At 42.0% G+C, this 72,089-nt stretch overlaps 1 protein-coding gene across 1 annotated transcript; it reads right to left on the bottom strand.

Moving 5' to 3' along the window:
• Window positions 1-42,317: 42,317 nt before the first annotated feature.
• LRRC52 (leucine rich repeat containing 52) lies at window positions 42,318-59,064 on the bottom strand. The gene is made up of 2 exons (XM_024741970.1): window positions 58,443-59,064; window positions 42,318-42,643 (listed from the first exon to the last, which is right to left on the bottom strand). The coding sequence occupies exons 1-2, from the start codon at window positions 59,062-59,064 to the stop codon at window positions 42,318-42,320; spliced, it is 948 nt and encodes a 315-aa protein (XP_024597738.1).
• Between the last annotated feature and the right edge of the window lie 13,025 nt (window positions 59,065-72,089).

Here is a 72,089-nt window from a genome sequence, read left to right as displayed (position 1 = left end):
GTCACCTGGAAGTAGACATATAGCTTCCTATGGGGACTCCTTTGAAAAGCAATCCTCGTCTGGATGTATAAATTCTGATAATCAAAATTAGTTCATCTTTCCTTTTTTTTTTCTCCTTCTCTTCCATCTATCACATTTTCACAAGGATGTGGGGCAAGACTTAATAGACTTATTTCAATTAAAGCTACTTTGAAATGTGAAAAATATAAATATGGAGTTTATTACTATTATTTTAGTCATTACCAAATTATTACCAAAATTCTTAGTCATCGCTGATTACATCCTGTGGTACCAGGATTAAAACAGGCTATAAATGTGCTACTGAAAGATTATGTAGATCAAAATTGAAAATGTTGAACAAAATATTTTCCTGTTGACATTGCATTGTTATTTGAGATGCATTAAAAGAATTTTTATTTCTGCCACTTTGAAATTAGTAGGCATTCCTAATTCTCTCTTTAAATTTTTCTAGCCCCTATGTTGTTAGTGAAATGTATGTATTGAACCACATGGGATTGCCAGGATTTTGATTTTATTTGGTCAAAACAGTCAAGTATGGACAATTTCATGTGATTCAACCTAATATCTGAATAAGGAAAATTTCACTTAAACATTTTGAAGTTATCCTTTTTCGATATAAATGGTCACCTTCTAATATATGGATTTTATAAGTTAAGATTTTATATACTGGGTTTACTTACAGCAGGACCCATTTAAATTTTACCAGACTTTTCTGTTTTGCACATGTGTGGTATGATATTCTGACAAGAAATTCAGGAATTTAAGGGCAACTAGAAACCTTTCAGCACATGTCTTTTGCAGCATTAACCACAACCCTCCCTGACAAGTTGGAGGTTACTGACTTTGAAATGTAGCCAGTGCTGAGAACCCAGGGTGTATTCTTTCCATGACCCCTAAAAACTGGCCTGTTTCCTATTAATGATTTTTTGTTTTGTTTGAGGTATTTTATGGTCTAGTTTCCTTGTTAATTTACAGATCTTCTGCCATTCTTCTTGTACAACTCATTTTCCTTGTGGTGGGTCTTACCAAAAGATACCGTGTACAGAAAAGGGGCTTCTGGAAATTATCATGTTTCAGCAACGAAATTGTTTAAACATCTGACTATCATTTACAACCAACATCTCTGGTCTCATCCATGGAAAATATCACACATAGCAGAGAAAATTGAGAAGAGCTGGCAGAATATATCTGTTGAGTTTGCATCGTGCACTGTTCAAATGGGTTCCTAGGAGACCTCAGACCAAGGCTGTTTGTTGCTTCAGTATAATTTTCTGTGTGTTCCTTTCTGCAGAAAGCTGAAGATCAGAGTCTGGTTTTAAAGGTGAACTTGAGAAATCAATTAGTCCATCCTCCTCCTGTCTGGAAACTCAGCATCATGATGGACAGAGAGTCTGTCTCCAGGGCAAAAGGAGGCTCTTTAAAATTTTGGGGCAGGCAGGAAGCATTCCTGCTGGCGCTTACCCTTGCTGCTGTGTTCTAGTCCCAGCTCACTGTTGTTCTGAGGGCCCTGCAGAGGAAGTAACTCCATGTGGTTTGGACCAGTGGTTTGTCGCTCTGGGGAGCCATTGACTAAACCTGTTCTTTAAATCCCTGGTTAGGAACTTTGAATATATCCTATCTTTAGGAGTTCATTGGCTTGTAGATTTCTCCAGGGCCATTTTTCCAAGGTTGTTTTTGATGAGATAAGAGAAACCTGCCAAGAAACACTGGTTAGCCTGGAATTGAGCCTTGGAGGCTGAATTGCCTTAATCTTAGGGTGTGACAGTCTAGCTTACAATGAGATTTCCACCAGTCTAAAGGCACTGAACTAGATAGGGGTGAGAAGGTTCCACAGCCTTAGGAACACACCTCTGAGTGGAGCAGCAATGGTTCTACTTCCTTTAAAGTAAGAATGTGAAGTTCTTTGTTCAGCCTGATAGGCCACATGCTTCTAGTATATAAATCACACTATTATTAATGTAATCTTCAGCATAAAAACTTTGGGATGACTGGTGAACAATTCAGTCACCTATAAGACGCAACCAGAGAAAATCAGACTTCATTAATTTCCTCACAATGTGAAACTCCTGCTTTATAATTACAGCTGTTTTAATTGAACCTCAGGTGACAGCTTTCTGTCTATCAACTAAGGAAGAACTGATTTCATTTCATATCCATGATCTTGTACTAATTAATGTATGAAATGCCCTTATTTATGAAAGCATGTTTGCATGACTTAAACACAGTGCTCTCCAACAGAAATATAGTGCTGTCCTTATGTGTAACTAAATTTTTTCTAGTAGTCCCATTAAAAAGTAAAAATAAGTGGGTGAAATTAATCTTAACCATATTCTTTAACCTAATATATTCAAAATAGTACCGTGTCACTATGTAATCAATATAAAATCATTAGTGAGATTTTTATATTTTAATTTGTGTACAACGTCTTAGAAATCTGGTGTGTATTTTACATGTACAGTGTATGCCAGTTTGGACCAGTCACATTTCAAGTGCTCAAAATCCACTTGTAGTTAGTGGCTGTTGAATTGGAAGCACAGTTTTAAACTGTTACTGTATCTGTAGTTAAGCAGAGGATTTCAGAGGGGAGAGAGAAATGGGGCAGGAAAGAGAGGGAAAAAAAAAAAAGTCCTTGCTGGATATAGAGCATCAATGGCGCCAGATTTCCCAGGGTTTGTGTCCTTTTGTTCAACGTTTCAACTTTAAACAGAAAGCATCAACTTCCTTTATCTGACACCCCAGCAGGACATTGTGATCAAAACCAAAAAACCCATCTTATAGGGCTTCCCTGGTTGCACAGTGGTTGAGAGTCTGCCTGCCGATGCAGGGGACACGGGTTCGTGCCCCGGTCCAGGAAGATCCCACATGCCGTGGAGCGGCTAGGCCCGTGAGCCATGGCCGCTGAGCCTGCGCGTCCGGAGCCTGTGCTCCGCAACGGGAGAGGCCCCAACAGTGAGAGGGCCGCGTACCGCAAAAACAACAACAACAAAAACCCATCTTATAGACTAAACATCTGCCCTACACAAATTTGAGAAGTGAGAACAGGTGCTTAGGGCTGGTAGCATGAGAACGGACTTTGGGAACAGGACAGATAGACCTGAGCTCAAACCAGCCCTCTTGGGGCTGAGCTGTGAGCTTACACAAATTTGTTGCTTCTTTGGTCCTTCCCACTCTAGTCATGGGCACAAGAAGTACCAGTCTGGTAGAGTTTTAGTGGGGATTAAATTAGATTCGTCCTGTGAAGTTACCTAGGTCAGTCGGTTTGTGGTGTGCGGGAGGCACTCAGCCGTTATCTTCCAGTTTCTCCAGCTATTTTTCTCATCAGGGCACTTTGCCCAACCTTTTTTGCCCTTCACTCTCTCTTCAGGATCTGAACAGTTTTCCTACTCCAATTCCCCAAATCTCCATTTCTGCAGCAGCCCCTGCTCATATGCCCGCTGTAATTATGATTGTGCTATGAATATAAACGGCTTATTGTCAAAGCACCAGTAGTAATGGTAATAAGAATTCAGCTACTGCCGGTTCCAATTCCACGTGAAATGTTCCGTTAAATCACTCCAAATTCGGTAAAATGACCAGTTGTACTTTTATTTTTGACCGATGGGTGGCAGCATTGTCCAAGTCACTGATCTCTGAGCAGGCTGGTCCCTCAGAGTTTCCTTTTTTTGGTGCCTTTCATTATCTATGGTTCATTCTCTCAATCTGGAAGAGAGCTTTTCATCAAAAAGTTCAGGACACTGGAGTACAACGTCAGCTCCCAAAGTGCTAGAGGAAGCCCAGGACCCAGAGCTTCTGTCCATTCGGACACTTGGGGAGATGGCTCAGGGCCAGAGTCAAGGTTCCCATTGTAGATGGGTCTGGGAGAGTGATGGCGGGATGAAATGCTTTCCAGCAGGTGATCACCAAAGGTCCAGATGTGTCGAAGGAGAGGGTAGAGAGGCTGATCCCAAGAGACTGCATGAAAACGTTAAGAGCCTCCACAAACAGAGGCTGCTGATAGGTAACAAACGCTGGTCTTGTAAGGTCACTGTAATAACTAGGAATTAATTTTCTTACCCTCATCCTCCCTTAGTAGGACCTACTGTCTTTTTTAAATTATCAACAATTCCTTTTTTAAAAAAAATTTGTTTATTTATTTTTGGCTGCGTCGGTTCTTAGTTGCCGGGCACAGGCTCTTTGCTGTGGCGCGTGGGCTCCTCTGTAGTTGCAGCGGGCGGGCTCTCTAGTTGTGGTGTGCGGGCTCCAAGGTGGCCTCAGAAATTGTGGCACACAAGCTTACTTGCCCTGGGGCATGTGGGATGGCAAGTGGGATCTTAGTTCCCCCACCAGGGATCGAACCCTCATCCCCTTATTTGGAAGGTTCTTAACCACTGGAACACCAGGGAAGTCCCAGGACATATTGTCTTTGAATTAGAAGGATGTGCTTAAAAATTATTCTTTTTTTTAATATCTTGTTACCTGGGATTTATCCCTCACCCTGGTCCTCAACACCCAATACAATGACCATTTAGCACTTTGAATGATAATCACATTACCCAACCATTTGAATTAAAGAGGGTCTAATCATATTTGAAGACTTTAACTTATTTCAGCCTTTCCTTTACATTTTCTGATTTTTATCAGGTGACTGATTTGGTATGGATCAAGAGATTAACCAGAGAACATTTAGAGAATGGAGGAAAGCATGAAGGAGAAAATAAAAACTACTCATTAGCTTGAAAAGATATATATCTTGAAAAATAAGATAGAAAAACTGTTGTTTACTCTTCCAGAGGTGTGGACTAAACCAGAAAACCTTTTGAATTATATGATTGTGAATTTTATGATTAATCAAGCTGACAAAAAAGGGGGCATGAAACTTCTAGGATTATCTTGTTTTGTATAATTGTTCAGTTATTCACGAATATATGAAAACATTGAAGAACCTGCTATGTGCTATATATTGTGCTAGACTGGGGGGTGAGGGAGAGAGTTGAGCCATAAGACATGGTCCTTGCTTGTGAGCTTCTTACAATTTACTGGAGAAGAGAGAAAAACAAATCAATACTTCCAGTGTGGTAACTGCTACAACAGGAGAGCATACCTCTTTATAGAAACAGAAAGAAAGGCACCTAAATACCCACTGGCAGTTAGGAAAGGCTTCACAGGGAGGTGACACAAGCTGAGTATTTAAAGGCAAATAGAAATTATCTGTATTGAGCATAAGAAGTTGGAAGAAGGACATTCAGGCAGTGGAATGAGATGTACAAAGACACATATTCGATTGCTTGGTGTTTGTGAATAATGGCAAGTACCTGGTATGAAGCTGGAGTAGACTATGTGAGTACATTGGGGAATAGAAGGAGTGGTGGGAATTGGGCAGGGAGGCTGGAGTGAGATAATGACGGGCTTTTTATGGCCTGTTGAGTTACTGGGACTTTTATCTTATAGGAATTCACAGCAGATGGAAATGGGGAGTTGGAAAGTGAGAGAAATGTGGGATGATTCCCAGGATTCTACTTTGGATGATTGGATGAATGTTTATAACACAGAGAAGGGGCAGGGTTGTGGGAGGTGAGAAAGATGATGAGTTTACTTTCAGACTTCAGGGGATCCTGCCCAGGTGAAAACTTACTATATGCATCTGGCCATCAGGAGAGAGATCTAGATTTCCAGTTACAAATTGTGATTACTGATAATAACCGTTTACTGAGGATTTATTATGTACCACATTCTGTATTAATCCTCATGTTAAATCCTCTTTCACAGCCCTGTAACCACATTTTATAGATGCGAAAGATCAAGACACATGACTCGTCTCATACCACGTGTCCAGGAAATGGTGGAGCTGGGATTTGAGCCAAGGCTGATTCCAGAACCTGCATTCTCAACCACCGCCTTCTACAGAGCCATCTACATGGAGGCGTGGTTAAGTAATGGGCAAAGATGAAACATTCAGGGACAGGATGCAGAATGAGAAAAAGACTGAGAAACATAGCTATTGTGGGACAAGTAGCAGAAAAGGAGCTGTTGGAGCCTAGGACAGAGTTGCTACAGGGGAAGGAGGAAATCAAGGAAAGGATGTTGTCCAGAAACCCAAGAGGAGAATTTTTTAAAAAATACTTTTATTTATTTATTTGGTTGCACTGGGTCTTAGTGGTGGCAGGCAGGATCCTTGGTTGTGGCACGTGAACTCTTAGTTGCGGCATGCATGTGGGATCTCGTTCCCTGACCAGGGATTGAACCTGGGCCCCCTGCTTTGGGGGCGCAGAGTCTTATCCACTGCACCACCAGGGAAGTCCCACCAAGAGGAGAGTTTTGAGGAGGGAGGGATCAACAATGAAAATACCACAGAGGTAAAATAAGACATGGACTGAACAGAACCTTTGGATTTCTCTCTCTGTGTCTTCCTGGCACCAGCCCCACATTTCCAGCTGATGACCAAACATAAGCACTTGGGTGTTCCACAGCCTTTGTCACCTTCTAAGTTCCGTTTCTGTTGATAATATGACTACCTTCTCAGACATCCAGAATACACACTTTGGGATGATCTTTGATGTCCTTTTCCCACATGACCACCAATGACCAAATCCTGTTGGCCTTTACTCGACAACATTTCTCTCATCTACCCCTTCCTCTTCATGCCCTCACTGATAACCCAGTTCTTTGTTTTTTACCTCCACCATGTATTTCTATCCTAGTTTGTCTATTTTTTTTTTTTTGCGGTACACGGACCTCTCACTGTTGTGGCCTCTCCTGTTGCGGAGCACAGGTTCCAGGCGCGCAGGCTCAGCAGCCATGGCTCACAGGCCCAGCCGCTCCACGGCATGTGGGATCTTCCCAGACCGGGGCACAAACCCGTGTCCCCTGCATCGGCAGGCGGACTCTCAACCATTGCGCCACCAGGGAAGCCCCCTAGTTTGTCTTCTTACCGCTGGTTGCATTCTCCTCTAATCTGCCTTGCCCATGAACTCTTCTGAAGTCTCACCATGCCACCCACAGCTCAGGAACCTTCAGGGGCTCTTCATTATTTACAATATAAATTCCAAATTGTTACTGAAGACCACCTATGAACTAGCTCTAGCTTATTTTTTCCAATCTTTCCCCCACTGCATTATGTGCCTTGCAGCCTCTCTTCCAGCCAGACTGAAAAATGTCTTGTTTCCAGTGTTTTGCCTCCTTAGATCCATTGCTCAGGCCAATCCTTCCACATGGATGCACTTTCCTTTCATCTTTCAGGTCCAAATCTTAACCCATCCTTCAAAGGTCATCTGAAATATTATTTTCTCTGTGAAGCTTTTCTTGACCCTTTCTACCAGAAATAATTTCAGCCTTCTCTGAACTCACGTGAGTATGACACTTTATCTGTACCTTTCTTAGGGCAATTAATGCTTTCTAACTTATGGGTTTTAAAAATATATGTGTGTTTTAGTTTTTGAAGGCAAAGTCTATCTCAACTATTTTTCTATTCCTCATTTTGCTTATCACATAGGTGTTTTGTATGTAGCTGTTCGGCTGAATATTTATTTATTGAGTGAATGAATGGATAGTTGACATTATTGTCACGATCTGTGCAATCTCTGGACATTTCCTTCTTAATCATCTCTTTATACAAAACTAGACTTGAGTCTTTCCTCTCATCATCTTTTTTTTCTTTTTTTTGCCACACCGCATGGCTTGCGGGATCTTCCCTGACCAGGGATTGAAAGCGGGCCCCAGCAGTGAAAGCCCAGACCCTAACCACAGGCCACCAGGGAACTCCCCTTAATCATCTCTTTAGACTGAGCTGCTTTAGTGCCCTGCCCTCTCATTTGTATGGTGTAGACTCATAGCTTAGGTTTGAGAAAAGTTGATTTTCAGTAGTGTCAATGAAGGCGGTAGAAAGCTTAGGTAACTATTTGATTTTTTAAAAAATATCTTTATTGGAGTATATTTGCTTTACAAAGTTATACTAGTTTCTGCTGTGCAACAAAGTGAATCAGCTATATGTATACCTATATCCCCATATCCCCTCCCTCTTGAGTTTCCCTCCCACCGTCCCTATCCCACCCTTCTAGGTCATCACAAAGCAGTGAGCTGATCTCCCTGTGCTATGCTGCTGCTTCCCACTAGCTATCTATTTTACATTTGGTAGTGTATATATGTCAGTGCTACTTCTCTCACTTCGTCCCAGCTTCCCCATCCCACCCCTCTCGGGTTCTCAACTCCATTCTCTGTTTCTGCGTCTTTATTCCTGCCCTGCCACTAAGTTCATCAGTACCATTTTTTTAGATTCCATATATCTGCATTAGCATATGGTATTTGTTCTTCTCTTTCTGACTTACTTCACTCTGTATGACAGACTCTAGGTCCATCCACCTCATTACAAATAACTCAGTTTCATTCCTTTTTATGGCTAGTAATATTCCATCGTATATAAGTGCCACATCTTCTTTATCCATTCATCTGTCAATGGACACTTAGGTTGCTTCCATGACCTGACTGTAAATAGTGCTGCAATGAACATTGTGGTACATGTATCTTTTTGAATTATGGTTTTCTCAGGGTATATGCCCAGCAGTGGGATTGCTGGGTCATGTGTTAGTTCTATTTGTAGTTTTTTAAGGAACCTCCATACTGTTCTCCATAGTGGCTGTATCAATTTACATTCCCACCAAGAGTGCAGGAGGGTTCCCTTTTCTCCACACCCTCTCCAGCATTTATCGTTTCTAGATTTTTTGATGATGGCCATTCTGACTGGTGTGAGGTGGTACCTCACTGTAGTCTTGATTTCCATTTCTCTAATGATTAGTGATGTTAAGCATCCTTTCATGTGTTTGTTGGCAGTCTGTATGTCTTCTTTGGTGAAATGTCTATTTAGGTCTTCTGCCCATTTTTGGATTGGGTTGTTTGGTTTTCTTTTTTGATATTGAGCTGCATGAGCTGCTTATATATTTTGGAGATTAATCCTTTGTCAGTTGCTTTGTTTGCAAATATTTTCTCCCATTCTGAGGGTTGTCTTTTCGTCTTGTTTATGGTTTCTTTTACTGTGCAAAAGCTTTTAAGTTTCATTAGGTCCCACATGTTTATTTTTGTTTTTATTTCCATTACTCTAGGAGGTGGGTCAAAAAAGATTTTGCTGTCATTTATGTCATAGAGTGTTCTGCCTATGTTTTCCTCTAAGAGTTTTATAGTGTCTGGCCTTACATTTAGGTCTTTAATCCATTTTGAGTTTATTTTTGTGTATGATGTTAGGAAGTGTTCTTATTTCATTCTTTGACCTGTAGCTGTCCAGTTTTCCCAGCACCACTTATTGAAGTGGTGCTGTCTTTTCTCCATTGTATATTCTTGCCTCCTTTATCAAAGGTAAGATGACCATATGTGCGTGGGTTTTTCTCTGGACTTGCTATCCTGTCCCACTGATCTATATTTCTCTTTTTTGTGCCAGTACCATATTGTCTTGATTACTGTAACTTTGTAGTTACAGTTCACATTGATTGATTTGTGTATATTGAAGAATCCTTTCATTCCTGAGATAAACCCCACTTGATCATGGTGTATGATACTTTTACTGTGTTGTTGGATTCTGTTTGCTAGTATTTTGCTGAGTATTTTTGCATCTATGTTCATCAGTGATATTGGCCTGTAGATTTCTTTTTTTGTGATATCTTTGTCTGGTTTTGATATCAGGGTGATGGTGTTCTTGTAGGATGAGTTTGGGAGTGTTCCTCCCTCTGCTATATTTTGGAAGAGTTTGAGAAGGATAGGTGTTAGCTCTTCTCTAAATGTTTGATAGAATTCTCCTGTGAAGTTATCTTGCCCTGGGCTTTTGTTTGTTGGAAGATTTTTAATCACAGTTTTAATTTCAGTGCTTGTGATTGGTCTGTTCATATTTTCTACTTCTTCCTGGTTCAGTCTCGTAAGGTTGTACTTTTCTAAGAATTTCTCCATTTCTTCCAGGTTGTCCATTTTATTGGCATATAGTTGCTTGTAGTACTCTTGCATGATTCTTCGCATTTGTGCAGTGTCTGCTGTTACTTCTCCTTTTTCACTTCTTATTCTGTTGATTTGAGTCTTCTCCCTTTTTCTCCTGATGAGTCTAGCTAATGGTTTGTCAATTTTGTTTATCTTCTCAAAGAACCATCTTTTAATTTTACTGATCTTTGCTATTGTTTTCTTCATTTCTTTTTCATTTATTTCTGATCTGATTTTATGAATTCTTTCCTTCTGCTAACTTTGGTATTTTTTTTGTTCTTCTTTCTATAATTGCTTTAGGTGTAAGGTTAGGTTGTTTATTTGAGATTTTTCTTGTATCTTGAGGTAGGATTGTATTGCTATAACATTCCTTCTTAGAACTGCTTTTGCCACATCCCATAGGATTTGGGTCGTTGTGTTTTCATTGTCATTTGTTTCTAGGTATTTTTTGATTTCCTCTTTGATTTCTTCAGTGATCTCTTAGTTGTTTTAGTAGTGTATTGTTTAACATCCATCTGTTTGTATTTTTTACATTTTTTTTCCCTGTAATTGGTATCTGGTCTCATAGCGTTGTGGTTGGAAAAGATGCTTGATATGATTTCAGTTTTCTTAAATTTACCAAGTCTTGATTTGTGACCCAAGATGTGATCTATCCTGGAGAACGTTCTGTGAGCATGTGAGAAGAAAGTTTATTCTGTTGTTTTTGGATGGAATGTCCTAAATATCAATTAAGGACATCTGGTCTAATGTGTCATTTAAAGCTTGTGTTTCCTTACTTATTTTCTGTGCGGATAATCTGTCCATTGGTGTAAGTTGTGTGTTAAAGTCACCTACTATTATTGTGTTACTGTCAATTTCCCCTTTTATGGCTGTTAGCATTTGCCTTATGTATTGAAGTGCTTCTATGTTGGTTGCACAGATATTTACAATTGTTATATCTTCTTGGATTGACCCCTGGATCATTATATAGTGTCCTTCCTTGTCTCTTGTAATAGTCTTCATTTTAAAGTCTCTTTTGTTTGATATGAGTATTGCTACTGCAGCTTTCTTTTGATTTCCATTTGCATGGAAGATTTTTTTCCATCCCCTTGCTTTCAGTCTATATGTGTCCCTAGGTCTGAAGTGGGTCTCTTGTAGACAGCATATATACAGGTCTTGTTTTTGTATCCATTCAGCCAGTCTGTGTCTTTTGGTTGGGGCATTTAATCCATTTACATTTAAGGTAATTATTAATATGTATGTTCCTATTACCATTTTCCTAACTGTTTTGGGTTTGTTTTTGTAAGTCTTTTCCTTCTCTTGTGTTTCCTGCCTAGAGAAGTTCCTTTAGCATTTGTTGTAAAGCTGGTTCGGTGGTGTTGAATTCTCTTAAATTTTGTTTGTCTGTAAAGCTTTTGATTTCTCAGTTGAATCTGAATGAGATCCTTGATAGGTAGAGTAATCTTGGTTGTAGGTTTTTGCCTTTCATCACTTTAAATACATCTTGCCACTCCCTTCTGGCCTGTAGAGTTTCTGCTGAAAGATCAGCTGTTAACCTTATGGGGATTCCCTGTATGTTATTTGTTGCTTTTCCCTTGCTGCTTTTAATATTTTTTGGTTGTGTTTAATTTTTGTTAGTTTGATTAACATGTGTCTTGGCATGTTTCTCCTTAGGTTTTTCCTGTACGGGACTCTCTGCACTTCCTGGACTTGATTGACTATTTCCTTTCTCATGTTGGGGAAGTTTTCGACTATAATCTCTTCAAATATTTTCTCAGACCCTTTCTTTTTTTCTTCTTCTTCTGGGATGCCTATAATTTGAATATTGATTCATTTAATGTTGTCCTGGAGGTCTCTGAGACTGTCCTCCATTCTTTTTTCTTTATTCTTTTCTGCAGCAGTTATTTCCACCATTCTATCTTCCAGCTAACTTATCCATTCTTCTGCCTCAGTTATTCTGCTACTGATTCCTTCTAGAATAGTTTTTAATTTCAGTTATTGAGTTGTTCATTACTGTTTGTTTGTTCTTTAATTCTTCTAGGTCGTTGTTAAATGTTTCTTGTATTTTCTCTATTCTGTTTCCAAGATGTTGGATCATCTTTACTATTATTACTCTGAATTCTTTTTCAGGTGGTTTGCCTATTCCCTTTTCATTTATTTGGTCCTGTGAGTTTTTATCTTGCTCCTTTGCCTGTAAGATATTTCTCTGTCTTCTCATTTTGCCTAATTTATGGTATTTGAGGTCTCCTTTCCTCAGGCTGCAGGGTCGCAGTTCCTCTTGCTTCTGTTCTCTGCCCCCGTGGTGAGGTTTGTCCAGTGGCTTGCATAGGCTTCCTGATGGGAGGACTGTTGCCTGCATCCTGGTGGGTGGAGCTGAGTCTTTTTCCTCTGATGAGCAGGGCCATATCAGGTGGTGTGTTTTGGGGTGCCTGTGAGCTTAGTATGACATTAGATAGTCTGCGTGATGATGGGGGGGTTGTGTTCCTGTCTTGTTTGTTGTTTAGTGTGAGGCATCCAGCACTGAGACCTGCTGGCAGTTGGGTGGAGCCAGGTCTTGGAATCAGACAGAGGTCTCCATGAGAGCTCTTGGTGATTAATCTTCCCTGGGGCTGGGAATTCTGTAGTGGTCCAGTATACTGACTCGGTGCTCCCACCTCAGAGCCTCAGGCCCAACTTCTGGTCGAGTGACCAGGACCCCGCAAGTTGCTGATACCAGCAAAAAAGAGGATTAAAAAAAAAAAAAAAAGACTAACAAAACCCCAGACAAATGGTAAAAAGTAAAATCAAACAAAAGAAACAGAAACAAGGAAACACACACACACAAAAGAAACAACAACAGAACAAAATAAAGCAAAAAGTAAGACAACAACCAAAGAAAAGAACCCAAGAATGAAATCAAACAATTAGGATTAAAACTAGCAAAAACAGATAACCTAAAAACAAAACCAAAGAAGTGAACCAACTGAAGAATAAAGCAAGGAAACAGAACAAACCAATAAAAATGATTTAAAAATAATAAAATAAAATAAAAAGGGAAAAATCACAGGGTGACAGAAAAGCAAAGTAGAAATGGAAATTAAAAATATATATATATTAAAGAAAAAGAGAAAAAAATAAGGTAAAAGAACACAGAACAACAGAAAAGCAAAGTAAAAATAGAAAAATATTAAAAAAATAAAAATTAAAAATATGTTATAAAACATGGAGATCCCAAAAGACTAAAAAAAAAGTAAAACAACTACAAGCAAACAAAAAAGAAAGAAAAAGAAACTAAAAAATAAAAATAAAAAGTCAGAACCAACAACAGAATGAACCAAAACCTAATAAAATTAATAGTAATAATTATGTTTCCTTGGGGTCTCTGCTGTAAGTGTCCTTGCACACGCCGTGAGCCACAGCCCACCTCCACCTCCCCAAGAGGCTCTCCTCTGCTTAAAGAAACCAAAAAAAAAAAAAAAAGCTAGGACCAACATCAGAATGAAACAAAACATAATAAAATTAATAGTAATAATTATGTTTCTCTGGGCTCCCTGCTGTAAGTGTCCTTGCACACACTGTGAGCCACAGCCCACCTCCACCTACCCAAGAGGCTCTTCCCTGCCTCTGGGCTGGTCTCTGGACCTGCTGTGGGCCCTGTGGGGACCACTCAGAGTCTGATGTGGCCCAGTTCCTGCATGTGCTTGTCCCCAAAGTCCACAGCTGCCAGAGCTAGATCATTTTCATTTGTGGGAAAACTCATTGTCAACTCAGTTATCCCATAGATGCAGGGTCTACCTAGATGATCACAGTGATTTAATCTGCAGCTTGTACAGCTGATGGAAAGATTTTCAGTCTTCTTCTTTAGTCACGCCATCCCTGGGGTTCAGCTTTCGTTTTATCCCCACCTCTGCATGTGGTCTTAGCTATTTGATTTTTGAGATATGCTCTAAAGAACTAAATTTTCCTATTTGGGGAAAAATCTGCAGTTCTCTGGGGTATCTCAACATCCAGTCTGGTTATTCTTGAGAAGTTTCATGTGGTCTCCCTCTGGTGTCACAATATTTAGAGTGTGCCTTTGAAGTTGGGTAGATATTAAGGGAAAAGGAAAAGATGCTTGTCTTGAGAATGGTATTCTGTATCCTTTGGAAATATCTTCACGTTTGGTGACCGTATAATATTTCCGGGTTTTCCCTTGACTCATAGATAGAACCAGATTAGAGAATTAGGAGCCATAGCCAGGACACTGGACCCAGTTTGGTGGTGCCTGTCTGTCCTGCTTGTGAAATTCAATCTGGAGTGTGGAGTTTCCATGGCTAAGCTTTCTATCCTGCATGGGTCTCTTTGGCTTTCTCTGGCCTTTGAGGGTATTTTCCTCTCTAGCCACATGTGGATGAGCTGCTTGTTAAGCTAAATGCAGTGGAACTCAGAGGAGGGATCAATGGAAAATGTCTTCTGGTGTTATATTTATTTGGGTTTCAATGTCAAGTTTAAGCCTATAATTTGAGCATACAATCAGTTGGATCTCATAGTTTCTTACCAGCATGGGCAGAGCTAAATTCCTCCTTGAAAATGGAATCCAGGTTTTGTTACCTCCTCTTTAGCTGCTGTTGTTGATGGTGGTGAGGATAATCTAAGGGAAAACTCTCACATAAAGAAGGGGTTATCCAGGATTTGTGAGCTCTCCAGGACAATCCACCTGTGTATCCTACAGAAGAAAGCATATCTTCATTAGAGAAGACCAAGGAAAATTAACTTTGTTTCTGATTATCTGCCTGGTATGGAGTCTGGCAAAGAGAGCAATTTAATAGTCTTTTAAAAAAATCTCTTTCTAGCTGTTTCTCGCTATCCTTTCTTATCCATCTTCCTCCCTTTATCCAGTGATATCCAGTGAACCAAGGAAAATATCACATCTTCATTGAAAGATGAGGTTCCTCCAATCCTGGGGGAGAGGAGGGTGGTAAAAGACACCCAAAACCTACTGCCCTTCTTGAACAGGTGCTACAGGAGCTGTCTGGTTCTTCTTCCACCTGGTTCATAGGTACCCATAACCCAAATGTGAAGCTCAAAGATAAAGAAGATCCTGGATGCCATCTCTGTTAGCTTGCACATCACTTTGTGCTTTCATCCTCCCCTTTTTTTGTCCCCTTTTACCCAGTCCGGCTTATGCACCCTGACACCTTCCCACATGGAACCTAAAGGGATTACTTTGGAATCATTTTCACTGGAAATCAGTGGATCCACACGTGCCCACAATTTTTTCATTTCCTGTTTCAGAAGGAATAGATTTGTTATTTTTGTGTAAGTACTCTGGTGATTTTCCTTAATTCTTTATTCCTTCGGTCTTGGGTTTTTACATTCTTTTCCCTTCTTTTTTTAAAAAAAAATTTAAATGCTTTTTTAAAATTAATTTTTTATTGAAGTATATAGTTCATTTACAATGTTATGTTATTTTCTTCTGTTCAGCAAAGTGAATCGGTTATATATATATATCCACTCTTTTTTAGATTCTATTCCCATATAGGTCATTACAGAATATTGAATAGAGTTCCCTGCGCTATACAGTAGGTTCTTATTAGTTATCTATTTTATATATATTTATATGTATATGTCAATTTACCCCCCACCCTTTTTCCCTTCTAATTTAGTTCTCTTACAGACTGTATTATGTCTTTGCCTGCTGTTCATTAGAAATTTGAAGTAGGGGGATTTTGACTTTTATAGTTAAAAATTAGCAGGAGTCTAAAGGATCTTGCTGTGATTTATGTCATAGAGTGTTCTGCCTATGTTTTCCTCTAAGAGTCTCTTTTAAAAAGAGGATCAGATCAGACCTTTTGTGCTATGGCTAGCTGAGATTTGGAAGTTTTATGTGGAGTCTCAGGTTGAGACTTAAAAATTCAGATTTCAAACTGATAGCCTAAAGATTCTGGATTCCATTTTATGGTGTACACCAAAACAGATTGGAAGAATCAGGTGACTCACAACACAGGCAAAGGTATCTAATTTTTAAGATTCTAGCCAAGATTGTGAAGAGTGACCAACTTGGAAAACAGAGTATTTTATTTTATTTTCTATTTTTATTGTTTTAAATATTTATTTATTTTTGGGCTGGGTCTTAGTTGTGGCACATGGGATCTTTCATGTGGCACGTGGTCTCTCTAATTGTGGTGTGCAGGTTCAATAGTTGCAGCGCGTGGACTTAGTTGCCCCATGGCATGTATTATCTTAGTTTTCCGACTAGGGATCGAACCCACATCTCTTGTATTGGAAGGCAGATTATTAACCACTGGACCACCAGGGAAGTCCCAAAACAGACTATTTTATATCTCTAAGTATCTTATTAAATCTTTTATAAGGATTGAGAATGATGCATATATAATATCCAAACCAACGTAAGGAATTATGCCAGTCGGACTGGGAATCATGTTCATAGAGCACTTTCTGATTTACTTGTTATTCCTTATGACAAAACATGATTTCTCATTTAATCATCACCACATCCTTGTGAAGGAGACATCACTATTACCTTGTTTTATAGATGTAGCAATGGAGGTCAGACAGTTTAGGTTAATTGCCCCAGAGTCACACACAGTGACTGAGACTATCCAAGTTATCTGACTTCAGATATCATCTTCCTTCTGTACATTTAAGTCTATATTTTGGTGAGCAAATGGGATAAAGACAAAAAAAAAAAAAGGTTCACTTTCAGAAGCTTTCCTTTCCCCTGCCTTCTAAAAGGAAGGCTTCTCAGGTGGGCAGCAGCTTTTGTTCTGTGGAATCACATGAGAGGGGAACAGAAAATTGAACTACAATGGTACGGGCAGGGACGTGCTGGAGGGAAAGAGCTATTTCGGGAAGGGAAGCAGGAAAGGGGATGACAGTAAATGCAGGCTGAGATTTAAGAGGTAGTTTCTGGGCATGTGGGGAGTGTGGGCCATGAGCTTGGTAGAACATCAGCACTCTATGGGAGAGTAGGAAGGGGATGGAGAAAGAGGGTCTTGAGAAGTTTTATTATTATTATGAATGGAATTCTTCCTTGGTACCTTTTAAAGAAATTGCAGCAAAGATTTCAATTGCCTTTCAGATCTCCTTGAAGGGTGGCTTGTTCTTTTGGATTCAGTGCCTCTGTACAGCTGGTCTAGCTTTATGGGTGTTTGTTATGTGAGCTAGAAAGCCAAGATGAGAGTCTAGGTTTTCACACACTCGTGTGCAGTTAGGTAAGGAAAGAGAGGTCAACAGTGTGTTATGTCCAAGCTCAATGGTACTAAAGGGAAATGCCAAAGGAAACGTTTCTCCCTCATCTCTTCAGCTCTGTTGGTGCAGGTCACAGTTAGGCCTGAGTCAAAGAGCCTCAGGTTAGAATTCTGAGGGTCTACACTTCTGAAGTCTCTTTTGTCCTTAAACCAAGGAAATTCTTCTTGGTGCTAATCTGATCCTTCTATAATTGCATAAGGGCCATGAATATCGTTTTATTTACACGAAGAGAAATAGCACAGCTCTAAAGGGATACTTTTTGGCAATTTCCCCCTATTTCATAGCTTGTGGTTAGCATGGTCTTGTGACTTGATTCCCCTGGTGTAATAGTCTGGGCAGCAGTGTCGGCCGTGGGTCATGAACCGGGCATGGAAATGTGCTGCCTTAGCTGAACTACTGACCTCATCCCAGGAGAGAATCCACTGAGTCTCAGTCCCGTGAGGGAAGGGAATAGGAGAATCTGAGGTCAAAGGTAGACTCTGGCATATGACTTGTTTGGGGATTTCAGGCCTGATTTTGCTGAGAATTGGTATTTTATCTGCTTGTTTCAGTTCAGCTTTTAGTTCAGTGTGGGAAACTGATTGCTCCCTAATTATATACCAATGTCCAGAATGGGCTTCTCTTGTGCTAATTGACAGAGCAACAGTCTATTCAATAGTTTGAATAGGAGTAGAAGCAAATATTTTCTTTCCTGTCCTTTGATCTACTTCCTTCTACAACATGAAGCAACTATGCTTGCAAAATGATGTACATTGTTCATTCCAAAATATTAGCCTGTGCTTGATTAATACTGTAACTTAGGAGATATAGTTTCATAGCTTCCTGCCCCCTCTTTAGTTGCAACTTTATTTCCCTTAAGACAACTACATTAAAGGGAACTGCCCTCATTTGGATGAATCAATTTTACCTGTAACTTTATAAAAAGTCATCCACCGTACTTTATGGTCTCACCTTGTGGGCTTCATTTTTGTATCAGATAGGACTCCTTGGTTTGCAAGCAACAGTTAAAAAGCCAAGTCAGTCTAATTAAATTTGCAGTTTAATGCCTTATGTGACAGGAAAGACCATAGATATATTAGTAAGCCTTGGTTGTGTCTCCAAGGCCCATCTCTCTCCACCTCTCAGCTCTGTCCTCCTCCTGGTTGGCTGCAATTTTGTCTGTGCTGGCAAGACAGCTGCCAGCATAGACCTAAAGAGACATGAGTAACTAGAGTGGCTTAAGTAATTCGGAATTAGTCTGAGAAATATTATGGCTGAGCCTTGGTTTTTTCATCTGTAAAATGGGAACAATAATACCTCATGCACAGAGAATTATGTGAAGATTTAATGAGCTCATGAAGGTGTATGTCTTTGTAGCTAAGAACATGGACTTTAGAGTCACATCTAGCATCTTCACTTATTAAGTTATTGGTGTAAAATGAGGGGACTTATAATACATGCATCATAGGGTTGTTGGGATTTAAAATGATAGACTGTACATAAAACCTCTAAAAGGGTACCTGGCACATGGAGCCACTCAATAAATGGTAGCTATTATTTGAGTAGAATTTTGAAGTGGCCATCAATGGTTTAAAATGAAAAATCAAACTCAGGCATTGGAAATGGCAAGAAAAGGACATGGAGAGTGATTCATAAAGGAGGGAGTTTGGGGTGGGGACTGCAAGGTAAGCTTGGGTGGTGCCCAGGTATAGAAATGTGGCTTTTGCTCTTTGTATCAGAACTATGATAAAAAGACAGACCCCCACAGCAGGGGAAGGGGAGGCTGGGACGAAGTGGAAGAGTGGCATGGACATATATACACTACCAAATGTAAAATAGACAGCTAGTGGGAAGCAGCCGCATAGCACAGGGAGATCAGCTCGGTGCTCTGTGACCAGCTAGAGGGGTGGGATAGGGAGGGTGGGAGCAAGGCTCAAGAGGAAGGGGATATGGGAATATATGTATGCATATGGCTGATTCACTCTGTTGTACAGCAGAAACTAACACAACATTGTAAAGCAATTATACTCCAAGAAAGATATTAAAAAAAAAAAAAAGGCAGACCCCCCCCCACCCCCGCAGGGGATGGTCTAGAAAAGAGCCTGTCAGCCAGCCAGGAGGTCAGCACTGTGGAAGTTTCCATCGGAGATTCTGTGATTTTGGAAGTCTTCTTTTCGTAGAATTACAGTGCCTGGCTTAGTGCCTTTTCCTTGATCAGCGTTTGCTGCACTGACTGGACTTGCCTTCAAAGTCAGAGACAGTCTTCTTAAGCCTTTAATGGTGGCAAATCTTCCTTCTAGGAGGGTGGATTTTGTAATTCAGGGCCAAATCTAATGAATAAGGTGAAGGATAAAGCTGAGTAATTCTGATTCAGATTTTAAAAAATCAAACTAAACTAGTGTGATCCCCCCCCCACGCCGCCGGCCTCTGACTGGCGTTTGAAAACAATAGGATGAGTAAGTTGTAACAGTCTAAAAATCAGTTTCATAGTTTCATAGTTTACATATGAAGTATATGAACTCAAATTACAGGGTGCTTGCTACATAGCAGGCATGATATTAAGGGGAGGGGTTGCAAAGTTTAATACGTATTTCTTCTTGGGGGATCCAATCATCTGGTGGGAGGGGAGAATAAGATCAGTCATCATGAGGTGAGATCACACTTGTGGAGTTTGTTTGGGTTCTGTGAGCCGTCCTAGGCAGTGGATATGGGTGAGGTGGGGCAGCGGTGTGGGATTTGGGGAGGTTTTAATGTAGAGGTGAAGCCTGAGCAGGATGTTGAAGGAAGAGTAAGAATTTACAAGAATAAAGAGGGTATGGAGGGGTGTGTGTGTGTGTGTGTGTGTGTGTGTGTGTGTGTGTGTGTGTATCTCAGATAGAGAGAAATTTATGTGTGAAGGTTTGGAGACCATGGATGTCAGGAGAATGTTCTGAGGAATAAGAAACATGAAGCTGATGAAATACTTAAGGGTAATTTTTCCCCGTTAGTTGTGGCCAGGAGAGGCATTCAATTCTTGATATCTAAGGTTAGTGTTTAAAGAATCCTTCTAGGAAGTCCTGTCTTAAAAGTCAGCAAATAAAAGGCAGCTGACAGAAAGAAGTGGGTTCTGCCCAAATTATTCCTCCAAACAGTCTTATGAAGATTTTACAGATGAGGAACATGAAACTCAGTGGGTTTAAGTAATTTGCCCGAAATCTGGAAGGCTAGGAAGAAGTGGCACTGGGATTTGAATTGGAATCTGCCTCACTCCAGAAAAAGACCATGCTCTACTACTATGAATATAATTTCATGTCTATCTGATGGCTCAGGACTTCATCTCGCCTGAGGCCCACCGTTCTGAACATGAGATTGTTTTGTACAGTTTGGTAGCTGGAGATGTAGCAGGAGGTGCAGGGGGCTGAGTGTGTGGACTGACCATAGGCGATGCCCACACCAGTCGTTCTCAGATTTCAGAGTGTGTAATATTCCTCTGGGAGACCTGTGCTGGTTCTGACTACCAGACCCCGCTTCTGGGGGTCTGTCGTGTTGTGAAGCACCTTGGGTGATTCTGATGCAGATGGTGTGTGATGAACACTTTGATGAACATTACCCTAAATGAATTTCTTATGTGAACTTGGTTCTCTCTCTTCTTCCCTCCCTCCCTTCTTTCTTTTCTTCCGTTCTCTCCCTCTCTCTCCTTCTCTTTTTCTTCTTCATTTCCTTCCTTCTTCCTATCCTTTCATCTTCGCTTTCCTTCTGCTCCTGTGCTCTTCCTTCCATCCGTCCTCCCTCCCTCCCTCCCCTGTTTTTCTTCTTCATTTCCTTCCTTCTTCCTATCCTTTCATCTTCGCTTTCCTTCTGCTCCCGTGCCCTTCCTTCCATCCGTCCTCCCTCCCATCTCTCCCTCTTTCCTTTTTTCCTTTCTTTCTTTTGAGGCTTCTGTTGATTTGGTTCCTATGATTTGAGGAGATTATGCATAAGTACTATTCCTTGACTCTCCAACAAGACTGTGCATTCCTTGCAGGCAGGCATTGTGTACTCTCTGTGCCTTTCACAGACACTTACATGGGTACCTTCCCCCAATTAAAACACACACTGTGTACCTATGACCTTTCGATTACAACTAGGCATTTTGAAAACTGTAATTCAGCCAAGGTGTATATGCTCAACTATTTGCCTTAACATTTCATGTTGCCTCTGTGTTCTTTCTCCTCCTAGTCTATGCCTCTCTAGCTCTTCTGCCCTTTACATGATCCTGGAGGGTCCTAGATGGGTAGAATGTAGACTGACGCTTAGTGATTCCTTTCCAGTTCCAGTTCTCAGCATTTCTCCCAGCCTCTGGTGAAATCTCACCCCTTGGGAATCTCCAGACCTGTGCTTCCCTAGTCATGCTCACCTTTTCAGATGCTTTTCTCATCTTGTGCTTCTAAAAAAAGGAAATACCATTTTAGTTTGCTTCTCATTCAGTTCTCCTTGTTGTAGCTGGCTTAATATCTGGGTATCTCCCTTTTTGGTCATAGGCTGGGTGGGTGATCCAGACTCGTCCCAGTTAGGCTGTTTTTTCTTCCCAGCATAGTGGATTTCTTGCACAATATCACACAAGTTATGGGGTTCCTTTCTGCTTCTCTGCCTTGGCCCAGGTACCTGGATTCTGGAGTCAAGTTGCACGGATTCAAGTCCTGCTTGCTGACTGAGCTTGGGCAAATGTTTTAACCTCTGTAAGCCCCCATGTCCTCACCTGTAAAATGAGGACCATGAGGTGGTTGTGAGGCTTAAATAAAACGATGCTTGAGTAAGAGTGCTGCCTTGTGGTAAATGCTGTTGCAATTATTGTTATTGGAGATTATTTTTACTGTTCCTCCCCTTCCCCAGTTCAAATTCTGTCAAACTTACAAGGCCCAGCTGGAGTTCTGCTTCATCCACAAAGCTTTTTTTGTCCACTCAAGCCAGCAGGGAACTCTACCCTAAATTCTCATGATGAGGTGAATGTTTGATTGCCTTTGATATTCAATATTGTGTTACTATCGCACTAGGTCCTAACTGGTTTTATTCTTGGTCCCTGGTGTCAAGAAAAGTCCTTGAATACTGATAATAAAGGCTGTCTTTTTCTTTTAGCCTCTCCACCACCAGTTACGTTTGTAGCATTAGCCCCTTTTTCGAGTGTCACGGTTAAGGATGTACAGATCAATATGCTCAACGTGAACTCATTTAGGATAAACAGAAATGAACTGGAGGCATCTACACTGCAAAGGACGACATCCTGGGGTCCAACATTCAGCTGACTCTGTCCAGTTACTGCTCTTATTAGATGGGAAGAAGATGCTTATTCAGAGAGAAATGCATTTTAAGGCGTGAATGAGTAACTGATGGAAGACCTTGTTTTGACACCCATCTCCTTCTAAAGCTGGTGATTTTCAGCCCTGGATGCACAGCACATTCACTGGGGAGCTTTAAAAAACACTGATGCTCAGACCATATTCTGGGCCAGTTAAATCTGAATATCTTTGGGGGGCACACAGTTATAGTATTTTCAAAAAGCTCAATAGGCATTTTTTTGTTTTTATTTTTTAGATTTTATGTGTTTATTCTATTACTGATTACTATTAACTTGATCAAACAAAATATATTTTAATTGGCAGTTATAATACATTTAGGGACATTCATCTCCACTAATACATTTGAAAAGCTTCCCAGGTGGTTTTATGGTTTTATCACGCAGCCCAGATTGAGAACGTTGCACTGCTCTAAACCCAGGTTCCACAGCCCTTCCACCAGGGCTTTAGTTTGAATTTCGTGTATTCATCCTGTTTTTCTGGGAGTGTAGGCTGTAATTAGCTTGTAGGAATTAGCTTTTAAGAGAGCATGGATATCTTAAGGGTCCAAACCATGCCCTGTAAGAAACAGTTTATTGTCTTGAGGTAGGTCACAGACACTCAGTATGCCTAGAAATAGAATTTTCCTTGCCCTAGGTCGCTGATGCCATAGTAGAGAACTGACAGGGCTCCCTGAGGACCTAAAGTATTTATAACACTTACAGTATTTCTGCAAGGTGAGCTTTGCTGCCAGAGGCCTGGATTGGGGCAGTTAAGAGTCACTAAGGTAGAGGAGTCAGGCACAGCCGCTCCAGGCTCCTGGGGAAACAGCTCTTAGCGCTGACAGAGGGGCTCATGTGTCCTTCCCAGAGAACAGAAAGGAGCAAGGCCGGGGAGCAGACTCCCCCAGCCTTCTTCCTTCACCTTGTCTGAGATATTTTGTGGAGGAACTCAATTAAGACTTTAAAAAAACAGATTTATTGAGGTGTAATTTACATAACATAAACTTCATCTGTTTTAACTGTACAGTTCAATGAGTTTTAGTAACTTTACAGAGCTATGCAACCATTACCACAATCCAGTTTTAGAATATTTTTATCACCCCTACCCTGAAAGATCTTTTGTGCCTGTTTTCAGTCAGTTCCTACTCCCAGCTCAGATCCAGGGAACCACGAATCTGCATTCTACCTCCATAGTTTTGCCTTCTCTGGACATTTCATATAAATGGAGTCTACGATATGTAGTCTTTTGTGTCTTGCTTTTTTCACTTAGCAAATATTTCTGAGGTTCATCCATGTTGTAGCATGTATCAATATTTTGTTCCTTTTTTATTGCTAAATAGTATTACATTGTATGGATGTGCCACATTTTATTTATCCATTCATCAGCTGATGGCCATTTGGATTGTTTCCACTTTTTGGCTATTATGACTAACGCTGTTATAATCATTCATGTATAAGTTTTGTGTGGACATATGGTGTCATTACTCTGGGGTAAGTAGTTTGGAGTGGACTTCTTAATTTGTATGGTAATATATGTTTAAGAACCTGCCAAATTGTTTTCCAAAGTGGCTGTATCATTTTATATTTCCACCTGAAATTCATGAAGGGTCCAGTTTTTCCTCATCTTTACCAACACTTGTTTCCTGTGTTTTTGATTTTAGTGAGTATGACATGGTATCTCATCATGGTTTAGTTTGCATCTGCCTAATGATTAATGATGTTCAGCATCTTTTCAAGCACTTATTTGCCATTCATATATCTTCTTTAGCTACAGGTCTCTTCAAATATTTTGCCCAATTTTAAGTTGGCTTGTTTGTCTTATTATTTAGTTGCAAGAGTTCTTTATATAGTCTAGATAATGTTCCTGATTGGATATATGATTTGCAAATATTCTCTCCAATTCTGTAGCTTGTCTTTTCAATTTCTCGATGGTGTCTTTTGAAGATCAAAAATGTTTAATTTTGATGAAACCCTCTATCAATTTTTTCTTTTTTGAATCCTGCTTTTGGTGTCTTATCTAAGAAATCTTTGCTACTCAAGATCATGAAGGTTTTCTCCTAGATTTTAGGAGATTTTAGATTTTCTTCTAAAACAGTTGTAGTTTTAGCTCTTGTATTTAGACATTCGATTAATCTTTTTCTATTGCCTTGGAATTTTATTTTTTATACAGCAGGTTCTTATTAGTTATCTATTTTATACATATTAGGGTATACATGTCAATCCCAATCTCTCAGTTCATCCCACCGCCACCCCGACTTTCCCCCCTTGGTGTCCATATGTTTGTTCTCTAAATCTGTGTCTCTATTTCTGCCTTGCAAACCAGTTCAGCTGTACCATTTTTCTAGATTCCATATATATGCATTAATATATGATATTTGTTTTTCTCTTTCTGCCTTACTTCACTCTGTACGACAGTCTCTAGGTCAATCCACGTCTCTACAAATGACCCAGTTTTGTTCCTTTTTACTGCTGAGTAATATTCTATCATATATATGTTCCACATGATCTTTATCCATTTGTCTGTTGTAGGGCATTTAGGTTGCTTCCATGACCTTGCTATTGTAAATAGTGCTGCAATGAACATTGGGGTGCCTGAATTATGGTTTTCTCTGGGTATATGCCCAGTAGTGGGATTGCTGGGTCTTATGGTAATTCTACTTTTAGTTTTTTAAGGAACCTCCATACTGTTCTCCATAGTGGCTGTATCAATTTACATTCCCACCAACAGTGCAAGAGGGTTCCCTTTTCTCCATACTCCCTCCAGCATTTCTTGTTTGTAGATTTTTTGATGATGGCCATTCTGACCTGTATGAAGTGATACCTCATTGTAGTTTTGATTTGCATTTCTCTAATGATTAGTGATGCTGAGCATCTTTTCATGTGTTTCTTGGCAATCTGTATATCTTCTTTGGAGAAATGTCTATTTAGGTTTTCTGCCCATTTTTGGATTGGGTTGTTTGTTTTTTTTTGATATTGAGCTGCATGAGCTGCTTGTATATTTTGGAGATTAATTCTTTGTCAGTTGCTTCATTTGCAAATATTTTCTCCCATTCTGAGGGTTGTCTTTTCATCTTGTTCATGGTTTCCTTTGTTGTGCAAAAGCTTTTAAGTTTCATTAGGTCCCATTTGTGTATTTTTGTTTTTATTTCCATTTCTCTAGGACATGGATCAAAAAGAATCTTGCTGTGATTTATGTCATAGAGTGTTCTGCCTATGTTTTCCTCTAAGAGTTTTAGAGTGTCTGGCCTTACATTTAAGTCTTTAATCTATTTTGAGTTTATTTTTGTGTATGGTGTTAGGGAGCGTTCTAATTTCATTCTTTTACATGTAGCTGTCCAGTTTTCCCAGCACACTTATTGAAGAGGCTGTCTTTTCTCCATTGTATATTCTTGCCTCCTTTATCAAAGACAAGGTGACCATGTATGTGTGGGTTTATCTCTGGGCTTTCTGTACTGTTCCATTGACCTATATTTATGTTTTTGTCCCAGTACCATACTGTCTTGATTACTGTAGCTTTGTAGTATAGTCTGAAGTCAGGGAGCCTGATTCCTCCAGCTCAGTTTTTCTTTCTCAAGATTGCTTTGGCTATTTGGGGTCTTTTGTGTTTCCATACAAATTGTAAAATTTTTTGTTCTAGCTCTGTGAAAAATACCATTGGTAGTTTGATAGGGATTGCACTGAATCTGTAGATTGCATTGGGTAGTATAGTCATTTTCACAGTATTGATTCTTCCTATGAAAGAACATAGTATATCTCTCCATCTGTTTGTATCATCTTTAACTTCTTTCATCAGTGTCTTATAGTTTTCTGCATACAGATCTTTTGCCTCCTTAGGTGGGTCCATTCCTAGGTATTTTATTCTTTTTGATGTGATGGTAAATGGGAGTGTTTCCTTAATTTGTCTTTCTGATTTTTCATTGTTAGTGTATAGGAATGCAAGAGATTTCTGTGCATTAATTTTGTATCCTGCTACTCTACCAAATTCATTCATTAGCTCTAGTAGTTTTCTATTAGCATCTTTAGGGTTCTCTATATATAGTATCATGTCATCTGCAAACAGTGACAGTTTTACTTTTTCTTTTCAGATTTGGATTCCTTTTATTTCTTTTTCTTCTCTGATTGCTGTGGCTAAAACTTCCAAAACTATGTTGGATAATAGTGGTGAGAATGGGCAACCTTGTCTTGTTTCCTGATCTCAGAGGAAATGGTTGCAGTTTTTCACCATTAAGAATGATGTTGGCTGTGAGTTTTTCATATATGTTCTTTATTATGTTGAGGTAGGTTCCCTCTATGCCCACTTTCTGGAGAGTTTTTATCAGAAATGGGTGTTGAATTTTGTCAAAAGCTCTTTCTGCATCTATTGAGATGATCATATGGTTTTTCTCCTTCAATTTGTTAATATGGTTTATCACATTGATTGATTTGTGTATATTGAAGAATCCTTGCATTCCTGAGATAAACCCCACTTGATCATGGTGTATGATACTTTTACTGTGTTGTTGGATTCTGTTTGCTAGTATTTTGCTGAGTATTTTTGCATCTATGTTCATCAGTGATATTGGCCTGTAGATTTCTTTTTTTGTGATATCTTTGTCTGGTTTTGGTATCAGTGTGATGGTGTCCTTGTAGAATGAGTTTGGGAGTGTTCCTCCCTCTGCTATATTTTGGAAGAGTTTGAGAAGGATAGGTGATAGCTCTTCTCTAAATGTTGGATAGAATTCTCCTGTGATACCATCTGGTCCTGGGCTTTTGTTTGTTTCAATTTCAGTGCTTGTGATTGGTCTGTTTATATTTTCTCTTTCTTCCTGGTTCAGTCTCAGAACGTTTTGCTTTTCTAAGAATTTCTCCATTTCTTCCAGGTTGTGCATTTTACTGGCATATAGTTGCTTTTAGTAATCTCTCATGATCCTTCAAATTTCTGCAGTGTCAGCTATTCTTTTTTACTTCTAATTCTGTTGATTTGAGTCTTCTCCCTTTTTTTCTTGATGAGTCTGGCTAATGGTTTATCAATTTTGTTAATCTTCTCAAAGAACTAGATTTTATTTTTATTGATCTTTGCTATTGTTTTCTTCATTTATTTCTGATCTGATCTTTATGATTTCTTTCCTGCTGTTAACTTTGGAATTTGTTTGTTCTTCTTTCTTTAGTTCCTTTAGGTATAATGTTAAATTGTTTATTTGAGATGTTTCTTGTTTCTTGAGGTAGGATTGTATTGCTATAAATTTCCCTCCTAGAACTGCTTTTGCTGCATCCCATAGGTTTTGGATCATCGTGTTTTAGTTGTAATTTGTCTCTAGGTATTTTTTGATTTCCTCTTTGATTTCTTCAGTGATCACTTGGTTATTTAGTAATAGCCTCCATGTGTTTGGGTTTTTTACATTTTTTCCCTATAATTTATTTCCAATCTCATAGTGTCGTGGTCTGAAAAGATGCTTGATATGATTTCACTTTTATTAAATTTACCAAGGCTTGATTTGTGACCCAAGATGTGATCTATCCTGAAGAATGTTCTGTGTGCCCTTGAGAAGAGAGTGTCGTCTGCTGTTTTTGGATGGAATGTCCTATAAATATCAGTAAATCTATCTGGTCTATTGTGTCACTTAAAGGTTGTGCTTCCTTATTAATTTTTTTGTCTGGATGATCTGTCCATTCGTGGGTGCTAAAGTCCCTCACTATTATTGTGTTACTGTTGATTTCCTCTTTTATAGCTGTCAGCATTTGCCTTATGTATTGAGGTGCTCCTATGTTGGGTGCATATATATTTATAATTGTTATATTTTCTTCTTGGATTGATCCCTTGATCATTATGTAGTGTCCTTCCTTGCCTCTTGTAACTTCCTTTATTTTAAAGTCTATTTTATCTGATATGAGTATGCTACTCCATCTTTCTTTTTCCATCTCCTCACTTTCAGTGTGTATGTGTCCCTAGGTCTGAAGTGGGTATTTTGTAGACAGCATACTTGTTTTTGTATCCATTCAGCAATCCTTTGTCTTTTGGTTAGAGCATTTAGTCCCTTCACATTTAAGGTACTTATCAATATGTATGTTCCTTTTATCATTTTTTACATTGTTTTGGGTTTGTTTTTGTAGGTCCTTTTCTTCTCTTGTGTTTCCCACTTAGAGAAGTTCCTTTAGCATTTGTTGTAGAGCTGGTTCGGTGACGCTGAATTCTCTTAGCTTTTGCTTGTCTGTAAAGCTTTTGATTTCTCTGTCGAATCTGAATGAGATCCTTGCTGGGTAGAGTAATCTTGGTTGTAGGTACTTCCCTTTCATTACTTTAAATATATTGTGCCACTCCCTTCTGGCTTGTGGAGTTTCTGCTGAGAAATCAGGTGTTAACCTTATGGGAGTTCCTTGTTGCTTTTAATAATTCTTCTTTGTCTTTAATTTTTGTCAATTTGATTACTATGTATCTTGGTGTGTTTCTCCTTGAGTTTATCCTGCCTGGGACTCTCTGTGCTTCCTGACTTGGTTGGCTATTTCCTTTCCCATGTTAGGCAAGTTTTCAACTATAATCTCTTCAAATATTTTCTCTGGTCCTTTCTCTCTCTCTTCTCCTTCTGAGACCCCTGTAATGTGAAAGTTGGTGCATTTAATGTTGTCCCAGAAGTCTCTTAGACTGTTTTCATTCTTTTTTCTTTATTGTGTTCCACAACAGTGAATTCCACCATTATGTCTTCCAGGTCACTATCCGTTCTTCTGCCTCAGTTATTCTGCTATTGCTTCTTTCTAGTGTATTTTTCATTTCAGTTATTGTATTGTTCATCTCTGTTTGTTTGTTCTTTAATTCTTCTAGGTCTTTGTTAAACATTTCTTGCATCTTGTTGATCTTTGCTTCCATTGTTTTTCCGAGGTCCTGGATCATCTTCGTTATCATTATTCTGAATTCTTTCTCTGGAAAGTTGCCTATCTCTACTTCATTTAATTCTTTTTCTGGGGTTTTATCTTGTTCCTTCATCTGGTACATAGTCTTCTGCCTTTTCATTTTGACTATCTTTCCGTGAATGTGGTTTTCGTTCCACAGGCTTCAGGATTGTAGTTCTTCTTGCTTCTGCTGTCTGCCCTCTGGTGGATGAGGCTATCTAAGAGGCTTGTGAAAACTTCCTCGGCATTTGATTAATTTTGAATTAACTTTTAGGTATGGTGTGTGTAGGAATCTAAGCTAATCTTTTAGCATGTGGATGTCCAGTTGTTCATGTACCAATTTGAAGAAGCTATTCTTTCCCCTTTGAATTGCCTTGGTGCCTTTGTTGAAAATCAATTGACCATAAATATAAGGGATTATTTCTGGACTCTCAATTTCATTCCGCTTATTTATATGTTTGTTTGTGGTCAGTATCACACTGCCTTGGTTATGTGCTTGATGATAAGTTTGCAATTAGAAAGTATAAGCCCTCCAACTTTGTTCTTCTTTATTCCAAATTTTTTTGGCTATGCTGGGTTCTTTGTATTTCTGTGTAAATATTAGCTTGTCAAATTTCTGCAAAAAGCCTGCTAGGATTTTTGTGTGTGTGTGTTGTTGAACTTATTGATCCATTTGGAAGACAGTTGCCAACTGAACAATATTAAGTTTTCTAATCCATGAATACAGAATATCTCTCCATTTATTTAGATCTTTAATTTCTCTCAGTAATAATTTATAGTTTTTGGTGTGCAAGTCTTACAATCAATACTTTTTGAGCGTTCATGTGGTCCTGCTAGGGAAATTTGTTTGCTCGTAATTTTTTTCTCCCCGGAGCTCTCACGGACAATAGTGGAGAGAGAGAGGCATAGCTTAGCAGCCAAGAGCAGGAGGCAGTGTGGTGAGTGGGAAAGGCACTAGCCTGAGGATCAGGAGGACCAACCCTGATCTTTAGCAAGTCACTTAACCTCTCAGTTTGCTGCTCTCTAAAATGAGTATAACAGCATTTATTTTGCTTCAAGGTTGTCAGGATTAGAGATAATGTGTGGAAAGGCTTGGAAAAATGTTGGAGTATATGGGTGTTCACTATTTGGTGCTTGACATTGTTGGTACCTGTGATAATGATGATGATTATACAGCATTGTGTGTGTGCTATTAAAGGGTTCTCATCCTGGACACTGAGTCTCCTTGCAGCTCAAGGCAGATGCCAATGATTCACAGTGAAGAAGTGAACATTCCATCTCATCTGATCTTCAAGCAACTTTAAAAGTTTAATTTTTATTTAAAAAATTAAAATTTTTTCTATGCAATTTAAAAGGTTACTTTCCATTTACAGTTATTACAAAATATTGGCTATTTTCCCTGTGTTGTACAATACATCCTTGAACTTATCTTACACCCAATAGTTTGTGCCTCCCATTCCCCTATTCCTGTATTGCTCCCCCCATCCACCGCTGGTACCCAGTAATTTGCTCTCTGTATCTGTGCGTCTGCTTCTTTTTTTGGTATTTTTTTAGATTCCACATGTAGGTGATATCATAAAGTATTTGTCTTTCTCTGTTCAGACAACTTATTGAATTAGCTATTTTCATCCACATTTTGCACCAAGGAAACTGATGTTCGGAAAGATAAAGTCAAGTTCTCAAGGTCACAGAGTTAGTAAGAGGCAGAGCAGGATTTAAACCCAGACTTTTCTAACTTCAAAGCTTCTGCTTTTCCTTTACACCTCACCACCCCCGCTACCCCCACCAAGTCTCCTCAGGGGATTTACAAGACAATGATAAATTCTGGACAAAACACACACATAACTCTTCAATGGAAAAATGGATAGTGTTAAGTGATTAATATATCTTGCTTATCTATCTTACTTAACATGTTAAAGGTTTAATTCTGCCTTGAGATTAAGGATGGCAGATGTGATTTTCATCACCAAGGATTAGATGGGAAAACCAAGCTGAATTCATAAGAGGTGATCACAGTGAGGTATTACAAAAAGTCACCTGGTTTACACAGCTATAGAGATGGAGATAAAAGGCCACCTTTGTTTCCAATTTTCAGTGTGACATCATGAGCACTAAATTCCACCTTACAGCTTCCATTTTCTCAAGTACGATATCACTGGTGAGAGGAAGGTGGAGGTTGTGACAATGTGAGATTTCAGATCCAGAGTTGCTGGTTACTCTGGGCTTATTCAACAGCAGCACAACTATCCATGTATATGAGTGTAGTCTAAAGCTGAGTCTGATGGTTCACCAGTTTTTTTCTTGTTTCCCACGTGGGAGATCTGGGTTTGATTTCTAGCAAATCCTTTAATAGGGTATTATGGAGAGTCCCTAGGCTTTGGAATCAGTTAGATGAATTTTTGTTACATTTCCATTATTTGCTAGTTTTGTGGTTCTGAGAAATATATGTAACTTATCTAAGCCTCAGTTTGTTCATGTAAAATGGCGAAAATAATTGTCACAAGGGGTAAAATGAGAGAATGTCTATAAATAGCTTATTAGCGCCAGGGGTATAATATGTTCTAGACAAAGAGTACCTTTGCTTCCTTCTATGGGAGTTTGAAATAACTATATTTAGTTTTAAAGAAATCTCACTGTGGTCAAGTATATTAGTCAGCTTTTGCTGCAGTAACAAATAGCTTGCAAAGCTCAGTGGTTAAAAATCCCATACATTGTTTCTTGCTCATGTCACCTGAGGGCTGAATTAACTGTTCCTTTGCTGGGCTGCACTGGATTTGGTTTTGCTCATTGTATCTTTTCATTTCAGGATCCTGATTGAAGAAGCATGCTTTTCTCATGGCAGAGGGCAGAAATAAAAGAGCTGGGGCCAAGCAATATAAGTGTATTTAAAGTTTCTTCTTGGACATGGTGCATATCACATCTGCTCACATCCATTTTCATATGGCCAAACCCTACGTCAGTTGGTGGGGAAGTGTACTTTACCTAAAGGGAAGCATGGTATGGGCTTTGTAAAAGAATAAACAAGCTATATTAAAAAGTAAGAATTTTGATGGAGGCAATTCTTGGTAATCCAAAGATTAATCATTATATACATGGAATGTTTGGGCTTCTTTGTTTTTATCTTTCTCTTTGGCTGTGGCAGTTTGTCTGCTTTTTCAGTTTTTCTTTTTAAAAGCAAAGCTCATAAAAGATAATTTGTCAGTGTCTGAGAAAATATTTTCCTAACTCTTATTCTTCTCAGCCACTTGCTGATCCATCCTTATTTACTGGTTTAAATGTTGGCTTTCTTAGGCCCCTTTCTCTTCTCCTTCTATGCTCTCTTCTCTGGCTGACCTCATACAGAACCATGGCTTTAGTTGACTACTCTCTGAAGAACCTTTTTTCAACATTCCCAGTTCAGATGCCTTGGAGCCCCAGACCCATATCGTCAGCTGCCCACGTGACATCCTATTATAATGACATATAAATCTCAATATAACAAAACCCAACTCTTGTTACTCTATGTATACCCTCTAGGATCAGACCATCCAGCCATTTGTATACATCGAACACTAGCATGCATCCTTGCTACCTCCTTCTCCTTCCCTCGCTTATCCAGTCCATTTGCAGGTTACCTTGCCTTTGTCTCTTAAGGACCTTTCCGATCAGCCACTTCCCTCCATCTCCTCCCACCCCACCCCCACCCCAGATCATGATCTTCTGTCACCTGTACTACTGCAATAGCCCCAGTTGTCTCTCTGTGTTCTTTCCTTCCCCTTCTAATTTGTTTTCTGTGCTACAACTACAGCCAGAGTCATTTAAAAAAATTTGAACTTGGCCATTTCTCCCTTTGGCTTAAAACTCTTCTATGACTTGCTATAGCTTTTAGGATAAAGCCCAAAATCCTTTCCATGGCCCTGAGGGTCCTGTGTGATCTGGCTTTTTCTCTCTCTCCTGTTTTATTTTGCATTTTTCTTCTCATTGTCTGTATTGAACACTACAATGTTCTCCCCTTTCAAATCCTTGAGTGTGTCATGCCCTCACCTACCTTGGGGACTTTGCACATGCTTCCCTCTGTATGGAAAGTTCTGACCCTGAAATCCTAGCTCAGATGTCCCGTCCTTGCTGAAGCATTCCCCAGCCTCTCCAGGCTGAGATCTGTTTTCTCTTTTATGATATAAAAATGTTTATGCATATCTTTATGTTCACAGAATGTGTCTTGTAATGTTATTGTTTGCTTATGTAACTCTCTGCCTGGGCTTTAAGGTCTGAGAGTTTTGTCTTATTCTCCAAACAATGCTTTTAAAAATTCTTTTGAGTTTAACTAAAACTGTTACAAAGAGAAACCAAAATTCTCTGCTTGTAGAACTCTTTTGGACTAAACCCCATTCATTTTCTCCCTGGCACAATGTAGGCCTTAGAGAAATGAACTTTTTCTAAGGAACTTCAGGGAGAAAATGAACCACCTTAGCACCAATGTACAGGAAGCTAGCTTTTCAGATGGGACTCAGAGACTAATGTTACTTGACACCTACCAGTTGTGTGACCTTAAACTAGTCATTTCACCTTAAAGAGGTGAAGCCTAAAGGGCTTCAATTTTTTCATTAATAAAAATAAAGGTGTGGACAAGAGCTCCGATATCGCTTACACCTCTAAATTTCTGTGTTTGTGATTTGGGGTGTAGGTCCTTTATGTAAAGAATCTCTCAGTTTTAGAACTGCAAACGGAGTTTAAACCCCACTTTAACTTGAGGGAAAATGAGAATGACAGAGATTATCATGTGTTCAAGGTTCATGCAGCTTACAAGGAAATATCTCACTATGTAGGTAACACTGATCATTATGGTGAATTTCTTTTTACTTGCTGTTTGCTGGGTGGGATTGAGGGGTTAAGACAAGATCAGCCTAAATCGATATTTAGTGGAAGCCGGTAATCCCTAAGAGGCTTCTTAGAAGGAGAGTTGCAGGGTTTCAGTGCTTCAATGTAAAGTTGTGCCGTGTGGGCTTCAGTGAGTCTGCAGCTCAGGGAGCTTTATGGAGTTCCTGCCATGTGCACTGCATGGTGCCAAGTTCACTGGAGATAAAGAACTGCAAGCCATGGACTACTTCCGAGGGAGACCAGATCAAAGGATTAAGCCAGTTCTGATCCACTTTGCTCTTTGGGAATGAGGCCAGTGTCACTTAAATGAGTCCGGGGAGTGATGTACAAGAAGACCCCAAGTCATACACCAGACTGTATTGTTCTTAAACGTTAATCTCTTGGCTTAAATAATTGGCCTGCTTAAGAAACCAACCAGCCTGCACCCTTTCCTAATCTGACTGCACTTAGCATTGCCTTTAGGTTGCCCCATATTCCTGGTGGTTCCTCCCTTAACCCCCAAAAGTACCAGAACTATTATTGCCAGAGCTGATGATGGCTAGTATACAGGATCCGCCATCTGGCTGCTTGCAAGGAATGGATAATCCCTTTAAAGTCTTAATAGTAGGAGATGATTTATTTGGCCTTATTTTCTAACATTAATTTTTAGATAGCCTGTATCAAGTCCATAAGTTTGATTTACAATATCATGTTAGTTTTAGGTGTACAGCACAGTGATTCAGTTATGTGTGTGTGTGTGTGTGTGTGTGTGTGTGTGTGTGTGTATTCTTTTTCAGATCCTTTTCCTAGTTATTACAAAATATTGAGTATAGTTCCCTGTGCTATACAGTAGGTCCTTGCTGGTTATCTATTTTATATATAGTGGTGTCTATGTGTGAATCCCAACCTCTTAATTTGTCTCTTCCTCCTCCCTTTCCCCTTAGGTAACCATAAGTTTGTTTTCTATGTCTGTGAGTCTCTTTCCTTTCCATTTTGTAAGAAAGTTCATTTGTATCTTTTTTTTTCTTAGATTCCACGCTTAAGTGATATCATATGATATTTGTCTTTCTCTTTCTGACTTACTTCACTTAGTATGATAACCTCTAGGTCCATCAATATTGCTGCAAATGGCATTATTTCATTCTTTTTTGTGGCTGAGTAATGTATATATGTACCACATCTTCTTTATCCATTCCTCTGTTGATAGACATTCAGGTTGCTTCCATGTCCTGGCTATTGTAAATAGTGCTGTAATGAATATTGGGGTGCATGTATCTTTTCAAATTACAGTTTTCTCCTCATATATGCCCAGGAGTGGGATTGCAGGATCATATAGTAGCTCTATTTTTAGTTTCTTAAGGAACTTCCATACTGTTCTCCATAGTGGCTGCATCAATCTACATTCCCACCAACACTGTAGGAGGGTTCCCTTTTCTCTACACCCTCTCCAGCATTTATTACTTGTAGACTTTTTGACGATGGTCATTCTGACCAAATGCTATCCTTTTTAAATGTTAGTTTTCTTATCCATCCAATGGGACAGTAATTTCCTTCAAAGTTGTGGAAAGCCTTTGTGAGTTGGAAGTCACTCTAACAATATTAGGTGCTGTTCTGTGTGGAGCCCAGTCCTCTCCTCCTTGGGTAGGTCCTGTGTTTGAGGAGTGTGAGATACTGGGTGGAGTCGTGAATGTCAGGAGGTGCCCTCAGCCCTGCTGCAGCCTTGAAATCTCAGAGACAGCAGCTGTGTAGACAAAGCAGTGGGTTCTTTCCACAGCCAGGACTTTTCCTGCTCATTCCACAAAGACCTGGCAGGAAGAGGAACTCCAACAGATGGGCTGGGGTGGGGGGTGGTGAGGGTGATGAGACATTGCTCGCCTGTCACCCCCCTTTGTAAATCTTGGGCACACAAAGTTAAATTACTCATATCCCTCAATAAATTGAGCCTCATCGTCATTTTCCTGTGCTAGGTGCCTCTCTTTTTTATTTAATATTCTTTACTCTCATTCCCACTCACCATTCATTTATTTAGTCAACCAAAGTTTATAAAGGCCCCTTTTATGACAGGCTTTGTTCTAGGCCTTGAGAGACATCAGGGAACAAAACAGGTGAAAGTTCCTGCCCTCACAGAGCTCACCTTTTAGTGGTAAATGTGGGACAATACTCATTATCTTTCAGACGATTATAAAATTTACTTATTATTACATATCATTATTGCCTCATGTAAAAATAGAGCAGGGCAAGGGGGACTCTGTGTGTGTGTGTGTGTGTGTGTGTGTGTGTGTTTGTGTGGAGGGGATTTTGAGGGCTTGTAATTCCAGGTAGAGGAACAGCCAGTGCAAAGACTCTGTTGCAGTCTCAGTGCCTGGCGTGTGTTAACAGCAGGGCAGCCAGTGAGGCTGGGTCAGAGTGAGTAGTGGGGACACTGGTAGAAGATGATGTCAGTGAGGTAAATAGAGTGATGGAGAGAGGGGAGGCAGATCATGTGGGGCTTTGTAGGACAGTGTAAGGACTTTATATTTTACCACAGGGTTTCAGGATTTTGAGAATCACAGAGGTTTCTCATTATATTTCTCCCTTTGTTCACTCAGCATTGTGTTTTTGAGATCCGCCCATCTTGCTATATGTACATCTAGTTAGTTGCTTATAACTGTTCGATAGCACTCTATACATTTTACCTAGTGACTCTTCCAACTCTGTGCCACTACACATAACATTGCAATGGATGTCTTCCTGTGTGCTCCGTTATAGGCTGTGTGATCATTTCTGCAGGAGATCTACCTAGGAGTGAGTGGACTTGCTGGGTGGTAGGGTAGGCACACACTCAATCTGACTTAAATAGTGCCAGATTGCTCTCCTGGCTGGCTGTACCCATCTCTACTTCCTTCAGTAGTGCACATCCCTGCCAACATGTGACATGATCCAGTTTTCAATTTTTTTTGCCAATCTAATAAGTGTAAAGTAACATCTATTGTTTTTTTTTTTTTTTTTTTTGCGGTACACGGGCCTCTCACTGTTGTGGCCTCTCCCGTTGCGGAGCACAGGCTCCGGACGCGCAGGCTCAGCGGCCATGGCTCACGGGCCCAGCCGCTCTGCGGCATATGGGATCTTCCCGGACCGGGGCACGAACTCGTGTCCCCTGCATCGGCAGGCGGCCTCTCAACCACTGCGCCACCAGGGAAGCCCCCACATCTATTGTTTTAATCTGCATTTCTCTGAATACTAATGAGTGTGAACACCTCTTTATATGCTAGTTAGTTTTTGGGGGTTTCTTCTTTTATAAGTTGCCCATTCATATTCTCGGCCAATATTTTTATTGGGGTTCTTGTTATTTATCATTTTGATTTTCAGGAGTTCCTTGTATATTCTGGATATTATCCATAGTTGTCTTCAGAAGGTTAGATATGAGGTGGGCTTTGAGGTAATCTAGTCTAACCACCTCATTTTACGTTTGGGGAAACTAAGACCCAAGCAATGAAGCGACATCTTTAAGATCACACGTGTAATGGAAAAGCTGAAACTGGAAGTTACTACTTCTCCTACCGTATTGTGTGAAGTGGGCGTCCTTTTAGTGAGGCAGGAATGGCAGTAGGTGGTGGGCAGGAGCTGTTGGGTGCTGCTGGTTCCCCAGCATCTGCATTTCTTTGCAGACAGGAGGGCCACTTACCCTGACCTGATGGCCGAGATCAACTCTGGACCCAAGAGGCCCTGGCATTCTATGGGGTCCTAGGTCTAGTGACCATTTCCTCCTTCCTGTTCACATGGTCTCTACTTCAGGACTTTATCTCCTCGTGCTTGACCAGCGTTTCTCAAATTTTACTATGTATAAGATTCACCGGGAGAACATATTATAATGCAGAATACTGTCTCACCCCCTCCTGAGGATTTAGAAGCACTGAGGGATCCTTAGAACCCTGATACAGGTGGCCCATGGGCCAGATTTTGTGAAAATCAGTTTCATTAGCTACCTGACTGATCTTCTGTTTCCATCCTAGAGTCACTTCAATTTGTCATTAAGGCTGCCAAACAGAACCACAATCATTCCCCAAACACATCTCTCTTTGTCATACCTCCATGCTTTCACTCTTACCATCCATCTGAAGTGTCCCTTCCTCCATGAAATCCTATGACTTTTCAAGATCTAGGCTAAACATGGTCTCCTCTAGAAAGCCTTCTCTGGTTTTTCTGGGACTCAAGCTCAGGGGCACAGTGTGAATGAAGAAATCTGGCAGGGAGTAGGAACATTCCCTTTGCAGGCACATTGCCCTTTGAAATCATGTGGATACCCCTCTGTATAAAAAAGGTGGTTAAAGACACCTCTTGAAGGTAGCAACATCCTAGACAAGCCAGTCTTTTCTTTAAAAAAAAAACATTTTAATCAAATACAGAAGCATATAGTTTATTTAAAGAGTTGTAGTTCTACAAAATTTGTTATGAAAAACAGCAATCTTCCATTCTTTTCCCCCATGCTTTTCCCTCCCCAGAGGCAGACACTTGAAACTCTTTTGACTGATTTTTTTTGGTATCTCTAAAGAATATGCTTATATTGCTTCTATCTGATTTTTCAATTTTAGGCACTATTGACTTTCCACTGAAGAGAATAATGATTTAACCTTCTGTCTCCCCACGTCCCCCGACGCCTGCCACTCACGCCCTGTCCCGCTGCTCATGTTTTATTGTTTGGCCAGTTTATACATCCAGTACACCACGATGGTTCTCTCTGCCTGGGTGACTGGTGCTACCAGGCCCCTGGCTGTCCAAATCAAAAGTTTGGGCACCCTCCTTAACTCCTTCTACTTTCTGTGTATCCTCCGCCCATCCATTCTTTCCCTACCTCCCCTGTCCAGTCACTCACAGAATTCTGTCAACTCTACCTCCAACATAACTGACATTCATCTGCTTCTCTCTGTTCCCAGTGCCACAGCCCTTGCTCCGTCACCCTCTGTCTCCCCTGGAAAAGTGCAATATGCTAGTTTCCTTGTTTGCCATCATACCTCCCTCCCTTCACCTAAGGTGAAGACCTTACAGCCCGAGTGAGCTTTCTAAAGCACAAATTAGACCATGTGATTCTCATGCTAAAAACTCTCGAGTGGACCTTGGGGTCCCCAGGGGACACTTCAAATTCCTTATCACGGTAGGCTAGACGCAGTATTTTATCTACCATCACCTTTTGCTTTCCTGGCACACAGACTGCCATGAGGTTGGGGCCATGCAAAGTGTGAGGGAAAGTGACATGTGTCATTTCCAGGCCCGGGGAGATAAGAGCTACATGCCCATTACATCTCTTCTCTCTTCTGCAGTGGACCTGAGGCTCGTGTTCTAGAGGCTGTAGCTGCAGGATGGAGGAGGGCTGCCCTTCCCACATTGAACTTGACATGAGTGAAAAGTGTCTTTGTTGTGTTAAGCCAAGGAAACTTTGGGGTTTATCTGTTACTGCAGCAGAATCTATCATAACCCTGAGTAACACAAGGTATGCGTAAGGACTTCAGAGTCTGGCCTTGGGTCTCTCTCTTACATGATCTCTCTCCTGTCTTCCTCTTCTTTCACTCTATATTCTCGCTATAATGATGTGTCAGGCTCTTTCCCACTTCTGGGCATTTGCATGTGTAGTTCCTGTTACTTAGAATGCCCCCCTAGCCCACATATATTCTTTGCCACTTTGCCTGGCTCATTCCAACTCAACGTTCAAGTCTCAGCTTAGATGTCTCTTCCTCAGGGAAGCCTTTCAAGACTCCCTGCTACTTTCTGGGTTAGTATCCCTCCCTTGTGTCCCTTTGAACCCCGAGGCCTACCCTTCACTTACCACTCTGACCTGAAATCACCTGTTTACTTATGTCTCCACCAAACTGGACTGTAAGATCCCCGAGCGTCTTGATTCTGCCCATTCACTGCAGTCTCTTCAGGGCCAGAGAAGATGCTGAGTCCTTTATTTGTGTGTGTGTGTGTGTGTGTGTGTGTGTGGAAAGATCCAGGGCCTCTTAGGGGAGAAACTATTGTGCAAAGCTGCAATTCAGATTTCTTTTGCCAAGACTATCTTGGTAGTTTAAATTCTTGAGAGCTACTATTGACTAGTGCTTTGGGGGAAACAGTCAGACAGAGCTGGTTTGACTTCTGGTCTTATTGTGTAATGTTGAGCTAGTTACTTAAGCCCTAATTTCCTTATCTAATGGGGATAATAATAATGATAATATCCACCTCACAGGGTTATTTTGACAGTTAAATGAGTCAATATATATAGAAACACTCAGAACAATGCTTGACATACAGAAATGCCCAATAAATGTTAGATATATTGTTATTTTTAAGAATGTCCTAAATGCAAATGTGGTAACCTCGATTGGATCCTGGAACAGAAAAAGGACATTGGGGAATAACTGGTGAAATCCAAATAAAGTCTGAAGTTTAGTTAATAGTAATATTCCAAAGTTACTTTTTTAGTTGTGACAGATGTACTGTGAGATAACTGTAATATGAGCTAACTTTGGGGGAAACTGGGTGAAGGCTATATGGGAATTCTCTGTTCTCTCTTTGTAACTTTTCTGTAAGTCTAAAATTATTCCAGGATATATTATTATAATTGGTATTCATTTTAGTTTCACAATATCCCTCTGTGATGTAAGCACTATAACGAGTGCCATTTACAGATGAAGAAACTGAGGCACAGAGAAGTTAAATAACTTGTCCATGGTCACCCCTCACAATCGGGATAACAGAATAAGAATGATCGGTGAGCTGGGATTTAAATAGAATGCGATAATAAACATTTATTGAGCTCCTACCTTGTGTAAGGCATGTGCTGTGTCCATGGAGAATAACAGGCAGTCTCTGTCCTCAAGGTCATGACAAGTAGGAAGCCCGAGTTCACACAGGTGTAAGGACAAAACCAGGTGTAAGGACAAAACCAGGTGTAAGGACAAAACCAAAACCAGGTGTAAGGACAAAACCAAGGGTAGGAATCCTATTTGTGAGCTCATGCTCTTAACCATCACACCAGACAAATTTGGGGGAATAACGTACAATTCACGGCGGAAGTGCAGAGGTAAAGGTAGGTCTGGTTGGGGGTTTAGGGACAGCTAGCTCCGTGGGCGGGCCTTTGATCTAGTTTTGAACGTGAGCATGATTTGATCTGGGTAGAGAGAAAGGGAAAACCTGGAACGGGTCTTTGCGTTGAGCCACCCCTGCCTTCTGCTCTCTTTGCCTTCTCCTAAGCAGTCCTGAGAGCAGGACCATATGGGTACATACTTAGCTATTCTGTTGCTTTATCAGAGACAGGAGGTCACAGTGCATAGAGCATGGGCTTTGGGGTCAGGCAGCCTGAGGTTCAGCAATTGTTCTGCATCTTATCATCTGTGTGATCTTGAGCTGTGGTCTCTCTGAGCATCAGAAAAATGAGGAAACAATGACCTCCTGACCTGGTTGTTGAGAGGATTAACCCCATGAGAAAATGTTTCTGAAGCGTGGTAGGATGCTGGGCATTTGGTAAGGCCTCAGTAAGTGGTGGCTGGCTCTGTGTGCCTCTCTCCTTCGTTTTGTCCAAGGCTGACACGACGGACCTTTGGTTATGTTGCTAAACATCCCTTTGAAAGGCAGCTTTGTTTAAAGGAAAGGATGTGGACTTTGGGAGGCTGTACTGCTTACCATTTGAGTAAAACAGTGTCACTGTAAAGTAGGATTGTTCTGATAATTAGGAGGTGAAGTGTGAAGATAGCCCATAGACATATTCCATTCATGTTAGTCCTTGTCATTTTGCCTTGTATTTTTCTCCATTTGAATCATTTTAATCTTGACTGCCCTCCCCCCACAACCCTGCCCTAAATTGTTGCTCTTTGAGGACGGATCTCAAATCTTGTATTTGTCACATCCCTCCCTCCAGCACTTAGTTTAGGGGCATAGCATAGTAGGTGCTCATCAAACACAAGTTGGCCCGCTTTCCTTGTGGCCTTCCTCAGCATTTAGGTGCCTCCAACAGCTTCTCTAGACTTTGTTCTATGCCATCCTTCTGAGATCAAGGAATTATCCCTGGGTTGGTTGAACAGGAAAGGACCACCCTGTGAAATGGCCACCAAATGTTTTATTTATTTTACTAGTAGGCTTCAACCTCTAAGACAGCTTTGAGGAGTGGGGAGGGGAGGGCAAGACAGAAAGCAGGGAGCCTGGGAAAAGTCCATCAGACAGCAACGCCTGGCAACTAAATCAGCTGAGGAAACCCGTCCTGGCCAGACTCCACCCTGCTTTGAAAAATCCTCCTGCTGGCTTCTACACTCTGCCCGAGCTCGTCCTCTGCCTCATCCTCGCTCGATCTGCGGCGGGCATTCTGGTAGAGCACGGCGCACATGCCCGTCAGCCAGGCGGCCACGGTGCCCGCGGAGAAGATGCAAAAGCCGATGAGCAGCAGGAAGATGTAGTCTTGGTGGTCCAGGTGCGTGACGCACATGTACCGGAGCGGGTTCCCCACCTTCGTGATGGGCCACCCTGCCAGTTCTGTGGGCTCCAGGCACGTGGCATTTTGTTCATCTAAGAGGAAACACACAGCAGGCAGAGTGCTGAAACAGCAGAACCCCCAGGGTGCTGAGGCCAGCAGGGACTCGGAGAGGCTGTCTGGACTCTCGTTACTCAAAGTGTGGTCTGTGGGCCAGCGATATCGGCATCACATGGACCCCGTTAGAAATGCAGAATCTCAGGCACCACCCCAAGGCCTCCTGAATCCGAATCTGAATCTTAACAAGATCCCCAGGTGATCTCTGGGGCACATTAAGGTTTGAGACTGCTCCTGGACTGCTTTTTGCCCGAGGCTTAGCTGTGTTCAGATTCACCTCCTGAAAATGGGCTTTGCTTTCTAAGGCTCCTCAAGGAACGAGAGACCACAGCAGGAGCTGGGAGGTTGGAAACTTAAGCAAGATTGCCGTGGAGTGTTGACACTCCACAGAACTCCACCAGTGCTCGTCATCTCTGTCTCCCCTTCCTCTTATTGACCCCCTCCTTCCCCCTCTGCTTTGTCCTTTCCCCTTGCCCTGTTCCTGAGCCCAGCCAGGGATCACTAAGGCTACCCAATGTCATCGCACGCCACTTAGGAGGGACAAAATTCTCTGGAAATGCCTACTGTGTGCTCTCTATGCCTCACCCTCAGCTCCACCCGCCCCCAACCTGGAGAAATAAAGGGGGAGCTCAGGGAAAAGAGACAGCCAATACCGGAAGCAGTTCTGTTTCTCAGTGGTGATGTTGGTATCACTAGATGATCATATGATCTACATGAGCCTTCAGTCCTTTTTAGCCACTGACTCAGCTGCCTGGCTCCTTCTCTGAGCACCTTTCCACACCAAGCACTGCGGACTTCAGTATATAACAGAAGGCAAAGTGGGCTCTGGAGCAGACAGACTAGGGTTCAAACACACTGTTACTTACTAATTTGGTAAACTTCAGCAGGATGTCTGACTCTGTCTCTGAATACCATTGCCTCATCTTACAAAGAATGATACCTATTCTCAGGGTAGTTAGGAGGACTTAACTGCCGCAGGTGAGAAGGCAAGCTATTGTACACAATAGTGCACACAATACGCTGTGCACAATAGATGCACAGATGACTCAGAGCCCTGTCATCAGCCCTGCATTTTTCTAGCTCCGTATACTCCGCCGTGTTGATGCTGAGGTGCCTGTGAGCGGCGTCCAGGTGAATATAAATGAGCATTAGATAAATGAGCTCACATTCAGGGTTGAGACCAGGGTTTGAGACAATATGATCCAAATCATAATAGCAGCTAATATTTACCAAGTTCTTTCTACATGCTAAGTGATATACAAATGCTATCTCGTTTAATTCTTACAGCAACGTTGACACACACTATCATCCTTGTTTTATACATAAGGAAACTGAGACTCAGGAAGGTTTCCTAACTTGAAGGTTTTGGATAACCTGCAGGTTCCAGTCAGGGGACAGGAGACAGAGAAAACCCAGACTGAGCTATCTGAGCTTTTTTTGGCAGAAGTGGGAGATACAGAGAGAGGCGAGTGTGGGGGGAAGCTTCACCTAGATCAGGGTAGAAACTTCAGACTATGTGAAGACACTGATATCCTTGGTGACCAAGGACGTGAGGGAAATCAGGTTTGGACTGGAGCTAGAAGCAGGAGAATTAGGGAAAGGAATACAGAAGTGAGCTGACTGGGTAGGAGGCAGCTGGCTTTGGGTGGCTGGAGACAGCTGTCCAGGCTGAGTGCTAAGTCTCTCCAAGCTGGACGCTATTCCCTGCACCCTGGTTCTGGGTCAGTGCACCTATAGTGAAGTCATTTGTTACTTTCAGGAAGATGGCCTGAAGTCTGTGGTGCTGTGAGGACTCCCTGATGGAGGAGGCTGTAGACATACGAGGAGGAAGCCAGCATGGGGGCTGCTACATCCACTGGCTACAAAGATTACAGAGGAAAGGAGAGGAAGAAGACCCTCTCTGGAATGAGTGTGAGACAGTGGCCCTCAGGGCAACCCTGGCCCGTGGGAGAGGGAAAGGGGCCTTGGGCCTCCACCTCAGCGTGCTGTAAAGGGACAGGAACACAATTACACCTCAAGACCTGTCTCTAGTCAGCCTGCTTCCAGGACCTCTGGGGCTTTGTCCAGGAGGCCCAAGAGTGGGGCTAGTGAGGAGTAAGGGAGGCCCCTGCCATCTTCAGGAATTCTAGCAAGAGAGGGCTTAAGTCACCTGCCCAAGCTGCCAGAGACACCACATGGGAATATACAAAGAAAGATGTATTTGAGAAAGGAGAACATGGGATTCTGAGGGTCTGGAGTGTGCCTACGGCAGTTTATCTCATTCTATTTTTAAAAAGATTAGGCTTTTAAATTGGGACTTGGGTGGCAGAGATGAGACTAAACATTAAACGCATATTTCTCCATTTTGGAGCATTACCTTGAAAGGAGCAATTAGGCAGTGATTTTAATGCATTGTTAGGCTGCTTTTAAGTGAGGGATGTGGGTGGATCTGTGGGGAGCGTTTTTCTACTGCTGCATTCACTCTCCCCCCCTCATTGCCTGTCACCGCCAAGGTGTGAGCTCTCAACTCTTAGCAGGTCTGTCTCCACCCTTTCCCAGTTTCCCAGCTCTGGACCATTTCACACACTCCTGCCAGATTTCCCCTTCTGCAAGCTAGGCTCTTGCCAGGCACACTCTGGATCAAAACCCTCCTCTGACTCCCCTGTGGGGCTCAGAATAGCATCCAGATCAACCGGCCTGGTGTTCAGAGCCCTCGGGATCTGCCCCCTCCTACCTTTCCCACCTTAATTCCGAGTTCCCCCAGTACCCCACCCTTTTCAAATTAAACTGTCTTTATTCCTTGATTACATATCCCCCTTATCTGTAGCTAGCTTTGTTACCCTGCTCTTTTTGCGTCAAATATCTCTTCCTCTAACTTTTGCGTGATCAAGTCCTTCCTATCCCTCAAGGTCTAGTGTACATGCATCTACCCCCAGTAACCCTTCCCAAACCACGTCAGAGGGCAGCCATGTGACTGTTCCCACTTCGAACTCATCTATAGCATTTCCTAGTATCATTCTTACTGCACCTACCACATTCTGTGTTGCTTGGTGGTTATTTGCCAGAGAAGGGGTACATCTTTTCTCTCCTACTAGAGACATTTTTAGCTCTTGATGACATAATCCTTGTCTGATCATTACCGCTCTTGATAACAAGAGCTATCATTCACTGAATGAATTACTTAATTTTTAAGTATTTGGGGATTTTCTAGTAATGTTTTTATTATTGAGTTCTAGCTCAGTTCTACTGTGGTCAGAGACATACTCTTTATGATTTCAACCCTTTGAGATTTATCGAGAATTTGCTTTATGGCTGGACATAAAGTCGATTTTAGTCGTTTTTGCATGTGCACTGAAAAAAATGTATTCTGTCTTTGTTGAGTACATTGTATGTTGATTAGGGTGTGGTTTTATACAGATCTTCTGTATCTTTATTTATTTTATTTATATCTTTATTGACTTTTTATATTCTTTGACTTTTTATTGACTTTTCAAAACTATTGTCTCCGTTACTATTAGATTGTTAGTTGTCTATTAGTTACAGGGGAAGTATGTTAAAGCCACCAGTTATGATTATGCAGTTGTCTACTTCTCTGTATAATTCTGTCAAGTTTTGCTTTACATATTTTGAAGCTATGCTATTAGATGCACATAAAGTTACCTCTTCTTGGTAGATTTATCCTTTTCTCATTGATCAATATCACTTATTATCTGTAGTAATGCTTCGTACCTTAAAGTGTACTCTGTTTGATGACATAAGTATGGCTGTACCAAATTTCTTTTGGTCAGTGTTTGCATTGTGTAGCTTTTCCCATCCTTTTACTTTTGATCTTTCTATGTTTCTATACTTAAGGCATATTTAGTAAGCAGGATGTAGTTTGGTTTTGTTTCTCATCAATCTAGCAAACTTTGTATTTTAATCAGCCCATTAATGTTTAATGTTAGACTGATATATTTGGATTAACTATTTGTTTTCCATTTGTCCTACTTTTTAAATGATCCTACCCCTTGACTATGTTCCTTCTATTTTATTATTTCATTTCCTCTTCTTTAGCTTGTTAGTCATGCATTCTTTTCCTAGTCTAGTATGATGACTTTAGAGTTTATAGACCTATCTACTCATCCTGGAGTGTCTGATATGTGCTAGACACCATATAAGGTGCTTCACAAAATTAAACTCTACTCCTGAGCACCCCGCTAAGTAGCTTTAACTATTCCCAGGCTACAGAACGAATAAATTGTTCATCAGTTATTCTGTCTCTGCCTTTCTTGATCTCCTTGCCTCTGAGAAAAGGCTACCAGGTACTGCTGTGTGTTCTGTGTTCTGCACAATCCCAGGGCTTCCATTCACATTACAAACATGTGACTAAGCCCCATCTTATCACTTCCTCAGCTCTACTTCATGGGTGCAGGACATTTGCCCCAGTTAAAGCGCCCAGGTACAATTACAGGTATCATTAATGTTTAAATTCTTCCTGCAAATAGTTCCTGAGGAAACATAAACTACCCCCTTATTTAGTTCCACATGTGGCACGTTGCTCACAGGTGGAAAACCTGTCTGCCAAAATCGAATGCATGGAGCAGCAAGAGTTTCTGGGGCCCAGAACCACACCTGTTAATGCAGGAGCCCGGAAAGCCTTCCTTCAGAAAGCCAGCTTGAACCTGGTGGTTTTAAGAGGAACTGCTCCTTTTCTTGGTCTGCAGAAGTGACCACAGTTCTGGGGTCTGCTGCTAGACTGGACCATATAGCAGCCCAGCACCACCAAAGCCAACTGGCCAGCAAGGCTTAGGACCTGTCTGGGCTGAGTGGAGGAGGCCAGCCTCCATGTGGTGGCCACGTAAAGTGAGAGGATAGAATTTGGAGACTTCTCTCTCAATTACACTGCAACTTGGAGAGCAAATACCAGTTTCCATCAGCTTAAGCACTTTGTCATGAAACTTCCACCTGGAACCTAGAGAAGGGCCTAATTCCCTCATTTCTCCTCCTTAGGCCCCAGCTTGCCTGAACATCATTAGATGTTCAGTATTTTTTCCTCCAGCTAAATTATGTATTTGTCAACTACCTATTCATTTGTCTGCCTCCGCCCACTAGATTATGAACTCCATGAAGACATGGATTTGTTTTCACTGTTGTGTCCTCAACATCTAGAATAGTGCTTAACACATACTAGAGCTCAAAGTATGTTTGTTGAGTGAATTAAATATTGTTTGTTATTAATGCCCCTTGGGGTCAATGTCATTGACATAATGCTCGGCTGGAGGAAAGGGAACCTGGGGAGATAGAAGACTATAGGTGGGTCAGCTAACTAACCTCTTGCCATCTTGGACTACTCTACACTAGGCTGATACCAATCCCTGCTTACCTCATGAGAGTCTGGGGAAGGATTCAGTGAGCTAAGGGGTGTGAAGTCCTGGAGGAGGCAGGAACAGATGACTGTTCTGTTCAAATGGAGGGGTAAGCCTTGAAGTGTCCTCTGAGACTGCAGAGAAGGAAATGAGGGTAAGTGCAGATGGGCAAGGGGCTGAGGATGCAAGGGCTGCCAGCATGATGGCAAAAGGTAGTTATTATTATTCCCCAATTACTGTTTGAGAGCAGAGACCCTATTTGTTCACCTTTGTATCCCTAGTGCCTGGTACACAATAGAGGTTTGATAAATGTCTATTGAATGCATAGAGAATGGGTGGATTATGGGTTTAAACTCATATTTTTGGCCTTGCTGTTTAGGACAGGTTTCTGCTAGAATTTGAGGGGATCACTATCATATTCTGCTGTACTATGGGTGGCTCAGAGGAGAAGACTCCCTAGAGGGAAACCTAGACTGGACCGTATAGCAGCCCAGCACCACCAAAGCCAACTGGCCAGCAAGGCTCCCTTCTTAGACCCTCATGCATGGTCCTCTGAGCATTTCTAGTCCTCCATTGGCTCCTACCTTTGCCACCCTAGAGCTTCTTTTCCTCATCACTCAGCTGTCTTCCCTTGATGGCATGAGCCAGGCTTCAGCAAATTACAACCTGTGGGCCAAATCCATCCTGCAGCCTGTTTTTGTAAATAAAGTTTTATTGGAACACAGCCATGCCCATTCATTCATGTATATTCTATGGCTGCTTTCATGTTACAAATGACAGAGTGAATAGTGGCAACAAAGACCCACAAAGCTTAAAATATTCATTATTTGCCCTTTCATAGAAAGTGTGTGCTGACTCTCGGTCTGAAGCATCCTTGGCTTTGGATGATTTGGGCTTGGGCAGTACAGTTCTTATCTGATACAATTTTTTCCCTTGGATAAAGAGTTCATATTTTGGTAAAGGTTAAACCTGATTCATAGACTCTTGGAACATTACAGGAACAACCTTGAAATCCAGCAAGTTCAACCTGATTATTCCTGTGCTTTAAGGGTGCTTTAGGCTACAGGACTGGTTTTTTTGTATAAGTGGTTGTATATGGGCAAGATTTAGAGGTAGAAAGACCCCTTTTCCTCATACTTCTCATGTGCTTGTCAGTGCCCAAAATTCTGTCAGCAGGAGATAGAACCATTCATTCCACTGATAAAAGAAGGCTTAAAGTGTAAAGTCCTCTGAAAAAGAAGCCAATGACTTAATCCCTTCCCTGGGGAACCCCTGCTACTGCCTTTCTTGATGGAGGAGGGGAGCCAGCTACATGACAGGCCTGGGGGATGGTACCAATCAGTTCCTGGAAGCTAATGGCAAACCCTAGTTTGCTCTCAGTTTGGCCTAGAGCTGGACCTGCTGAATAATAACTCATCTTCTCAGAAAAATCCAGATAGTGGACAGTTATTATCCTCATGGATAATAGGCAATTTAGAAAAGTTCAGTGGTGGAAGACAGCACCATTCACCAGTCACCCAGGCAGAAACTTGGGAGCCCTTCCTGTTTCCTCTCTCACATCCCATAATTTAAGCCATGAGACAATCCTGTTAGTCCTACCTTCAAAATATATCCCAATTCTTACCTCTTCTTATCTTCTGGACCATTACCCTGGGCCAAGCCACAGTCTTCCCTTTGCCTGAACTGTGACAGCCTCTTAACTTGTGTCCCCACTTTCCACAGTCTCTCTCCATCTAGCAGTGGGAACCAGCTGTAAACCATAGATCGTGTCACTTCCTGCTCAAAACCCTTTCATGACTTCCTGTCACATTTAGAATAAAGTCAAAAGCCTCTCCATGGCCTGTTGGTCCTATAAGATCTGGCCTCTGATTTTTTACCTCATTTCTTACCTTGACTTCACTCCGCTTCAGCCATACCCACCTTCTGCTACATCGAGCTCATTGCACCCCAGGGCCTTTGCACTTGTTCTTCCCTCTGTCTAGAAAGACCACACCACCCTGCACCATATTTCCATTGCTGGTCCCTTCACTTTATTAAATTCTCTGCTTTTCTTACTTGATGCTTCAATATGTTGGCATTCCCCCAAAGCTTCTGTCCTTGCCCTGTTACCCTCTCATTCTAAACTCTTTCCCTGGCTGATCTCATCCTTTGTTTGGTTTTGATGATCACCAATGAGCTGATGATTTCCAAACATATATTTTATTCTCTATTATGAATTTCAGGTCAGAATATCCAAATGCCTCCTGGCTCACAAAGACCTCCCACTCAACACGTTCATGATGGGACTTGGCTTCTCTCCTAATCCCCTCACTACCCCTCCTCTCAGTGGAGCCCCCATAGCTGTCCAAGCCAATACTTGATTTTTTTCTTTTCCTTTATTTTCCATGTCTCATCGATTTTTTATTCACTCAAATATTTCTTGAGCATTTTCTCTGTGTCTGAATCTTTCTGAAGATTCAGACCTGCTCTTTGCTCTTAGAGACCTTCCTGTCTATCAGGGAAGACAAATGTTAAATTAATACAAATCTGTTAATTGTGCTAAGAGTCACAAAGGGAGTACAGGGAACTCTGGGAGGGTCTAGTTCAGTCCCAAGTCCTGTTGCTTCTACCTTCTAAACAGTTGCTTCTGACCTGTCTGTACCTCTTCATCCACACTGTTGCCATCCTCTCTTGTCTGAATGCCCATACGAGCCTCCTAGCCCTGTATCCATCTTGCCTGCCTGCCAAAACTTCTCAAGATACGTTACATGTTCCCTAGAAAAACCATAAACAAAGGCCCTAGATGGCCAGACCCCTGTTTCTCTTTCTAGCTGCATCTGTGCTTTGCTGGATTCCTTACAGCTCGGGGAATTCTTCATCTCTAGAGATGAAGAAACTGAGGTTGGCTGCTTTGGCTGGCCTTGCACTGCCTCCTTCCAGGGGCCTGAGTGGTGTTGGGTGATCAGAGGGGCCATGCATAGAGGTCTGGCATTTCTGAGCTCGAGGGAACTTTAGATCACCCACTCTAAGGGATTCCAACAGGGCCGAGTTAGAGGTCCTTCCCAAACCGCACATGCTTGCCATCCCCACCCCTTCTCGAATTTTCTGGATGATTTAGGGATCACTGACCCAGTCGCACCCCTCTCAGCCCCCTTGTTGTCCTCATGAGGCTGCTCCACTGGCTCTCAACAGGAGGGAGCCACAAGGCCAGGGTGTTCGTGATAAGGTGGGAGAGGTGTGCTAGCGGAGCAGTTGACAGCCTTGGCAATGACTGCTGCCCAGCTGTTCCCTTTTCTGGTGTCTGGTCTTTATTGCAATTTCCGTGATGGAGGAGATGGGTTAGCATAGTGGAAGGGTGTGAGGACCTGAATTCATTCTGGAAATCTAAGTTTTGGCGCAGTTGTAGATGATTTTGTACTTGGTGGATTCAAATAGGGCCATTATCCTATGAGAGCAGCTTTGAATACAGGATGAAATAGCCTCAGAATGAGACTGAGATGTTCCTGTTCAAAATGCCCTCAAAATGACTTGGACTTGAAACAGCACATGACCCAACCCATCTGCTCCCTGCAGATGTCCCTGAGTGGCTTTGTCCCCCTGCATCGGCAGCACTCCTGTGCAGACTCCTCTTTTTGACTTGTGGGCCCCACCATCGGACTAAGCAGGACTGCCTAAGGACTATAATGTAAGGGTTGACACAGACGGAACCTCTGTTCTGAGACTACCGCCACATCTACGTTAGTAGCCTGTGATTTTCTGAATTCTCACTGTTTCTGGTTGTTCCCTGTCACACTGCAGATGCTCCTTGAGGGAGACATATCAAAACATTATTAGCTACTAACATCTTAGTGTAAATCAATTTATTCACCAGATGGAGTAGCCACCATAGAGCTAGAACCCAGACCATTGTCCTAGGGTTTCTCAAAATGTGGCCTAAGGATCACCTGCCCCAACATCTCACTGAGTCATCGCCTCTAGACGTGGAGCCTGGGCTCTTGTGCTCATGACAGTTTGAGAACCACTGGTGGAGCAGACCAGGTCTGGGAGGAAAGTCCGGGGCACTGAGTGCCTGGGGGGTGGAGGCATTTTTCAAGGCCAGACATTGTTCAAGGCCATTGCTTAAGACAGGAAGTGGGAGAGTGCAGGGGTTAGAGGTTGCACTTCCTAATTGTGTCACCACTGCCCTCATCTCTAGGAACACCTGCACCTCGACACGGACTCATTGTGCACTTGGTCATCTGGGACCCTGTCTGCTGACCACTGCTCTCCTTTCCCTTCATCTAAGTGCATCTTATCTTTCTATTTAGGTTCATAGGCTGCCAACGAGAAGGGATTTATAGAGTATCTAATCCTCTTCCCTTATTTCAGAGACAAATGAGACTCAGAGGGAAAAATGACTCACCCCAAATCACACACAGGCATGACTGGGATCAGGCTTCCTGGCTTTCAACTGCATTTTCTCTCTCTTGTATCCCCCTAGATTTGCCTTATTCAGGACAGGAATTATGACTTCTTTCCCTGTGATAAAGCACCCCAGCAACATAAACACAATGTTGGGCACGTAATAAACACACAATCAATGTTTCAGAGTTGAATAGACAGTGATGTGCCTGATAGTAAGGAAATATCATGGCATGGGAGAAAGCATTGAACTTGGGTGTCAGAAGATCTCCATGCTGGGCTGGGCTCTATAGCCACTTACCTGGGATGTGGCTAGATTCTAAAGTTCCAGCTTAAGATTCCTATATCTTCCTATATTAAAGGCTTCGCCCACCAATATGGTGGCCACTAGCCATACATGTGGCTATTTAAATGAATTGAAATGATGTAAAATGAAAAATTCAGTTCCTCAGTTCTACTAGCCTAATTTCAAGAGCTCAACAGCCACGTGTGGCTAGTGGGTAGTGTACTGGACAGCACAGGTTTAGACCATTTCTACTGCTGCAGAAGCTTTTGTTGGACAGTGCTGGACCAGACTTTGAGGGTGGAGGGGATGTAGGAAGCCAGGCTTTTTCTGTCCAGGAGCTTAGAACTACATGAGTTTTTGAGAGCATCTTCAGAGGCATTCAACCCTGTCCTGCTGGGGAGCTCTCTCCTGGGAAGAGCTCAATTTCTACTCTCACCTTCAAACAGCATTAATGACTGGAAAATTACAGTTCCAGCCAGGAATTAGTTCTCCTATTTTCTGACCTGAGCCAAAAAGGAAATGGAATCTGTGGACCTGTTTTAACTCTGTATTGATCAGAGCATCCAGGCAACCAGCACATTTCAACTCACCTCCATTTCTGCTATGATTTTTGTGTTTGGAAAGTCAATACGTGAACTCTTTGAGGACTGGGCAGTTTTCAGTGCATCTGGTGAGTATATCATTGGAGGGTTTCCTTTGAGGAAGACTTTTCATGATAGCGCCAAATCTCTTGTCAATATGGGAAAGTTTTGATGTTCCTATCTGCTGTAGCCTTGTGATGAAATAAGGTGAATAAAACATTCAGCCTCCTCTATAGCCCCTCTGTGGGGGGTGAACTTAGCCAAGGCGTGACATAGGGGAAGGACATATTATTGCCCTCATGTCTTTTGTTTTAACACCTCTCCATTTCTTTCCTGGATCTTGGCTTCCTCCAAGGTTCCCCCACTGCTGCAGAATTAATCTTAGCTAATTGCATTTCCCAAGAACTCACTCTTCCCTCTGATATGAAAGTTGATAAAAGCTTAGGGGCACCGGTATTATTCTGCCCTGGAACTTACATATTTGTTCACAATCCTTTTCAAGATTGGGGCACTTTTAGGGACCCAGAAGGATGAATCTCTAATGGCTAATTTTAGCCCAATGGTAGGCAGTGGATGGGGAGAGACTGGGGCAAAAATACTGCTCATTACTCTTCAGATCACAAAATTACACCATGTAGGTGACTTCCTTCTCCTAAGGCCATGTCTGCCCCATAGTTGAACTGACCTCCTTGCCCTCATCCCTTGAAAGATGTCTGCATGTTCACACCTGTTTCTGGAAGTGGGGTTTGTGTTTAAGATAGAACTTCAGTTCCAGACTCAGGTGACTCAGGAAGAGCCACTGCTGCTGGCCCAGCCCTGAGTCTCATGGCCTGGGCTGAGACCAAGCCTTGATTTCAGCTTCTGGTTTTATTTCCCAGGGTCTGAACTCCTGTATTCATAACTCATCCAATATTCAACTCCAGGATTCCCTCTGTCCCATTTTCTCAGGGATTAGAATCCTGGGACCTGCTGCCTACCTTCCCATCTCCTATTTATATCCCCATATGCATCTGTACGGTCATATCTCCTGGACAGGGTACACTGTCCTCCAATAAGGCTGAGCCTTCCTGAAGTCCACTGCTTGTCCCAGGGACCACCTGAATGATATTTGCTACTCTCTTAGTATCCTGTGTCTTTCCTATATCTGCCAACCATTTGTTTATTGAATGTTTTTGGTGCGCCAGGCTTAATGTTAATGGCAGTTTATAAATGTTCTCATTTCATCCTTACACCAGCCCTAGAGAGGTTGGTTCTATTATTAGACCTGTCTGAAAGATGAGGAAATTGAAGTGTGGAGAGCTTAAGTAAATTATCTATCTCCTACAGATACAAAGTGGCAGGGCTAGAGTTATGATCCGCAACTGTTACACTCCAGAACCTGAGCTCTTCATACTGGGCTCTCCTGCCTGTATGGTGGCCGTCCTTCACCACCTGAAGCTGAGGCTGTCCGAAGTACTTGTTCTACCCCAAAAGGCACATGCTTGCCTTTCTTGTCTTGCTGTGTCCAGTGAGGTTAGTTCTGCTGTGCCTAATTGGACCGTGGGACACATAAGGTGGAGGTGGCCCGTAGTCAGATGAGTCTCAATGCACAACCCCAGGGTTCTTGGCTAGCTACCTCTATGAACACTTGTTTGGCACATAATAGGCACTCAATAAATATTTAAATGGATGAATGCCTGAGCTGAGTGGTAGCATGGAAGTCCCTTACTTCACTGCCTTGCTTTACAAGGGGTCTATATACTGGAATTCTGCTGTCATGCAGACCTCAATACTGCACTGCAGGCAAAATCTCCCAATACTGAGGCTTAGTATCTCCCTGGGTCTAAAATGAAACCCATCTTTAAGTTGGATTCTCCTTTATAAATAACCAGGTTATTTAGCTTATTTCATAGAAATTCTTCCTGTATCCTGAAATTTGGGCACATGGGGAAGAGATGTGTAGACCCCATTCTAGAACATGCCAGAGAGTACCGTTTTGATAGAAATGTGGTATAATAGGTGGGCTAAAGGTTGAGAGTTCAACTAGAGTGTTTGTAAATAGCAAAGATATTTTCACCTAACAGAGGCATGAATCATCATATGAGAGTCACATGAAATAAACATCTTCCATTATGTTGAGGTCTGGCTAAAGGGCAAGAGAAGCATCTAATGAATTTTATTGTGTGTTTTCAGCTTTTTGTGTATGTTTCTGTGTGTGTGTGTGTTCATGTGTTGATGTGTATCTGTGCATTTATATGTGTATGTGTGTCATGCACATGTAATATGTGGGTGAGTGTGTATGTAATTATGTATATATGTATGTATGGTATGTTTGTGTAGACACAACTTTGTGTTTGTATATGTGCATGTATGTATGTGTTTGCATGTGTGTTCGTGTGTATGTTTGTGGTTGTGTGTGTGTGTGTGTGTGTGTATGGGAAGGGAGAACCAGACTGAACAACATGCAAAGGAGAGCAAACACTGAGGTTAGGTTCATTCTTTTAGAGTTCGGGTGGATTGGGGTGAAACCTCAGGTTGCAAGGGAAGTGCAGGCATATTATAATGAGTTTATGATGACTAGGGCTTATTATCCAATGAAAATGATCTAGTGTGAGTTCCAAGTGTAGCCAGGTAAAGCTGAAATTTAGGTGCTGTGGGCATATGCTTAAAACATGACTTATATTTATAACTAAAGTGACTTATTCGATCATAGTTATGTAATATGAGGATTTAAGAGAGAGTTGCCACATGGGAAAAGACTTGAATTTGAAATCAGGAGGTTCAAACCATTTTCTTGCCTTTTAGTAGCTGTGTGGTTTTGGGTGAATCAGTTTACCTTCTTAACCATAAGATAGGGGTTAAAAATATCCATCCTAGCCTCTTCCACAGTCCTAGAGCACAAAATTTAAGGGTTGGTGTGACACTCAAGTAAAGAAACTGAAACAGCATGTGTGAAAAAACTTCAGCAGCTGCAAAACTCCGTACAAAGCTAAATTATTCTATGTCTGAGCTGGGGCTCACCGCTGTTTTTAAGAGATAATAATAGTGAACTGGAGCAATGAGACCATATTTCTGTATGAAGTGAACTGGGAGGGTTCCTCTACACCACCAAACAGCAGAGAGAGATGAGCAGATTAGCAAGTGTGTGTGTGTGTGTGTGTGCGTGTGTGTGTGTGTGTGTGTGTGTGTCAGGGTGGGGGGCTCCCACTGGCCAGTGGATGAAAGATTTGTCTACCTCAAAAGCCAGACTCTTCATTCACGAGGAGCTTATGAGCTTGACAAGATAGACACCCGCCTCTGACGTTTTTGAAAATATGCAGTGAAACAGACCTGGTTTACAATCCTTTTCAATCCTGGATTGAATTGAGTCAAGGAGTCCAAAGTAGTTAGCCTGAAAGTTCTGAGAATATACAACTTTTTAAGCAAAATTCTGATTACATGAGATTTGGTGGGAGGTGAAGTGATATAGGCTTAGGCACTGGGGAAGAAGCCAAGCTACTTACCCTTTTCAGCTAAGTAGGGGGTCCTCCTGGCAAATTGGTGGTTTCTGCTCAAGGAAAATGTGTATGAGCGGTGGGGAGGTGGCAAGAAAAGATGATGCCGGTCCACAGGCTAGTTACATGAACACTACTGACAGGGAGAATCCCATTGGGGAATCACATTTGATGCATGAGAATGATTAATACTGACCCTCTTTTAGAGAGCTTTCTAGAAAGCAGCACAGCACCAGTCATTGAGAAAAGTGGAAAGCATGATCACTAGAAAGGCAAGGCAAGCCCCCCAAGAAACTGCTCCTGTGTTCTTTTATGATTAGTACTGTTAAGACGGTCTGACAAAATTTGTTCCTTTTGATTTATTCTAACTCAATTTGAAGTACCTGGCAGCAGGGCCAGGTGCCTCGGGCACAAAATTTAAGGAGACACTCAGTCTCGGTGCCACCTTCAATTCTGCATCCTGGAAGCCTTGCTTGCCTCATCAGATTCCAGCCCCTGCTTGGAAGACAGTTCAAGACACGTCCATTGGAAAGCCAGGAAGGCACAATTTTACTTGTTCTCACCACCCATCTCCTTCTCCCCCAGTGCGCCTTAAAGTCTGTCATTTTGGTCAGGAATCTTTCTAGAATATTGCCACATGGGCAGGACTTCAGGGTGGAAACTTCAGCAGGACTTTTGTGAAGCTGGTGCATGAAAATATTTTCAAAAACACACACCCAGGGAAGGCAGAGAAGATTTGGTTCTGATAGGGTTTAATTACATCAGTGCCTCCAGGCTTTCTGTGAAGGGTTATTTCACACTTCTACTAAAGCTCTGACTTCCCTGGGTGAAAGTGGTATTGGTGGAGTGGGGGAATTGAAGGATAAGAATGGGACAGTAAAGTCACTGAAAAGAAGAAGGGATGAGGCACCAGAGTGCCCCAGGGACCATGGCAGAGGGGTGGGGACAGTGGATAGAGTGGCAGCAACTGGCTTGGAGCTCTACCAGGTAAGACTTGAGAGTCTGCCTGTGAGATTGGAATCTCCCTGCTTGACACAGTGGACACCGGTGGTCCATTCTCCACCCATTCATGCCGTGCTCTCCTTCCTTGTGAGGTTAGCATCTGAAGACAAAGAAGATATCAAATGCCTCCTCTTCTCCTCTCTCTCTCATTCATGTCCAGGTCGCTCACGTGCCCCTCCTCTGTCTCTGTTGAACTTTCCCTTCTGTACATCATACCACTGGATTTTCTGCTGGCTATGAATGACTGAATTTACTTTTAGATCCTGAAAAAAGTCAGTCACTCACTTAAACAGATTAAAATAGTTTACCAATGGAATACAGTGTCCCTGTATTTCTTTGTCACTTTGCAGTTACAGTACTTTACCATTTCCATACATATCATTTCCTGTTGACATGACAGCTCTGTATGTTTGGTAATACTGTCCCTACTTTATGGATCAGGAAACTGAGGCACAGAGAAATTGTGACTTCCCCAAGGACAGCCAAGTAGTAAGGGCTGAGTATGGGAGCAGAACTCAGCTATTTGGATGGCTATTCTAGAACTTTTTCTACTGGTCCTTACTGCCTCTCCAGTCAACCCAAGGATGGATCCTGCAGAGCAATAAGAACGCTTTCAATCAACTTTACCCAGATATCTCTCCCACACTGACCATCTTTTGACTTCACTTTTTCTGGAACCAATTCCTCCTATGTCATCACATCCTCATCCCCACACCCAATCAAGTCCTCACCTGGATGGTTCAGAGGGGACATTATTAAGTAGATGGTGAAGTCCAGGAAAGAGCAGTTGCATTTCCAGGGGTTTCCACTCAGATACAGGGTCTGGAGTGTTATGAGGTTATGGAAGGCAGCATGGTCCAAGGTCTGCAAGCCGGTATTTCTGAGGTCCAGGTACCTCAAAGAGCTGGTGTTGGCAAAGGTGTACTTGTTGAGGGATAACAGATGAGGGTTGCTGGAGATGTTCAGCTGCACCAGATTGCTGAGCATGGAGAAACTGTATGGGCAGATCAAGGTTAAATTGTTGAAGCTGAGATCGAGGTAGATGAGTTTGAAGACCCCGACGAAGGTATAATCCATCACCTCCTGAATCAAGTTCTTCTGACAGTCCAAGTAAACAAGGTCACTGAGGAGTCCTAGATTCATCGCTGGCAAAAAGCGGATGCTGTTATCATTCAGGTAGAGCCTCCGGGTGTTCAGGGGTATGTCAGAGGGGTATTCAGTTAACTGGGCCCCTGTGCAGATCACTTCTTGGGCTTGACACTGACAATTATTTGGACACCTTGACCCCGATACCAGTCCCATTCCGAAGGAAAAGAGTAACCACCCGGGCCCAGGGCCTGAAGCACGGGACATAGTAAGAAGCGGCGACTACCCTCCTTCCACTTTCCAGCGGGCGCTGTCCCTCTGATCGGGAGGCTGCCGAGGGGCGTGGTGGGGCGGGGGGAGGGGCGCTGGAAAGAACTGTAACACTGGCTTTGGGCGAAGCGATTTTCCATTACAGGAGAACTGAACAGAAGTTGAAACGCGAGGCCCAATGCCCTGCCGCCCGGCTTGGTGGCTCTGCTGATTGCTCACTCCCAGACTGCTGCTGGAAGCCTGCCGGCTTGGCGGCTTTAAAAGGTCTCACTCTTTCCCTGCGTTCGCAAGTGAAGGGGAGCCAGGGGAGAGCCACATGACAATGAGGTTGCCAGTTGACACCTTTGTGATGTCAGCAGCCTCAGGAGACTGCCCAGCTGAGGGAGGGAGAGTCCTGACTCTTCTTCTGGGTGGTGTGAGGGTGTTTTGTGTTAACTCAGTAAGCCGGCTGTCCCTGGGGGAGTGGGGGGAAGCGCACGGATTCACCGTGCGCGCGCGTGTGAATCAGCTCCCCAAGGAGGTGCAGTGGATTAGACTAGATTGGACCCCCTAATCCGCAGGCCATAGAGGGATCACGGAAATCTCCAGTCCAACTCCCTTTTTTTACTGATGTGAAAAGTGACCTGAGGTCAGTTCTCAGCGTGGGTCTCTTTCTTGGGTATTGAGTTTGGATAGGTGCCATTTTTGGGGTGTTGTCGGGAGAAGATGGGAAAGGGTGGAGGAGGGGGGAGCGCCTTTGAAATGAGGCAAGGGAAATTCCCTAATAAGGTGGTGTTCTTACGGCTGTATTCCCAGTTTGCATACAACCCTGTCTGCATTTGGAATATATATGTGTACTAGTATTTAAAAGCCTTTTGAGCAAGTATAAATATTCCCCCTAAAACAAAACCCAAATGTATTAAAAAATAATCTGAGTGCAATGATAGGAACTATTTCTTACCGTTTATATTCTAGGATTTTTAAAATAATGAGGGCCTCACTAGTGCTTCTAGTATGAGTTTATACTCATTAGCTGCTTGAAGGATAATGGGAGAGCGTCTTTTGGAGGGAAGGATGGAGAGTCTGGAAGCTTAAGTGTTAGGATGTATCACCCATTCTATGGAAGAAGGCACATTGGGCAGAAACAAAGAAAAAGCATCCCAGGAATTAAAATTTTTATTTTAGGGAAAATAGGATTTCATTCTTTGAAACATTCATAGATAACATAACTTGAATATTAATAAAGTAATGGAATCTATATTTAGCTTAGCACAGTGCCTGGCACCTGATATGTAATAAATATTTATTGAATGAATGATGTGTGAATGTCTCTGATGGTTTGCTCCCTTTCCTTGTTTCTCTGCCAAGAGAGAAATTAATAGACTCAAGTGGATTTGTGGCTGGTTAGCTAATGCTTGATTGTGTTTACTTACTCAGCATTCCCAGGCCACGAATTAGGATGATGACTTTGGTGTGTTTACCGAATTGAAAGTGACCTTATTTAAGTAGAAATGTAAACACTTAAAATAATGACCCAAATGATAATTGTACTAATTGAAGCAGAATTTTATTGATAGAAATGTCACCATCTCCTTATAATTAAAAAAAATAATAAATTCCTGGCCAGATCTTACATGATTGCCCAGGAGAGGAATTTGGAACATGAAGTCTATGGAGAAGAATTAATTTCCAAAGTGATCGTTTCTTTTCGGGGCTGGGGCAAAGGTGTGGTTTGATGGTGGGGTGGGGTGGGGATGCTTTATTTAGATGGCGCTGTGTGTGTTGTGTTTCTTTTTGATGAGAGATGATGCTGCCTGGCCTACCAGGGCTCGTGGAGTGATTTTATTGATGTTCCACCCTTTCTTTCTTTTTTAAAAATATCTTCTCAATACTTTATTTTTTATTTTTAAAATTTTTATTGGAGTATAGTTGATTTACAATGTTGTGTTAGTTTCTGCTGTACAGCAAAGCGAATCAGTGATACATATACATATATCCATTCTTTTTTAGAGTCTTTTCCCATATAGGCCTTACAGAGTATTGAGTAGAGCTCCCTGGGGTATACAGTAGGTCCTTATTAGTTATCTGTTTTATATATAGTGGTATGTATATCTCAGTCCCAATCTCCTGAGCTACCATATGATCCTGCAATCTCACTACTGGGCATGTATCCAGAGAAAACCATAATTCGAAAAGATACATACACCCCAATGTTCATAGCAGCACTATTTACAATAGCCAGGCTATGGAAGCAACCTAAATGTCCATCGACAGAGGAATGGATAATGAAGATGTGGTATATATACACACACACGATGGAATATTACTCAGCCATAGAAAAGAATGAAGTAATGCCATTTGCAGCAACAGGGATGGACCTAGAGATGGTCATGCTGAGTGAAGTAAGTCCACCTTTTCTTCCATGACTTTCTCTCTCTTTCTGACTCTTCCTTTCCTCAGGCAACCAGTGTCTCCATGTTGCCCTATTGAATTTCCAGCCCTTTGTGTAGACTAACTTTCTCAAGACATTAGCCTCAGGCTCAGGCTTACCTGTCTGGCCATAAGATTACAAGTGTTGTCACTTAGAAAAGCCTTAGATGAATAAAGCATACTAAAGCTTATTGACCAACACACAGTGGCTGTGTCTCTCTCTCGGAAGTATTATTATTTTAACAAAGCATCATGAGTGGTTAACCTCAAGGAATAGTCCTTTGGCTTGAGCTAGCTGTGTAATTTTTGGTCGTGAGGTCTGAATATCCACAGGCTAATTTCAGCTTTTCCAGGTTAGACCAGATCCCTAAAGTGTGTTCTTCATTTTGAGACCGAGTAAATATGTGTTAGTGAATGAGTGGACAAGAAAAAGGAGAGTAAAGAATGTAGCCAGGCTACCTGATCTCAGAACCTTAAAAATTCTTTTTTCAAGGAACATCTAGTGAAACTACTATCTCAGGGATCCTTTTTTGGGAAATTCTAGATGAGGCTGTTTGCCCTTGGTGGAGTTGTTTAAGGTCTCTGGGGCTTTATTTTTCTCATCTACATATTGGGAGAGGTGGACAAGATAATTTCCAAATCTCCTTATCTACATATTGGGAGAGGTGGACAAGATAATTTCCAAATCTCCTTAGGACTTCCAAACTCCTTCTTAATGGAGAGGTTTCAGGCACCACCCAGTGAGCCAGTAGGGGAAGAATTTTGGAGCCAAGAGAAGAGCCTTTCTATTCCTTCTAATCACAACACGTAGCCCCACCTGTCACCTGTCAGCCCCACAGCCCCACCTGTCAGGCACCACCCAGTGAGCTACTCATGCAGCTTCAGCTAAGTTGCCCTTAGTATGGACAGCTGTTTTATGAGCCTACCTCTGCCCCCTAAGTGGCCAGCATGACGATCCTTCCCGTAGCACAGGTGGGGTATCAGGTGAGCACGCTGAGAAGCCCCTGGTATCAGTACAATCTCTCTTGCTGAGTCTGGTCTTGGGCAGGCTTCTATTTTTAGCTGTATCTGATAGAGACACTGACTTCCCAGCTTAATGATCACTCTCAGGTACCAGCGTGCCTCCAAACAGCTCTCTCGTGATCCAAAAGGCCCCTGATATTATAAAAGGAAAGGGCAGGGTGACATAGAGCAAAGTGGACTCAACCGAGACACTCGATTTCTCTCACTGTAAAGCAGTGTGACTTTGTGACTCCCAGGACCTTGATTTCCTTTCTGTGAAATGAGACGGGATGCTCTCTAAGGGCCCTTCCAAATTTAAAGTTCTATGAAGACCCATTCTGTGCAGGGAGAGAACAGATGCTTGGAGCTTTTAAGACCCAAGCACTAGGGACAGAGAGTCAAGCAACCACCAGTGCTTGACGTAGTGTAAGCAAGTCCGTAAAAGCTGACCAGTAAATATTCCACCCAGATGCATGGGTATAGGTGCTAAGGGAAATGTAATTTTGACACACGTTTATTTGCCCAGGAGAAAAATAGCAGAAAATAATACACGTGCCATTAAGTAAAAACTGCTAATGTGTTCAAGTCAGTACTTACATGAGGTTAGGAACCTAGGGGCACACAAGTTAGTACTTTGTCCTGCTTCCTGGGCAGGGTATTTAGTGAATTTAGATCTAAAGAATGTCAAAATTTCAAGGACATTTCTGTAGGAGCTGCTGATGGCATCCAATTCACTCCAGACTTTTGACATTGTCTGAGCCCTTTTCAGCAAGGTCATCTCAGCAGGTATGAGGCTTGGGGTAAGTCCTGTGGAAAGCAGATGAAAATTAATAGGAGGGTCAGCCTGAAAGAAAGAAAAACACAAAAAACTCCCAAGACATGCTGGGAAGCCTGGGGCCTAAGGGCCAAATCTACCTATCTATCTACCTACCTATCTATCTATCTATAATGAGCCTTGGGTCTGTTTTTAGTACCAGCTGGTATGAACTATTTTTGTCTTTTTCCTTCAGGCTGCCTGAGTTCCACGCAGGAGATTGGAACCTTACAGAGTGCAGGCCAGGGGAAATGAGGCCAATTGCTGTGTTCCCCAGGGATGCCTTTGTCTTCAGGCTTCATCTGCGTTACACATTTCTGCAACATTCATTATCCAGAGGAATCCAAGGGGAAGCCTCAAAACTGCACACTGTTTTGGGGGGATAGGATCACATTTTCGGCTTATAACAAATCTATATCCTGTTGCCCACAGCTAGTCTTAGGTGAGTAGTCATTATGCCTGAAACTCATGTTGTGACTTTGCCTGAGCCCACTGATGTGGGAGGAGAATATGGGCTCTTTGTAGATTTCAACGTGGGATCTGAGAGGACTGTGGTGTAGTGTGAGCTTTGAGATGAGAAGGCTCCTCATTGAGTGACTTTGGGCAAACACCTTAGTTCTAGGGGTATTAGTTTCCTTTTTGATAAAATAGGGATGACAAATCTTGCTTTTCCAGGGTTGTTATAAAGATTGCATATGATTTTATACACTACAAAATGTAAAATAGATAGCTAGTGGGAAGCAGCCACATAGCACAGGGAGATCAGCTCGGTGCTTTGTGACCACCTAGAGGGGTGGGATAGGGAGGGTGGGAGGGAGAGGCAATAGGGAGGAGATATGGTGATATATGTATATGTATAGCTGATTCGCTTTGTTATAAAGCAGAAACTAACACACCATTGTAAAGCAATTATACTCCAATAAAAGATGTTAAAAAAAAGATTTCATATGATTTAATATAACACATCTACTGTTTACTATCCCCTTGTGTCACACATGTGATCCTCCCAGGAACACAGTGAGTCACGTAGCATGATCCCCATCTTACAGATGAAGACAGAGAAGTTCTAGGAGGTACCATCTGCCCAAGGTCACAGAGGTGGTGAATAATGCAGACAGGATTTGGTTCAGAAAGTTTTACTTCTAAGTGCAAGCCCTTAATTACTAAACCATATCACCGCATCACGGGCAAATGCCTCAAAATGTTCATGATTGTTTTTACAGGCTCCACGGAATAAATTGTTGCCTCCTAGTACCAAATGGTACCTTGACTTCAGACAAGATCAAAACCACTGTTGTCATATGATCTATGAATGTTTTGGGGTTCCTTGTCTTTCAAAAGGCTTATGACACTTACCAGCTTGAAATTCTTATACTAAAGATTGAGACTGTTTGTATATATATTTGAGTCACTGAGGTGACTCAAATTCCCTATGTAGCCACTCCTGTAAGAAGGAATTCATTAGACCTTTGAAGACAATCTGGTACATGCTGTATCCCTTGAGCAAACCAAACCATTTGGTGGTGCATACTTATTGAAGCCCCTAATAGTGCAAAACCACTCGGGGTGGAAACCTCTCCATAATCAAGTGTGACCACCCTACCCCCTGGCCTATTCTTTTAACGTTTGATACTGAAATTTGAATACAGTGAAAGCCTTTGGTGGTCTCTTAATCTACACCTCACATAGGCTCACAGGAAGTCAGGAGGAAGATTGAAGGAAATCGAGTCCTGTCTCTCCTTCAGCATGCCTCGTGGACAGATTTTCAAGAAAATATATAATGTGGGAGGTAAAAACTTTGAACACAAACGCTACAGGAAAATGTTAGAGGTTTTTTTGCTTGATGGTATGTAGAGGAGTCAACTTGGTATTTGATTTGGAAATTGAAAAGGATAGCACTAATCCTGAGTGAGGCTGGTGAGAATGTCTCTAAGTCTCAAAGTTTTCCTAGTGTTTTTCAAAGGCTGTTAATTTTTTGGAAGGTCTGGCTATCAGAGCTACGTGGAGTGATATGGGTATCTCATCATGCTGCTTCTGCCAGGACAAATGGTGAAAGGCAGGGAGAAGCAGGGAGCTCATAGGAAGAAAACCTACTGTACTATGGGCCTTGCAAGAAGCGTCAGTGCTTCCCATCAGAGCTCATGGACCCACTCCTATGGGCAGGTCTTCCTAGAACTTCACTTCCCGGACAGACTGAAAAAATGACCTTTAAGACCTGGCCAGAGACCCAGTGATACCAAGTCAGAAGAAAGTAGATAGTTGAGTGACAGGTTAACTTTGGGATAAATGCTTTTGCCTCCTCCGCCAGGCATGCTCTCCATCCGAGCTCTTCTCCATGAGAGCTCCTGTTGATTCCGAAAGCTTGGTCTCTGTGCACCGGTGCTGCATTGAATCTCAGAGATAGAGTTTTGGGTGAAGTAGAGTGAATAGCTTTATTGCTTTGCCAGGCAAGGGGGGACACAGTGGGCTCCTGTCCTTGAAAACTGTGTGTTCCAACCTGGGAGGATTTGGTGAGGAGTTTTAGAGCAATACGTCAAGGGTGGGGCTGCTGATAAGATTAGGGTGTGTATAGGGCCGGCACCCCTTCAATCTGGTGTCAGATAATCTCTTGATGAGCTTCTCTGGTTCCTTTTAATCTGGCCTCAGGTGGTCTTCTCTGGAATGAAGAATACTGACATCTTCCATTTATTTGGGGTTTTAGTTCTATTAGGAGCTCAAAAGATATTGTTATGTGTATCCCTTGAGGTGGAACCAAGACTCTGCCCCAAGGCTGCACTATTGTTTCTTGTCTGCTCCTCCCTTGTCTCTGCATCCCCTCCCTTCCCTGATTAGCAACTGTTTGAATCTGCCCTTTGGGACTCAAGGAAGTTCAAGGAGGCTGGAATGTGTTCTCTACAAACAAGGAACAGGGATCATGGAAAGGCTTCCATGCCCAGGAGCCCCACAGGGTCCTGCTCAGCTTCACTATGAGGGTGGATGTGGGCAAGGCATCCTCCTCCCTTGTGGGTATCCTTAGATTAATCTAAGTATCAGTGGCAGGGTCCCTAGTCTGTCATGGGGCTTAAAGAGCCTCTGCTTCATAGATCTTGCTGTCTTTCTTCCTGGAGAGCTTGCTTCAGATGTCTCTCCACTCCCCAAACTGTAGAGGGTTAAAGATCAGAAAAATGCCTGAGAAAATCCTGGTCCATATATCCTGCTGCATCATTTGGCCACTTGCCGTCACCTCTGTTTTCCCAGCTTACAGCTGCCACACTTCTGTGCAGAAACAGTCCACGTTGGGTTCCTTCTGAGATAGATTCTTTTGCTGTTGCCCTAGTAACAGAATTATTAAACCACGTTCCAGCCTCGGGAGTATTTGTGCCTGGTGAGGTAATGTCTGTCGCATCCAGACTTTCTTTTCATTCCCACTCCCACCCCCTCACTTCAGGCCCCATCTACCTCACATCTAATGTATTCTTCTCATCCCTGGCCTCAGTACCTCCTGCCCACCCTCTCCTGAGGCTGCTTCCAGCCCAACAGCACACTTTCTCAGGCTCAGAGATTCAGTGTTGGTCAGTTTCCCCATCAGCCTGGCATTCAAAGCTCCCCATGGCGGCCCACACCTCCATTCCTAAAACCCACAGCCCTCCCTGGGCTTTAGCAAAGCAGGTCGTGGTCATTGGGCAGTGACGAGAAATATATCCAAACAAGAACTAAACAAGGTGAATCCACAGGGTTTATCTAGTGACTGGTTGGTTGGGAGGCAATACAGTGTAATGTTTAAGCATATGGGTTTTGGAATTAGTCTAATGGAGCTAGCTGTATGACCACGGACAAGTTTCTTAACCTCTCTAAGTCTCAATTTCCCCAAATGCAAAATGGAGATAACGATAGTACCTTCCCCATAAGGGTTTCTCTGCCCAATTAAAGATCTTCTAAAGCGCATAGCTTAGCATCACAGAAAAAATATGAACATATTCATTGAACATAGAAATACATCAAACATGTTAGCTGTGATGATGAAGATGACAGAGAAAGGGGGAAGGGTGGTGGTATGAGAAATGGAATTGAGAATGGCTCCTGATTTGGGTGAATGGGTGGAAATCACGCAGGTAGGGAATCCAGGTGCAGAAGGAACAGGTTTGTGAGAACAAACCATTCTTTCATTTTTGAGCTTGGTGAGTTTGAAGTGTCCTAACTCACTTTTACTGATTCTCACTGAGCGCCAGCCACTGTGTTAAGCACATTAGGTGCATTACCTCATGTAATTCTCACAACAAGCCCTTGAGATAAGTATCGTGAACACATGGCAAAATCAAGTAACCTGCTCGAAGTTATTAGGTAGCAGAGCTGGAATTTGAACTCAGATCTTTGTGTCTCCAGAGGCTACACAGTTTACCTCTATACCTGCTGATTCCTAAGTAACTTTACTGTAGTTAAGAAGTCAGTCCTTTTAAATGTATTTATTTATTTAATGCTTTTAGTGTTAAGATGGTCTGTGGGGAACATAATGGTCTGAATGGCTTCCAGTCTAGACAGTGCTCTTCCCCTCATCTGGGATCCCTGTGTGTAAATTTGGCCCCTGGCTTGGGGACTTCTTTTATGACGCTTGCTTTCCTGAGCTCTCACACTTGGTCTTATTGCCTATTACCACCCTCTCCCTGCCTGCCACCCCCAGGCAGGGATCCTTGGTCTTAAAGTGAATGAGCATCTCTGAGCCTCAGATTCCTCCTTTGAATACTTAAACAGTTACAGAATTGCAGTAAGCATCAAAAGATATAGATAGACGTTCCTTGAGGAGAGTGGCTGTTTCTGATTTCTCTGTGCATTCCCAGTGCCTGGGCCAGAGCTGAGCAGATAAGCAGGTGCTCTCTGATTTCTGAATGAATAGATGACCAGCCGATTGCATATACTGGTGTATATGATGCAGGGTCCACTCCTTTTGTTCGACTCTACTGAGATTTCTTTCTTTTCCACTTGTCCTGCTATCCTGGGTGCTTACCCCAATTTATTTTGCTTTGGGGATGACTTCTTTAAACTTTTGGAGTCAGCTAAACCACAGTGGTAGACTGGGTTATAACACTGGTGTTGGGTGTTGGGTGTGTGCCCATCTATGTTCTGGGGGAGGAGGGAGCAGTTGTGGGGGGCCAGCAGGTGTAGGCTGGATCATATTTTCTCCGCAGGCTTTCTTTGTAATGGGGAAAGATGCTCTAAGAACCCAAAGGACATGAATTTACCTGTAGCAAATGAAATCCAGGTGCTATGGTTGAAGCCTACAGATCAAAGTGATGATATTAGGAGGTGGGGTCTTTAAAAGGTGATTAGGTCGTATGGGTGGAGGCTTCATGAATGGAATTATGCCTAATAAAAGAGGCCCCTTCCACCACGTGAGGATACAAGAAGTTTGAAACCTGGAAGAGGGCGTTTATCCAAATATGCTAGCATCTTGATCTCAGCCTTCCAGCCTTCAGAACTGTGAGCAATAAATTTCTGTTGTCATAAGACACCCGGTCTGTGGCATTTTTTATAGCAGCCTGAACAGGTTAAGACACCAGGGTACCATGAGTTGGTTTTTAACAGGAGTTTTCTGTTCTTTTAATAACAGTGCTTCAACATGGTAACTTTTATATATTTTTCCCTCTATCATTCCAGGTGCTTTCACTTTCAATAAGCTGCATATGGATTTCAATGCTATTTAATTAAGCCCTTAACATATAAAAATGCACATTTAATACTCAGAGTAAACCCTTGACTTGTTCCCTCTGAAGATAAACAGGTGAGATATCTTCCTGAGCTCAGAGTTCTGAGATAATTAAGATTAGTTGCCATAGAGAGAGAGACAGAAACACATTAAAATGTATCATACTTTTCGTGTTTAGGAAATTCATTTAATTAAATATTCAGGACCATCAAATCTACCCAGACCCAGATACCTATTAATCTGTTGGCCACACAGCCTCCAGAGTGATCTTTCTTTGTCAGGAAACCATTCTAATTGCTCCACTCCTCTGCTCAGAAACTTTGAATGGCTCACCACTGTCCTGTGGACAGATGATGGTCAATCTTCCTAACACGTGTGAGTCCAGGCCTTTTAGGATCTGACCCAACCTCCTTCCCACACTTGTTTGCTACCACTAGACCCTTAGGTGCTTGCTGGCACCCACTGGCACTCACAGTGTTCCCCAGCCTTTTTACATTATTTACCCTTTGGATTCTTTTTCTTGTTCTCTGTTGGTTTTGCAATTCCTGCTTACTCTATAAGACCCAGTTCAAATTCCTCCTTCAGTTTACATGCTAGGCCTCTTGGGATTCCTCCAGACAGACCTACCCTAGGCTTTCTTGAACTTTGTACTTTATGACAATTCTCATCATAATGTACCATAATTATACATTTCCCACTAGACTGTGAGCTCCTTGGGACCCAGGGACCTATTCATTATGTAAATATTTGTATATTTGTATAATGCCTAACTCATAGTAGGTCCTGAATCACTCTTGTTGAAGGAAATTAAGTTCATGACAATATACTGCCAGTTAATAGTATGCATTATGATGTTATAAAGATTTCTGAAGTGAATTTTTGAATTGACTGTGACCCTGGTCTTTTCTGTGGTGCTGCCCAAAAATGGGCAGAAGACCTAAATAGACATTTCTCCAAAGAAGACATACAGAGGCCAAGAAGCACATGAAAAGCTGCTCAACATCACTAATTATTAGAGAAATGCAAATCAAAACTACAACAAAGTATCACCTCACACCAGTTAGAATGGGCATCATCAGAAAATCTACAAACAACAAATGCTGGAGAGGGTGTGGAGAAAAGGGAACGCTCTTGCACTGTTGGTGGGAATGTAAATTGATACAGCCACTATGGAGAACAGTATGGAGGTTCCTTAAAAAACTAAAAATAGAATTACCATATGATCCAGCAATCCCACTACTGGGCATATACCCAGAGAAAACCATAATTCAAAAAGACACATGCACCCCAGTGTTCATTGCAGCACTATTTACAATAGCCAGGACATGGAAGCAACCTAAATGCCCATTGACAGACGAATGGATAAAGAAGACGTGGCACATACATTCAATGGAATATTACTCAGCCATAAAAAGGAATGAAATTGGGTCATTTGTTGAAATGTGGATGGATCTAGAGACTGTCATACAGAGTGAAGTAAGTCAGAAAGAGAAAAACAAATATCATATATTAATGCATGTATGTGGAACCTAGAAAAATGGTACAGATGAACCGGTTTGCAGGGCAGAAGTTGAGACACAGATGTAGAGAACAAACATATGGATACCAAGGGAGGAAAGCCGTGGGGGTGTGGGGATCATGGTGTGATGAATTGGGTGATTGGGATTGACATGTATACACTGATGTGTGTAAAATTGATGACTAATAAGAACCTGTTGTGTAAAAAAATAAATAAAATAAAATTCAAAAAAAAAGTTCCACAATGTCCTGTGGAAGGAAGATCATCTTTGCATACCTGGCAGCAGTAGCATGAAGCTAAAACTAGGGTTCACTGATACCCCTTTGGTTAACGGGTAGAAAGGTCAAACTTAGAGGCCACCAAAGAATCACTTCCTCCATGATGCCAATAGCATCTTATAAATGCTCTAAATATTCAGTAATGGGAGGTTGTATAACATGGTGGTTAAAACATGAAACTTGGAGTCAGGTGGACCTGACCTATCAGTTGTGTGACTGACAGCTCACTGAATCCCTCTTCAGTTTTGTTATCTGTACAATGGGCATAAGCATACTTTATTCCTACAATGTTTTTCTGATATTCAGCGACATAATTAATAGGGAATCTGGCATATAGGAAAGTGTTCAGAAAAGGCAGTAGCTATTATTTTTGTTTGACTTTAGAATTGTTATGAGTTATTAATAAAATGTATCATAGCCAATACAGAATAATACAATAATTTAAGTTCCCCCAAATAAATAATATTGCAGTAATAATGACTAATTTGCTGGTGAGATAGAATTCAGTTTGTATTAGTAGCTGTTTGACACCATCAGAGGTTAGAGCCAGTCCCAGAAGAATTCCAAAAGAACTGCTCAGCTAAGGCCATCCCACAGAGAGAAGTTGCTCAGATAACCTGTGGTTCTGAGCACAGCAAGACCAGCAGACAAGGTTCCAGGACCAAACAGTCCAAGTGTGTGTTAGATGAGGCTGGAGCGCAGCTCGTGGCTGCAGACCTTCAACACAGCCTCAAAAAGCACACACAGTGCAGGCAATCTCTCTTCTCACGACACTGGATTGTATGAGATCACCACTCCCTGCACTGGATGAGAAACTCTTGACAGTGAACTTTCTTGGGAGCATTACGTGAAGGCTACACCTGAAGCTTCCTCTTGACTCTTTCCCTAGCAGACCGGTAACCACCAAAGCTTATCACTCATTTTGACCGTGAGAGTGTGTAATCTCTGATGGATAAATCCATTACAGATGGAATCCCATGTTTTTGGTGTTTTCTTAAACATTCTTCTCTGATCAGACACCACCACAGAGAAGAGTAGTTTTGTTTAATGACCTCTGCTTTTGCAATACTTTGTTTTCTTTTTGTTTTTAGAGGTAAGAGTTTTCTGCAGTCAACTTAAAGTATACCCAGTTCTGGATCATGGAAGGGTAATTATATGTGTGTTGAGGTATGTGAAGGAGGCTGAGGTCTGAGGAAATGTCCCTCAGCGCACACTTGGGACCTATGTCCCTATAGGTCCCAAGTGTGCTCAGGAGCTGGCCCCAAGCCCTGATTAAATCCATGAGAGGCCAGTGCCCTTCAGAGACTCCAGAACCTGCTC

This window comes from Neophocaena asiaeorientalis, unplaced genomic scaffold, assembly GCF_003031525.2.
Source record: "Neophocaena asiaeorientalis asiaeorientalis breed wild unplaced genomic scaffold, Neophocaena_asiaeorientalis_V1.1 scaffold283, whole genome shotgun sequence".
Classification (NCBI taxonomy): Eukaryota; Metazoa; Chordata; class Mammalia; order Artiodactyla; family Phocoenidae; genus Neophocaena; species Neophocaena asiaeorientalis.
Note: the sequence above shows the minus strand (reverse complement) of the source record. Positions and strands in the feature narration are given on the sequence as shown.

What these genes read in the sequence shown, in the direction of transcription:
- LRRC52 (XM_024741970.1), bottom strand. Translation starts at nt 59,064, where the DNA reads ATGTCCCGTGCTTCAGGCCCTGGGCCCGGGTGGTTACTCTTTTCCTTC. An exon ending in GTCCCCTCTGAACCATCCAG is followed by an intron (nt 42,644 to 58,442) that starts GTGAGGACTTGA and finishes GTTTCCTCTTAG; the next exon opens with ATGAACAAAATGCCACGTGC.